Source organism: Hippopotamus amphibius, chromosome 8, assembly GCF_030028045.1.
Source record: "Hippopotamus amphibius kiboko isolate mHipAmp2 chromosome 8, mHipAmp2.hap2, whole genome shotgun sequence".
In the NCBI taxonomy this organism is placed as follows: Eukaryota; Metazoa; Chordata; class Mammalia; order Artiodactyla; family Hippopotamidae; genus Hippopotamus; species Hippopotamus amphibius.
Genome location: NC_080193.1, coordinates 113,159,595 through 113,231,683, shown reverse-complemented (window position 1 = coordinate 113,231,683; position 72,089 = coordinate 113,159,595). Strand labels below are relative to the sequence as shown.

Genomic DNA, 72,089 nt, shown 5'->3' with positions numbered 1-72,089 from the left:
AGGTGCTTTGTAACAAAGTATCATACTCAACTAGGCCATATTTAAAACTATTTTGATATATAGTGAATTCTTATATAAATGGATTGAACAAGAATCTTTTCATAGAGAATTTTATCGATGTAAACAGTGAAAACTGCTGAAAACCATATTAGAATGTATGAATATGTAAAAGTTAGAAATACAGAAGGAAGGAATTAAAGATGCTACCTATTTTTTTCACTTTCAACATTGTTATAAAGGAAGAAATGTAAACAGGATTAATATTGGGAAAGAAAAAACTACTGCAAGCAGATGATATGATTTCTCACAAATGAAAAATTATCAACTGAAAAACTTTCAGATCTGACCAGATCCAAAATAAATATGCACCTTAAACTATTAACAGGAGTCACTTCTGGGAAGAGAAAAGAGATGTCAGTGTTGAGGGATACAGGTGGACATTTACTTTTTAATTAATATACTACACTTTGTTATGTACTTTGATGCTGTTTGAACTTTTACAATAAGCATGTATTTGTAATTTTAAAAACTTTTTACATAAAAATCTACTTTAAAAATTTCAACATAGTGTCATGTAATATGCTTCACTGGATATATTGGATATTTTTATATAAGTTGAATCATCATAATACAGTGGTAGAAACCACATTTTATATTGCTTTGGAAACAGTGTTTCAAAATGTTTCCAGATGTCCTTGAATGGGTGAATGGTTAAACAAACTTGATAGATCTGTACCATAGAATATTACTCACCAATAAAAAGAAACTATTGATACAGACAGCGACTTGGATAAATCTCCAGGGAGTTATGCTAAATGGGGAAAAAAAACCCAGCCCCCACAGGTTATATACTTTATGATTCCATTTATATAGCATGATAAAATGACAACATTTTAGAATGGAGAAGAAACTAGTGATTGCCAGGAGTTAGAGATGGGAGGAGAAAGCAAGAGGGAGATGAAAGTGGTTATAAAAGGGCAACACTAAGAATTCTTGTGGTGAAGGAACTGTTCTGTAGTTTCACTGTGGTGGTGGATACACAGACCTACACAAGTGATAAAATTGTGTAAAAATAAATACACAAATAAGTCCAAATAAAACTGGGAAAATCTGAATAAGATGGGTGGTTTTGCAAGATGTTACCATTAGTGGAAACTGGGCTGGCTGTATTATTTTTTACAATTTCATGTGAATCTACAATTATCTCAACAATTTCAAATAAAATGAAGGATAACTAAAAATTTCTCAGAAATTATGAAAAATACCACAATTCAAGTAGCTTAAATAAGCCCAAGCAAAATAAGTAAGGGAAATCTGCAAGTCGAGTGTTAAGGACAACTTTTACCAACTTGCAAATTCACCAATTTGCAATTTCCCTTTCTTGCTTAGTGGTACCAAAGACATGGTTTTCACCTACTCTTCATTTTCCAATCTTACGTATGGTTAAGTGTGACTTAGTGCCTAATTTCTTACCTATATAATGTTTTCAGCTGGGAACCTTAAGGAATAAACAGGCTACTTCCATTTTCCTTCTCCTTCCTATAAACCAAAGAAAGAATATGCCTGTAACCTGGTTTTGACCATGGGGATGGCATTGAAACAGGATGGAAGGAAGGTGGGCTCATGAGTAACAGTGTGGACAAGAGCCCATGTACCAACCTAGAATAGGCAGGCTGGATTGTCATCTGTCATTTTGAACTACTGTATTTTTAGTTTTCCTTGTTACATATCTAGTGCTTCCCAAAACTAGTAATACACACCTAGACATATCAGAGTGTAAACTACAGAAAACCAAAAAGAAAAGACAAACTATTTTTAAAGGAGCTACTGTTATTAACAGAAACTAAAGGTTACCACTATACTGAATTTTATATTTATCATCCCCATGTTTCCCTGAATACTTTTATTAAATATGTATCCTTAGCAATTTGGTATCATTTTGCATGTTTTTAACTTAGCGTAAATGGTATCACTATGTATTCTTCTACAACTTACCTTTTTTGCTCAATGTGTTTATAAGATATATTTGTGTTGAAACAAATAACTGTTTCATTCATTTTCACTGCTGAGTAATATTCTGTTGCATTAATGTACTACCTCAGTTTATTAATCTAGTCTTTTGCTAATGGTCATTTAGATTATCCAGATGTTGCTATTTTAAACAATAGTGCTATGAATATTTTCCTACTTATGCCCTTATGCAGTAGTTATGCCTTTATACAAGAGTTTCTTTTGGGTTATGTGCTTATGAGTGGAAATACCAGTCATAGAATGTATACATTTTCATAGGATATTGCCAAGTTGCTCACCAAAGTATTTGTACGAATTTATAGTCATTAGCATATAAAAGTTTATTTCTCCACATCCACACTATTGTCAGATATTTTTAAATTTGTAATTATAGCAGAGATGAAATTATATCTCCCTATGGCTCTAACTTGGCATTTTTTTAAATTAGTTATGAAGTTGATCAGCTTTTCATATACTTATTGGCCATTAGGTTTTCTCCCTTCATGAACTGCCTTTCATTCTACATTAGTATTGAGTCCTCAAAAATAGACTGAGAGGCTAGTAAAAGTTTATTTATCAAGTATTTATTGAGTGCCTTCTATCATTGTGCTAACTGCTGAATATATAATAGTAAATAAGGTAGACCACTGTCCTTGCCCTAATGGAGCTTACAAGGTGATTTTTTTTGTTTACCTTTTTCAGCTTATAGTGTTGAGATATAATTGAATGTTTTCCTTCGGACTAACTCAGTTGATAACCATCACCTTTCATGCAAACACCTACTTTCGGCTGAAGACATCCAGAGGCCTTTCATAATTAAAGTTATCTCAGACTGATGTTATGATTTCAAATATTGAATGCTGTTATTGAAAATGATGTTTGTCTAGAAAGGTGTGTTATGCCTATTAGTATAATTAGGATAATTAAACTGAGATGTGAAGAGTGGATGGAATAAACTAGTTGATGTGAGAAGAAAAGAGTGTGCCATTTAATGGAAATAAGAGCTTCAAATCCTTTGCAGGTTGAAGGAAGAGAAAATAGGCCAGTGTGGCTGAATTAAAGAGAAATGAAAGGGGAAAAAGTATGAGACTTGAGAGGTAGACAGGAGATAGACCATGCACAGCCTATAGGCCATGTAACGGGCTTTTGTCCTGAAATTATCCTAGTAGTCATGGAAAACTAGTGTTTTTGGTGAGTAGTCTGATGACATTTTTATTCTTGGTCCTTTGTGTATTACCTGTTTCTCTCAGGAAGCTTCTAAGCCTTTCTCTCTGCTTCCAGTTTTCTAAAATTTTATGATGATGTACCTTTTTCTAGATCTCCTGTCTTTCATCTTCATGGGCATTCACTGGGTACTTTTAGGCTTGAGATTTCTGTTCTTCAGTTTTTGGAAATTTTCTGTTTATTTCTTTGATACTTTTCTTCCAATTTTATTTTTTCTCTCTCATGGTCTTTATGTGATTTGTGAATATTTTCTTCCAGTCTTCGTCTTGTGTTATCATTCTCTGATGAATATTTTTCAATGAGCTGGTTTTAATTTTGAGGAAATATAATTAACTTCCTTTTTCTCTTTTATGGATTGTGCTTTTGGTATCATGTCTAAGAACTCTTAATGCTGGGTCATAAAAATTTTCTCTTATGTTTTCTTTTAAAAGTTTTATTGTTATACATTTTACATTTATATCAGTTATCCATATTGCATTACTTTTTTTAAAAATAAATTTACTCATATATTTACTTATTTATTGGATGTGTGGGGTCCTTTTTGCTGTGTGCAGGCTTTCTTTTAGTTGCTGTGAATGGGGGCTACGCTTCATTGTGGTGCGCGGGCTCCTCACTGCCATGGCTTCTCTTGTTGTGGAGCATAGGCTCTAGGCATGTGAGCTTCAGTAGTTGCAGCACATGGGCTCAATAGTTGTGGCTCATGGGCTCTAAAGTGCAGGCTCAAAGGTTGTGGCACACAGGCTTAGTTGCTCCGCGGCATGTGGGATCTTCCTGGAGCAGGGATCGAACCCGTGTCCCCTGCATTGGCAGGCAGATTCTTAACCACTGCGCCACCTAGGAAGCCATGCATTACTTTTTGTATACGGTGTGGGATTTAGGTTGAGTTCCTCAATCTCTCTCTCTCTTTCTCTCTCTGCTGTGGAAATTGCCCCACAGGCAATTGTCAGGTTGTTCCAATACTATCTTTTCCCCCATCTAATTGCTTTTGTACCTTTCACTTGATATATACAGTTTTGGGTGACAGTTTTTTCCTTTCAGCACTTTAAAAATGTTGTGTCACTTTTTTTCATTTGCGGTGAAAAACATAACATGAGATTTATCCTCTTAATTTTTTAAGTAAAAATAGTAAATATACAGTGCATTATTATTTACTGTTAGCACAGTGTTGTGCAGAAGATCTCTAGAAGGTTTTCATCTTACATAACTTGATACATATTGAACAGCAGTTTCCCATTTCCCCCTCCCTCCAGCTTCTGTCAACCACTCCATTCTCTTTTGTGCTTTGATGAATTTGACAACTTTAGATAACTCATATATGTGAAATTGTTCAGTATTTGTCCTTCTGTGACTGGCTTACTTCATTTAACATAATATTTAATATATCCTCAAGTTTCCTCCATGTTGTAGCATATTACAGGCTTTCATTCTTTTTAATGACTGAATAATATTCCATTGTGTGTATATACCATATTGTTTTTATCCAGTCATCCATTGGGCATTTAGGTTGTTTCTACTTCCTGGCTATTGTGAACTATGCTGTCGTGAATATGGGAGTACAGATATCTCCTTGATATCCTGATTTCAATTTTTAGCAGTAAATACCTGTAAGTAAGCTACTGGATCAAATAGTAGTTCTGGGTTGGTTGTTGTTGTTGTTTTCTTTTGCGTCACCTCCATTCTGTTTTCCGTAGCAGCTGCACCATGTTATATTACCACCAGCAGTACCAAAGAATTCCAGTTTATCCACATCCTTACCAATCATTGTTATTTTCTGTGTTTTTTTTTAATAATAGCTATCTCAACAGATGTGAAGTGATCTCACTGTGATTTTGATTTCCATTTCTCTAATGATTAGTAGTAACATTGAGCATCTTTTCCTATACCTGTTAGCCATTTGTATGACTCCTTGAAAGTCCATTTTTTAATCTGGTTATTAGTTTTTATCTGCTATTGAGTTGTAGGTGTTCCTTATACATTTTAGAGATTTACCCTTTATCAGTTATATGCTTTGTAAATATTTTCTCTCATTCCATAGGTTGCCTTTTCACTGTGTTTATTCTTTCCTTTGCTATACAGGAGTTTTTTAGTTTCATGTAGTCTCATTTGTTTATTTTTGCTTTTGTTGCCTGTGTTTTTGGTGTCATATCCAAGAAATCATCATCAGGACCAATGCCATGAAGGCTTTCTCCTATGTGCCACTTCCTTCTGGCCTCCTGATTTATTATGAGAAATCCACTGTTACTGCTCCCCTTCAGGTACTATGTTGTTTCTCAATGGCTGCTTTCAAAAGTTTTCTTTGTTTTTAGTTTTTCAGAAACTTGCTTATGATATCTAAGCATCAGTTTCTTTGGGTTTACCTTCTTTACTGATTTCTTAGTGGGTTCACTAAGCTTCTTGAACCTGTAGGTTTATGTCTTATGTCTCTCATTAAATTTGGGGAGTTTTCAACTGTTGCAGGAAGGGGGACTCCTTCCAGGGCCCGAGAATAGGCTCTTGTCTAACAGTCAGATATGAATTGTCCGAGGAGACATACGTGCTGACAAAGCAAGAGACTTTATTGGGAAGGGGCGCCCAGATGGAGAGCAGGAGAGTAAGGGAACCCACGAGGACTGCTCTGCCATGTGGCTCACAGTCTCAGGTTTTATGGTGATGGGATCAGTTTCCAGATTGTCTCTGGCCAATCATTCTGACTTAGGGTCCTTTCTGGTGGTGTGTGCATCTCTCAGCAAAGGTGGACTCCAGCAAAGAGAATTCTGGGAGGTGGGTAGGACATGTGGATTGGCGTCTCCTTTTGACCTTTCCCGTATTCTTCCAGTTGGTGGTGGCTTGTTAGTTCTGCGTTCTTTACCAGGATTTCCTGTCATAAAATAACTCATGCAAATTGTTACTGTCTTTGCCTGGCCAAGGTGGGTGGTTTCAGTCTACTTCCCCTGATACAACCATTACTTCTTCAGAATTTTATTTTTACCCCAACATTCTTTTTTCTCTTCTTCTGGAACTCCAGTGACATGGATGCAAGAGCTTTTGTTATTGTCTCAACGTGTCCCTTAGGTGCAGTTATTTTTCTTGAATCTATTTTCTCAGTTGTTTATATTTGATATTTATCTTCTGGTTCACTGATTCCTTCTTCTGTAATCGCCTTTCTTTTACTGAGCCCAACTAGTAAATTATTTTAGTTGGTTATTGTATTTTTCAGTTCTAAAATTTTCATTTGGTTCTTTTTTATATCTTCCATTTCTTTTCTGAGATTTTCTGTTTTCCCATTTGTCTCAAGAGTGTTTGTAATTGCTTCTTGGAGCATTTGTATGATGGCTTTTTAAAATCATTGATAATTCCAACAGCTGTATTATCTCAGTCATGATATGCATTGATTGTCTTTTCTCATTCAGGTTTAGGTTTTCATGCTTCTTGATGTGATGTGTAATTTTGGATTGTACTTTGGATATTTTGAGTATCATGTTATGAGAATATGGTTTCTATTTAAGTCTTCTTTCTAGCAGGCAGTTATCTTCTTTAGGTTCAGAACACACATCCTGACCCATTTTTGTTGGCTGTGGCTTGAATGTCAGTTTAGTTTCCAAAGCAATTGTAGTGCAATTCTGGCATGCCTCAGTATTATCCAGAGGTCAATTTGAAACCTGGTAATAGTCTATACTATAGTTCAAGTTCTCACAGCTTTTACTGTGTTGATTCCTGTTGGTTTCATGCCTGGGTTGTGCCCAGGACTTTGTAGACATTTTTTTTTAATATTTTTTTTGATGTGGACCATTTTTAAAGTCTTTATTGAATTTAATACAGTATTGCTTCTGTTTTATGTTTTAGTTTTTTGGCCACGAGGCATGTGAGATCTTAGCTCCCTGACCAGGCATCAAACCCTCACCCCCTGCACTGGAAGGCAAAGTCCCAACCACTGGACTGCCAGGGAAGTCCCTGTAGACATATTTAAGAATACCTTTCTCTACCTCTCTTCTCTCTCTAATCCTCCTTCTCCTCTCTAGTTTGGGAGGCGATGGGATGCTGCTCTTTGCTCTTTTGCTTAGTGCAAGATGGAAATGGTCAACAGAGCTCCATCCCCACAGTGCCTGATATAGAGGGAGAGGGGCACTGCTCCTTTCATGACGTCTGTCTGGAGTTGGGAGGGTATAATTAGACGAGTTGTGTTCTGCAGAGCCATCCTCTTCCTAGTCCTTTGACTACGGAGAATGAGTGTTCCTTTTGTTAGTTTTGTTTTGGTCTATGCCCATTGCATGTATAGGAGACAAGCAACAAACAGGAAAAAAAAATTATCATACTCACACAGGTCATTTCTCAAGTTCCTTGGTACCTAGTCAGTCTATCTTCTTTTTTCTTTTTCAGAGTTTTTTGATAATTGCCTTGTATGTTTTGACCATAGGTTTTTCACCGTAATCAGCAAGAGGAATAGGGTTGAATATGCTTACTCCATCTTGTCCAGAGCTGAAAGTTTCTCTGAGAATTTAAATGTCATTTCTTTAAAAGTTTTCTTCTGCTCATAATATTCTCTTAGTTTATTCTTGATTTGATTTCTTCTTTTTGCTGTATTTTCACATTGGAGGCTAAATGTAAATTCATTTTTCATATGTAATAGTGAGGCACCAAAAATCTGATTACAAGGCTCTTATTTATCTATGAGGCTTGATGACTAGCAGTTTTTACTATAGGACAGTCTGCAGCAAGCTGGTTTTTTTATTGGCTGACATTATTAAAGTATAACTTTCAAAAAGGTTAAAAAACACAACTCATATACATAAAAATGACAAGTACCAAAGAATTTATTTGGCTCACTAAGATGTTATGAATGATTCAAAGAGGAGTTGAGAATCTAGTGTAACACACACACAGGTATAGTATGTACATACGCACACGTGTATCTTCAGCTTGTTGCAAAAGAGAAAGTCAGAGTGACACTGTCTGTGTGACCTCAAAAACACACATCCATTATGTGAACTGCCAACGGGGCCACGTGGAAAAGAGCTGAGAGTGGCCTGTGGATGATGGCCAGAAAGAAAACGGGGACAACCCCAAAGAACTGAACTCTGCCAACAAAAGAGGGAGCTTGGAAGCCTCGAGCTCCAACAGTGAGCCCCAGAGCCTCCTTATGAGAACTCAGTCTAGCTGACAACCTGATATCAGCCTTGTGATACTCATGATACTCATAGCAGAGAATCCCTCCTTGCCTTGTCAGACTTCCAACCTACAGAACTGTGAGCTAATAAGTGGATGCTGTTTTAAGCTGCTGAGCTTCTGATAATTTGTTATGCAACAATAGGAAACTAATACAATACAAAAAATGCAAATAAATTGGTAAACATGTAAATAAATCTAAACAAATATATTATAAAAAATAACAGTATTATCTCTTTGGGGGGTCTTCAAGAATGACAAAAACAAAACTGTGAGCTAAAGCATATAAACTGAAAGAGGGCTGACTGTAGTTAAAATAGTCTAAGATCTATATACTTGAGAAGCAGAGATTTGTAGGTATGGTGTCCCTCCTAAAAGGAGATCAGATCCTAAATCTAATTTTCCCTCCATCTTGGGCAAATGGCCATTCAGTCAGAGACCACACTTCCCTGACTCCCATACAGCTAGGTGGCCATATGTTGAGTTCTCTCCAAGGTTACATGAGTTGGAGTCATGTGTGCACCTTTTGCCTTGTTTTCTTAAAATTAAGTTGTTTGCCCTAGCCTTCTCTTCTTCCTTTCTGATGTTTGGACATAGACAATATAGAGACCCAGCTTTGAACATACAAATACAGACAGTAGGGGATAGTGGAGCAACAAAATGGAATCTAGGTCCCTAAATGACTATGTAGAGTAGAGCCATACAGCTAACCTGACTGTAACTTGGGACCATCACATGAGATAGAGATTTACATTATTTAACTCTTTGTATTTTTAGATTTATTTCTTAGAGCAACTTAACCTTAACAGTAATTAAATTAGTCCCTGCAGCTGGAGTACAGCAATCATAGGAACTTAAAATATGGGGCATTTGGCTTAGCAAACTTTAGGGCTTAGCAGTGAGGCAGTAGATCTTATGTTGTTTGGGGTACGGAAGCAGTTGGCTTTTCCAGCTTGTGAGGCTCAAATTTCTGGATTCTCTATCCCCTTCCTTCTCTGCTTGCAAACTGGCATATTCTTGCCTTAGCTCATCTTTCTCTTATAATACCTTGCTAAAAGCAACAAGAGTAGCGAACACGTATTCCTTATTGCTTTTAATAATGTATTATAAGTAATAGCATGAGGTAAAACTGTGACTCAAAACCTTTCCCTAAATCTTCCTCAAAGAAAGAAAGGCAGTCTTTTGACAAAGATCATATCGAGGATATTGCCTTCCAACCTAAACCTATTGTTCAGATAGCCTCAAAGTAGCCATCATTAAAATGAGAAAGAGGGAGAAAGGGAAGCAAGAAGACAAGGAAGAGCCGGCTTAGAAACTTAGTGTAGAAAAAGAACAAAAAACAAACTTTGATGGGGTTACTGGCATATAAACAAATAGGAAATAAATTGAACCAAAGCCAAATAAGGTGTTTTGAGACTTATACTGCCAACAGATCTATAAGTAAGACTTGTGAAAGGCTGTGGTTGTTCAGTCCTTGATGCAACCCTCAGGCTCCCAAACCTACTCTAGCAATGAAGTGGGCTGTTAAAACAGTACACTCCCTCATTCCCTATCTACCCTACTACTTTCCCTCCAAAGTCATATATGGCCACAGAAAATTAGGAACAATGAGGAATCTCTAGAAGGCAAAGGCAGAGTCCATAGCTGATAGGGAAATTTTTCTAATAGATTAGAACCAGCATATAACCAAGAAATCTTCTATACAATTAGGCTGAGGGGTTCTTTATCATTCCTACTCAGCATAATTTTTCTCCTTTCTGTGGGCAGGTGACTACTCTGTAGTTCCAATTCTTCCTTTATCCAAAAGGTCTTCCATCATAGGATATTAGGGTTCAGGTTTGTATAACTTGTGTACTAGTATATTGTTCACAGGACTAAGAGGCACCTCATATGAACTGAATGGAGAGGATTTTGCTGCACCTAGATGTCTTGGACTTTGGAATAGATGGGATCTTGGATTATGTTTCATAAAGAGGCAGTAAGTCTTTTTATTTGTGAGAAGAAAGTAGGCATAGGTATTTAGATGGCCAGACTCTTCTTGTCCCCAAAAGGTCTATTCTCCCCTTCTTCATAGGTACTTGGTCTTAGCAGCAAGAGACTATATTTCCCACTCTGACTTGCAGCAAGATATTGCCATGTGACTAACTACTTGATGTTCGGAAGGCTGTGTGCACCTTCTGCCACATTGGCTTGAAAGGAAATTGCCTGCACTGGATTTTCTCTCTTTCTCCTTCCTATAAAATGTAGATGTGGCACCAATCTAGCATTGACCATGCAGACAAGGACAGCATCCTAGCAGATGATGGTGCAATGACATGGAAGCAGGCCAGAGCCCTGAGTGATATGGAGCAGAGCCACCGTATTAATCTCAACTGCTCATGTCAGGACCAAAGAGAGAAATGCTTCTTGTTAAGCCACTGTATCTTTGAGTAGCTTAGCCTTTTCCCTAATTAATTCAGAAAGCTAAGACAGTGTCTTAGGTTAGACGTTGTTAAGCACACATGATAAAATCTTAAGGGTAACCACAAAAAGAAATAGTATATAACTTCTAGTCTAAAAATCTCAATTCACCTCCTCATCCCCCCCCCCCAAAAAAAGACAAGAAAGAAATAGAAGCAAAGGAGAAAAGCAGGACAAATAGCACAAAATAAGATTATAATAAGTTTGGAAATATAAATAATCGCAATAAATGTAATGAATTAAATTTACCAATTAAAATTCATCATACTGTAGGAAGATTAAAAGTAAAAAGGATATAAAAAATATATGAGGCAAATAATCAAAGTAACATTAAGGTAGTTATATTTCTATCAGACAAATTAAACTCTCTGGGAAGATATAACAACACTAACTTATATTCCCCTAATAACAGAGCCATGATATATATGGGTATTGTTTTAAGAGAGGTTCAAGCTTATCTAGGAAAGTCTCCTTGATTCTGGATATAGAAAATCTCAAGGAATACTCAAAAAAAATTACTATAACTTCTAAATAAATCAAGCAAGGCAGCTCAAATAAATTTAAGAAGAGAATAGCAATACTTGTATACTAAAAACTTCAAAATATTGCTAGGAAAAATTAAAGATCTAAATTAGTAGAGAGAGATTTCATATTCATAGATTGGAAAACTCAGTATTGTCAAGATGACCATCTAAATTGATCTACAAATTCAATGTAATCCTTATCAAAATCCTAGCAGATTTTTTTTGTAGAAATGGACAAGCTGATTCTAAAATTTATATAGAATTGCAAAGGGCATAGAATAAATAGAAGAATTTGAAAAAGAAGACAGTTTCACTTTTTCCTTTACAATTTTGATGCCCTTAGCTTATTTTTGTTTCTCATTGCACTAGCTTTCAATGTTGGTATAAATGATGAAAACAGATCTTTTTGCCTTATTTTTTAATTTTAGGGTGAAAGTATAAGTTTTTCACCATTACATATGATGTCAGCTATGAATTTTTTGTAAATGTTCTTCATAAGATTGAGAATTTTTCTTTATTCCTGAGTTGTTGAGAGTTTTTTGTTTTTATCATGAATTAAATGTTTGATTTTGTCAAATGTTTTTGATGCACCTTTTGAGATGATCATGTGGTTTTTGTCTTTTATTCTATAATATATTAATATAGTGTATTGCACTAATTCATCTTCAAATGTTAAGCCAACCTTGCATTGCTGAGATAAATCCCAGTGGGTCCTGGTGTATAACCCTTTTTATATGTTATTGGATTCCATTTGCTAATATTTTTTAAGGATGTTTGTGTCTTGTTTATGAGGCATATTTGTCTCTACTTTCATTGTAATGTCTTAGTCTAGCTTTGAAATCAGGATAATACTGACCTCATAGAATGAATGGAAAAGTGTTTCTTCCCGTCTGTTTACTAAAAGAGTTTTTGAAGAATTGGTATTATTTCTTCTTTAATATTTGATAGATTTCACCAGGGAAACCATCTGGGCCTAAGCTTTTCTTTATGGGAAAACTTTCTTTATGGGAAAACACAGTCTCTTTTCTTGTTGTAGATCTACTCAGGTTTTTCTACCTCTTTTTAAGTTAATTTTGGTCATTTCTATCATGCTAGGCATTTCTCTGTTTCATAAAAGTTGTCTAATTCATTGGTATAAAGCTGTTTTTGTTATTCCTTTATCTAGTCTCTTTCTGTAGGACAGTTAGAGTTGATGTGCCCTCTTTCATTCCTGATTCTGGTAATTCATGTCTTCTCTTTATTTTCTTGGTCAGTGTAACTGTAAGCACTGCTTTAGCTGCCTCTCACATATTTTGGTATGCTGTGGTTTTGTTTTCATTCAGAAAATATCACATATTTTCTAATATACCTTGTGATTTATACTTTGACTTCTGGATTATTTTGAAGTGTCTACTTTCCAAGTATTGCAGAGCTTCAAAGATTTTTTTCTTAGTTAATTTTAAATTGAATTCCTTTGTGGTCAGAGAACACAACTTTGTGTGAAAAAAATATATTTTTACCGTCTTTTATGTTAGTTTACAAATTTACAATTTGTAGTGCTCCTTCTTTCTTTCTATGGATCTGAGTCATAGTCTGGTGTCAGCCTAGAGGACTTTCTTTAGTATTTTTTTTTAAAGCAAGTATACTAACAATGAATTTTCTCAGTATTTGTTTATCTGGTAATTATTTGATTTCATTTGATTTTTGTCCTGCCTCTGACTAGTTTTGTTTTGTTTTTTGACACACTTGGGAATAGGTATCTGAGAAGGTAAAGGATACACAAGTCCAGATTTGAAGTCAGTGTACTGTCCATTATTGGACCATGGCCTCTCACAGTTCTCCTTCCATGACAGAAGAATTCTTGGTTTATTACTATTCAGGGTAAGGTGTAGATTTTAACAAAAGCCTAACTTTGTTCTTTGATATCTGAGATAATGTGGGCTCATGAAAGCCTATAAAACCAGTCCAGTTGTAGTTAGAGTTTGGGACAATGCAACAGAAATTGTCCCTGATATAGGCCATAAAAGGAGATTTATTGGTATATACTTATTTGCTCACAGAATCAAAGTAAGACTGCTAGACTTCTAGAAGCACAGGATTCAAGATACCTTTGGATGTGCTAGAAATAGGATATCTCGAGCCATTCCTTTTGATACTCTCACGATATCTTTGGCAATACTATCGGATGTCTTAGTTACAACCACCTTTTGTCCTTGTACCTCAGACCTAATGATTACATTTCCCAGGAGAGATTGGCTACCTTGGGTAACATGACCAAGTTATGTGATGAGAATCCTGTGATTGGCAATTCCACTAACTATTGATACATGAGGTATCAATGAAAATAAATAAAAATTTTGCTGTTACCAAAAGAGGGGGAGAATGAACACTGGACTGACAACCAAGCCAGCTGTCCTCAAAACTCACAGTGTCACTCATCCTCATACCACAGGTGACCTGACGAAAGCTTATTATTTTTGCCGGCCCAGAATTCATTTATCCTTATATTAACAGTATTCCATTATTCCTTGATGAACCCTCTCTGTGTCCGTTTCTTGTGAGTGGAGGTCCAGGCATGCATATGCAACCCTAGCCAGGCCAGTTCAAACAGAGAAGTTTCAATTCTGTGACTTTGCTTGAAAATATTAGGGTAAAGGTATTCTTTTTCTTCTGGAAAATTACCTTCATTCATGAAAAATAGTTCTGTTGGATGTGGAATTATTGGTTGACTGTATTTTCTTTCACTACTTTGAATATGTCATTCCACTGCCTTCTGACCTCCACTGTTTCAATGACAAATCAATTGCTAGTTGTATTGATGCTCCTTTGTATGGTGAGTTGTTTTTTCCCTATTGATTTCAAGACTTCATTTTGTCTTTCAATATTTTAACTATGATATGTCTATGGATCTTTCTGTATTTGTCTTACTTGGAGTTCGTTGAGCTTCTTGGCTCTATAGATTTGTTTTTTCTTCAAATGCAGGATGTTTTTAGCCATTATTACTTCAAATACTTTTCTGCCCTTGTATTCTCTATTTTTTCAGGGACTCACATTACATGTATGTTAGTACAATTGGTGTTGTCCCACAGGTCTCTGAGGCTCTATTTATTTTTCTTCAATCCTTGTTCTTTCTGTTCTTCAGATTGTATACTTTCCATTGCTTACCATCAAGTTCTGTGATCCTTTCTTCTGCCATCTCAGAGGAAGTATTCTCCTTCTTTTGTATCAAGAAATATTTTCTTTTAGACCATATTGTTTTCTTGTTTATTTTATGTTTATTCATCCTTTTATTTTTTTAATAAATGGATTCTTCTTCTTTCTTTTTGTTTAATTAATTAATTTATCAATTAATTTATTTATTGGCTGTGTTGGGTCTTCATTGCTGCTGTGCAGGCTTTCTCTAGTTCCGGAGAGCAGGGGCTGCTCTTTGTTGTGGTGCGCAGGCTTCTCATTGCAGTGGCTTCCTTTCTTTTTTTTTTTTTTAGGTACTTTTGTTGAGATACAGTTAACAGACAATAAGCAGCATATATTTACAGTGTACAATTTGGTATCCCAATCTCCCAATTCATTCCACCCCAACCCTCCCTGCTTTCCCCACTTGGTGTCCATGTGTTTGTTCTCTACATCTGTGTCTCTATTTCTGCCTTGCATTTCCTCTTTCATAGTTGTTAGCATTTGCCTTATGTATGGAGGTGCTCCTATGTTAGGTGCATATATATTTATAATTGTTATCTCCTCTTCTTGGATGGATCCCTTGATCTTTATGTAATGTCCTTTCTTGTCTCTTATAACATTTTTTATTTTAAAGTCTGTTTTATCTGATATGAGTATTGCTACTCCAGCTTTCTTTTGATTTCCATTTGCATGGAATATCTTTTTCCATCCCCTCACTTTCCGTCTGTATGTGTCCCTAGGTCTGAAGTGGGTCTCTTGGAGACAGCATACATATAGGTCTTGTTTTTGTATCCATTCAGCCAGTCTGTGTCTTCTGGTTGGTGCATTTAGTCCATTTACATTCAAGGTAATTATTGATGTGTATGTTCCTATTACCATGTTCTTAATTGTTTTGTTTTTGTTTTTGTAGGTCCTTTTCTTCTCTTATGTTTCCTGCTTAGAGAAGTTCCTTTAGCATTTGTTGTAGGGCTGGTTTGGTGGTGCTGAATTCTCTTAGCTGTTGCTTGTCTGTAAAGCTTTTGATTTCTCCGTTGAATCTGAATGAGATCCTTGCTGGGTAGAGTATTCTTGGTTGTAGGTTCTTCCCTTTCATCACTTGAAATATATCATGCCACTCTCTTCTGGCTTGCAGAGTTTCTGCTGAGAAATCAGCTGTTAACCTTATGGGGGTTCCCTTGTATGTTATTTGTCGTTTTTCCCTTGTTGCTTTTAATAACATTTCTCTGTCTTTCATTTTTGTCAATCTGACTACTGTATGTCTTGGCATGTTTCTCCTTGGGTTTATCCTGCCTGGGACTCTCTGTGCTTCCTGCACTTGGGTAGCTTTCCCATGTTAGGGAAGTTTTCAACTAGAATCTCTTCCAATATTGTCTTGGGTCCTTTCTCTCTCTCTTCTCCTTCTGGGACCCCTATAATGCGAATGTTGGTGCATTTAACATTGTCCCAGAGGTCTCTTAGGCTGTCTTCAGTTCTTTTCGTTCTTTTCTCCTTATTCTTTCCGCATCAGTGATTTTCACCATTGTGTCTTCCAGTTCACTTATTCACCCTTCTGCCTCAGTTAATCTGCTATTGGTTCCTTCTAGTGTGTTTTTCATTTCCGTGATAGTGTTGCATATCTCTGTTTGTTTGCTCTTTAATTCTTCTAGGTCTTTGGTAAACTTTTTGATCTTTGCATCCAGTCTTTTTTCAAAGTCCTGGATCATCTTCACCATCATTATTCTGAATTCTTTTTCTGGAAGGGTACCTATCTCCTCTTCATTTAGTTGTTTTTCTGGGTTTTTATCCTGTCCCTTCATCTGGTACAAAGTCCTCTGCTTTTTCATTTTCTGTATCTTTCTGTGGCTGTGGTTTTCAGTTCCACAAGATGAAATACTGGTGATACTGCTTGATACTGCTGTCTGCCCTCTTATGGAGGAAGCTGTCTAGGAGGCTTGTGGGTGCTTCCTGATGGGAGGGACTGATGGTGGGTAGGGCTGGGTGGGCAGAGCTCAGTAAAACTTTAATCTGCTTGTCTGCTAATGGGTGGGGCTGTGTTCACACCTTGTTGGTTATTTGGCCCGAGTCTGCTTAGCACTGGAGCTTACAGGCTCTTTGGTGGGGCTAATGGTGGATTCTGGGAGGGCTCACTCCAATGAACACTTCCCAAAACCCCTGCTGCCAGTGCCCCTGTCTCCTCGGTGAGCCACAGCTGCCCCCCACCCCTGCAGGCAACCCTCCAACACCAGCAGGTAGGTCTGGTTCAGTCTCCTATGGGGTCACTGCTCCTTCCCCCTGAGTCCTGCTGAGCACACTGTTTTCCCTGGGTCCTGGTGAGCACACTCTTTTGTGTGCCCTCCAAGAACGGAGTCTCTGTTTCCCCCAGTCCTGTGGAGGTCCTGCAATCAAATCCCGCTGGCTTTCAAAGTCTGATTCTCTGGAGATTCCTCCTCCTGTTGCTGAACCCCCAGATTGGGAAGCCTGACGTGGGGCTCAGAACCCTCATTTTAGTGGGTGGACTTCTGCAGTATAACTGTTCTCCAGTTTGTGAGTCACCCACCCAGCATTTATGGGATTTGATTCTAACGCGATTGCGCCCCTCCTACCATCTCATTGCGGCTTCTCCTTTGTCTCTGGATGTGGGGTGTCTTTTTTGGTGAGTTCCAGTGTCTTTCTGTGGATGATTGTTCAGCATTTAGCTGTAGTTCTGGTGCTCTTGCAAGAGGGAGTGAGCTCATGTCCTCCTACTCTGCCATCTTAATCCTATCTCCTGTCCCATCTATTTTTAATTCACAGTGGCTTCTCTTGTTGCAGGGCATGGGCTCTAGGCATGAAGGCTTCAGTAGTTGTGGCTCATGGGCTCAATAGTTGTGGCTTGCGGGCTCTAGAGCACAGTCTCAGTAGTTGCAGCTTACGGGCTTAGCTGCTCCGGGGCATGTGGGATCTTCCCAGACCAGGGCTCGAACCCGTGTCCCCTGCATTGGCACGCAGATTCTTAGCCACTGCACCACTAGGGAAGGGAAGTCCCATCCTTTCATTTTGAGAGCAACAAACCACCTGTTTTGCATACATTTGCCCCAAGTATCACCTGATTTCCATTTAGAGCATATAATTATAACATCGTATCATGATTACATGATATCATATGATTGTAATTATTTTATTATGGGCTTCAGGGCATTTGTGCTCTACCTCCCTCCCTTGCAAAGGAATCAGAACCAGCAAAGAAGAAGCAACAGAAGCAGCAGATACAAAAAGAAGAGGAGGAGGAAGAGGAAGAGGATATTCTAGTACAAAATTTTGAGTGGGTATTCCTTTCTGGAAGGGAGAGACACTGATTTTTATTCGCTCTTTAAGTGGGTTCAAGTCAAAGGACACTGCTTTAGGTTTAGTTGCTTATTAGGTCTGCCACTCTGGGAATAATTTCAGCCCCTTTTCCTCAGCCTCTTTCCACTCCCATCTCTGCCACAGTAATGTCCCATTAGGACAGGACTTCTGCTTACCTCAGATGCTGATGTCTACCAAGTCCTGCCACAGTCTTTATATTTTTTCACTGTAGGGTGTGTTCCCTATTAGTCTTGTAGTTTTTCCTTTCTTCTATTCCAAAATTAGAAGAGATGATGGTGGGGTTTAGTTTAGCCTTTATTCTCAAAAGGCAATGCTGTTTTCTTGTGGAAGTCAATGGTAAGCTTTCTTGAGTGTCCTCCTTTAGTTAAATATTTTCAACATTTGTAGCATCTGATATTCTTCCCTTTAGCTTTAAACACCAACTCAACTTTACTTTTACATTTTCCTTGGTCACTTTTGTTGAGATTGGGAAGAAGGGAGGCAGACACTGTTTCTAATCTGAATTTTTGTCCCTTTAGCCTTCTTTCTGTGTAACATCTGATGTACTATACTGGTGCTCAGTACGTATGAGTTTCTAATATCATCCACTGTAGGTACAAATGGGCACTAGAAACACCTAAAGATGACCATTTAAATATTCTGTATGTCTAGTTAGAAGTAGCAATAAATATAGCATAATGTTATTATCACTTATAATATGAATGAGTGATCAATCTGTGAAAAGATTGAAAGATTCTGTCAGAGAACTGGAGAGTATTCAAGAATTGCAATTATAAAGTTAGCATTCCTTAACACCATTTCTGGAGCATAACTGAGTAATATGCTTTTCCTGAGATAGCTCTCCCCCAAACTCACAGTCAAATATATGACTCACCAAGCCACAACTTCTTTCTTAAAGTGAATGACTCATTGAGCAGCTTTACATAAAATCAGTTGGAGGCAGAATTCTAGAGAACAGGATTGGTATAATGTGTTAGGAAGAGATCCTAATATAAGAATTTAGATAAGCAGACCTTCTGAGCAAGATCTTACCATGAAATTTTCAATGATTTGGTTTAGGATATAAGATAACCACAGTGCAGTTACATTTTATCACAGGAGAGAAATGCACTTTATCAGTAATCTTCAAGCTGGGGTAGGCTACCTCTTAGAGATGTGAAAACTGTCTAAGAATACAAAGACATGGATCATTTAAAAGGAATCAATTTCCAGATTCTCCACTTCCGGCTCTTTGCAGAAGTTAATTTGAGTGTGAACTTGCCTGAGTTCCTAACAGCCCTTCTCTCACTTTATAAAAGCACACACATAAATGGTTCACATTTTGAGCTCTCAACAAAGGGAAGGACTTAGTTTTAAAGATTAATCAAGTTACCACAATCCACAGGGAATTTCTGTGTCTTCTCTATTTATGTTATCGGTAAAAAGTAGGTTAGGAATATGGTATTTTGGCCTAAGTTGGGAGGTTTTGAATGCAGATGTATGGTAGAATAGCATGGTGGGACTAGTGATGATTTCCATTTAAGGACTATGACTTTTCTATGCCCCCAGCTGTTATCAATGAAAATGTACACAAGAAGAGCAAAGCAAAGAAAGCATTAATAAGAAATATTGAATGCTAAAAACAGTACTTTTATACATTTAAGCATAAAAAATTCTAGCTATTCTCATTACTTATTCCTAGGACATGTCATTAGCAGAAGAGAAAAGCCTCTTTGAGAAGCCAAAGCAGTTAAGTTTACTAGTGCTGACTTTTTTTTTTAAACTTATTTATTTATTTATTTTTATCTATTGGCTCCATTGGGTCTTCATTGCTGTGCGCGGGCTTTCTGTAGTTGCACAGAACGGGGGCTACTCTTCAATGCAGCGTGCAGGCTTCTTATTGTGGTGGCTTCTCTTGTTGTGGAGCACGGGCTCTAGGCTCACGGGCTTCAGTAGTTGCAGGGCGTGGGCTCAGTAGTTGTGGCTCGTGGGCTGTATAGCACAGGCTCAGTAGTTGTGGCTCATAGGTTTAGTTGCTCCGTGGCATGTGGGATCTTCCCTTACCGGGGCTCAAACCCATGTCCCCTGCATTGGCAGGCGGAGATTTTTGACCACTGCACCACCTGGGAAGCCCCTGGTGCTGACTTTTTAAAATGTAACTGAAAAAAATAGTTTTTTGGTGCTACAAAATTTTTCGAAACACATTAGGTAAAACTTACCAATACGACTTTCACCTACTTTCTTTCCCATATTATGAATTATATTAGAAGGTGGTAAGTGTTTGAAAAAATGAATAAGTAAAGCAGAGTTAGAGGTTAGGAAGTAGGGGTTTGTAAGAGAAGTGATATGGAAGAATTGTAATTTTAAATAGGGAGATGGGAATTGACTGTGTTAAAAAGGTGATATTTGAGCAAAATTTGAAGGTAGGAGTTTGCCATGTGTATATCTGAAGTTCCAGGCAGAGAAAACTGCAGTCCAAAGACTCTAAGATGCCTAGTGTTTTGAGGAATAGCTAGGAGACCACTCAGATGGAACCAATTGAGGAAACATAGCAAGAGTAGTCAGGGAAGTATAGGGGTGGGAAAAGGCCAGGTCATGTAGGGGCTTGTAGAGTCTTTTAAGCATTTTGTCTTTTACTTTGAGTGAAATGGAAAGCCCATAGAGGATAGATAATAAGCAAAGATATGGCTTTATTATTGTTGACTTCTGTGTAGAGTATAGACTGTAGAAGGCAAGAAGTATGATAGGACAAGTGGTCAGGTGTACTTAGGATATGGCAGTGGCACAGACTGGAGTGAAATAAGAGGAAATGTTGAGAAATGGTTGGAGTCAGGAGGTACTTTGAAGGATATGAGAGGAGAGGGTTTTCATTCTGAGTAACAAGAAAAATGGAGTTGCCATCAACTGAGATGGGAAAGACTGCAGTGGAGGAATTTTGGAGGAGAAGATCAGGAATTCAGTTATGGATATGATGTGTGTGAGATGTCTATAAATATCCAAAGGGAGACATCAAGTACATAGTTAGGATCTAGTACAGCAGTAGAGAATTCTGCTTTAGGTCAGAGTATGAATAATTCATCTATAATAATTGCAGGAAAGGAGAGTATGTGGGTACAGACAGTGGTTTGTGAAATTTCTTTCTAATTGCTTTAATTTTCTTAGAGAAAGGAAATAAGGTCATCTACTTTGAATAAGGGTATAAAGGAGGTATTATGATTTGAAAAGAGATGAGGTGTGAAAGTCATAGAGGAGAGTAAAAAGGGGCATGGGTTAAGGATGTATTGCATGATTGCTGAACAATATTAATGGTAAGATTAGCCATGAATTTGAACTTTTTTAATACTTAGAGCCTTATGGTCATAGAGAAGAAAAATAAAATTTAAAATTTCAGTTTGTATACATGTTTTTATTGCAGATTCATTAAACAAATATTTGTAGATTAGTCATGAATTTGAAGTCACTGGAGCTGTATAGAAAATATGGTAGATGGTGTATCAGTCAGCTATTGAATCAATAGGGCTGTATAACAAAACAAATCGCAAAAAAGCTCAGTGACATACAGCAATATATATTTACTTTAGCTCATGATTCTATGGTTTGGCTTTGTAGTTTTGATTAACTGATTTGAGCTTAGTAGATCTCTACATCTACAGGCAGCACTGAGTCTGCTAGGTGCTTTAGTGGTCTTTACTAGACTCACGTGTCTGGGGCATTGGCTTGGATTATTTTGCTGACCTGTTTCTGTTTCATATGTTTCTTCCAGCAGGCTAGCCTGGGCATATTCTCATAGTAAAGGCAGAGGAACCAAGAGAGAGCTTAAAAGAGTGAAGTTATAATATTTTATTTCTTAACGTTAATATTTATAATATCTAAATTCTTTGTAACTAAACTTCTGATAAACAGTTTTAGGCATCACATAAAATTTTGTAAAGGGGTATGTAGATGTAGATTTTCAAAATTCTTTTGGGAAATATGAGAACAAAAGTTTGAAGATTATTGCTCTAACTCACACCTCTCCTTTGGACCTAAATAAATGTGGACGTGACAGAGGTGGTAGGGTCTTTGTTCAAGCAAATTCATTTTTCAAATCTAATAGTGTTTTCAGACTGATTTGGGCACAATCCATAAGAACACAAGGTCATGTCAGAGCCACTCCTTCAGACTTTATGGGCCAATTGTTGTCATCTTCCACTCAGCTCTCTTCAACTCATATTTTCTGCATATCTTGACCTGCAAGCAATAAAAAATCTTTGTCCACTATGAGGTTTGTAAGTGGCATCTCATTGTTTTTTTTAAGTTACCTTTCCTCACTACAAGTGTATTTGTCATTTATGGGGCTGTATTTATTTAGGAGTGTGGCTGAGGCTGGAATATCCAACATAGATCCGGCTGAAGCAGGAATGATCACCACCCTCATTCTCCAGGGCTTCTGTCCCCAATGCCCTCAGATCTCTCATTAGCATAAGCTTGATTTTGTATAATGTAACAGCTGGATTTTAAAAGGGCTAAAAGAGAAGATGCTAGTCCTTTCAGTACTAGAGATCAGAAGACCTAAAACATCCCTTCTGTCACATTTCGTTGTGACTGCAACATTCAACATGACGGCACAAAGCAAGTCACAAGGCTAATAGTGCAGACTCAAGGGGAGGAAAAGTAGACTCTGCCTCTTCTTGATGTGAGGGGACATGTGTGTGCAGAGATAGAATTTGGATACTGCTGGACATTTAGATTTGTTCTTCAATTTTCTATTTGTAGCTGTTTTTTCATTGCAGTTCTGTGTTGTCTTGTTCTAACAATTTTTAAGAGTTCTTGCTATATCACAGATATCAGTCCATTATCAGTTGCAGTGAAAAAAATTTTTTGCCTAAATGTGTCATCTTTTGAATTTGTTTATAATCTCTTATGCATGCATACATGTTTATTTTCACTTGGTCAAACATGTTATATGTGTAATTGTTTAGCTTTTATACTAATAGTTTTAGTTTTAGTTTTAAGTGTTTAATCAATCTGGAATTTAACTTTGTATATGATATGAGATCAGGGTCCGGGTTTAGTTTTGCAGATGATTAGCCAATTGAGCCAGTATCATGTATTACATATAGTATCTTTTCCCAAATGAACTGAAATACCACATTTGTCACTTAAAATGCTCAGATTGAATCCTTGGTTATCTATTCTGTTTTATTGAACTAGGTGTTTTTTTAAAACCATTAAAAAAATTTTTTTAAACAATTCAGCAACATAAAGTACATTCACATTGTTGTGCAATCATCACCACCATCCATCTCAAGAACCTTTCATCTTCCCCAAATGAAACTATGTACACATTAAACAATAACTACCCCCCACCCCCACCCCGCCCCAGCTCCTGGCAATCACCATTCTACTTTCTGTCTCTATGAATTTGAGTATTCTAGGTACCTCATATGAGCGAAATCATACAGTTTTTGTGACTGGCTTGTTTCACTTAGCCTTATGTCCTCAAGGTTTGTCCATGTTGTTGGTGTCAGAATTTCCTTCCTTTTTAAGGAATATTCCATTGTGTGTATACTACATTTTGTTTACCCATTCATCCATCAGTGGACAGTTGGATGGCTTATACCTTTGGACTATTCTGAATAATACTTCTATGAACATGGGTGTACAAATATCTGTTCAAGTCCTTGCTTTCAATTCTTTTGGGTGTATATCTAATAACTGAGTAGTTGTTTCTATTTCTATGCCAATACCATACTGATTTCTAAGCATTTTATAGATTTTGTTTCTATGTAAAAGAAATGTTTTATTATTTAACTTTCTAGATGTTTATTGTTACTACAGAAAAGAAAATCTATTGATTTTATATATTTTATTACATCTAATCACCTTACTAGATTCTTGTATTATTTCCAGTAGAATTTTGTTAGTTTCTTGGGATTGCTAGATAGTATGCATAACCTTCTGATAACTGATACTGCTTGAAATTATTTTTGTATCTTATTTAAAGTGATATTTGCTATTGGTTTTTAGAAAATAATCTTTATCAAATTTAAGTGCAGTTGACCCTGGAACAATGCAGGGGTTAGGGGCACCAACCAGCCCCTACTCAAAAATCCACACATAACTTTAGAGTTAGTTCTCCATTTCTCCACACCTGCAGTTCCTCACCCTTGGATTCAGCCAGCCTCGGATGCGTAGTATTGTAGATTGTATTTATTGAAAAAAATTTATGTGTAAGTGTAGCTGTGCAGTTTAAACCCATGCTGTTCATTCAGGGTCTATTGTATTTTCCTTCTATTTCCATCTTAGGTTTTTATTAATAGTGGCCGCTGGGTTTTTATCAAGTGCCTTTTAGCATCTATTGATATGATCATGTAGTTTTTCTCTTTTAATTTCTGATGTGAGAAGTTATGTTAATACATTTCTTGATCCTTGTATTCTTGGAATTAAATCTTACTTGGTGATAGAGTACTATTCTTTTGAAACATTGCTGTGTTGTATTTCCTAACATTTTACTTAAAATTTATTGTGATAACCATTTTCCAGTGGATCAAATTATCATGTACATCTAAAATTAATACAATCTTGTATGTCAATTATATCTCAATAAAACTAGAAGAAAAAAAGGGATACTTTAATGGGAAAGCTTGAGGAAATACTATAGGTATTAATCATTTTAAAGAAAAATCCTTCTCTGTTTTTATTCCAATATTCTCTTTTTATTTTAAAAAGTCAAATTTTTAAAATTTAAATTTCTCATAATGGAACAGGCTCTTTAGATAAAACAAACAGGATTGTTTTATCAGAAATTTAAGGGAAAGAAAAACTGCTCAGATTTATTTTGGAGCATAAACAGAGCCTCAAAAGATCATAGATACTATCCTGTAAGTAATGTGTATGTATTTCCTGGTTTGTATTTTAAAATTTTGAAGTAAATATATTAGTTAGGTTATAACATTTTCTAATTTAATAGTAATTACAATTTTTAGATGTTTACTGAGAGACTGTCAAAACTCCATCAAAATAAGAGGAAAAATACCCGTTTTTTTCCTTATGGTAATTTACCCGTACCTATAGATCTATACTATTGTTGCCTTATAAAATCCAAGATATCCTCCAGGGGGCACTAGATAGTGTAGCGAATGTATTTGACACCATGCCAATGTAAATGACGTGTGTGGAAGTTGAGAGATGGGAGGGAATCATCGTGACCACTGTGTTGTTCCTACTGGAGCTGTTATCAGTGGACAGCATCCTGGTAAATGTGGGCTTCCCAGGGATATGAGCCGAGATCAAGCAGCTGGCTGATATACACTTGGAATCTTAAAAGTTTTTTTGAGTGAGAAACCAAGATAAGATTTGCAAAACTGGTTTATATTAATTTTTCAGGATGCCCAGTTCTTTCTACTATGTCCAAGGGCTCACACAAAGCCATATTTATAAATACCTTGTGTAACTGTAGAATGGGCACAAATCCTATGCAATGCTAAACTGTGCTAAGTATATCTAGATTGCTTGTCCTAAGAAAAAGCATGTTGAGGCATATTCAGAATTACGTCATGGAAGACCACTGCACACATATGATTTGTTTAGGTCCTATTCTAGGCCTGAGGAACCACCAATGTGCCCTTAAATTCACTCAGATTGATTCTAGTGTCAATTATAAACTTCTGATTCTAATCTCACATACATCTAATAATCCAGTCCATTATTTCTAACCTAGACTATTGATGTACTATACCTATGTATCTTTTGCCTCATTGTAAAGGAAAATCTCTAAATATATTTATAATCACTTTTAAAAGATGAATGTCTAGAGGAATTACAGTTATGTCTTCAAACCAGAGAATCAGCATTTGCAATTAATTAAAAATTGATCCTTATTCTTGTATCTCTGTTTTTGAATTGCACATCTTAGTTTGGGTTGAATATAATCACCTCTTCCCAACTCTTTCTTATATTGCTGTCTCTTCTGTCTGTACTTACTGCTAATATGGAACACAAGGCTGAGATTGGTTGGGGGACCTGTCTAGTTTCTAAGTAAGATTTGAAGATCCAAATAATTATGCTAACTCCATTAGAAAATACTTTTCTACAAGGTTCAATCATTTATCAGTAGATTATAGGTAAGATGAAACTAGCCCAGATTTTTCGATGTTGGGACAAATAAGGAACTACCAGGCAAGCCAATATAAAAGTCAAGCATACTTATTCTTTTAAACCACACACATGTATTAAATTCAACCATCTGCTCACTGGTCTTCCAACATCCAATTCATGCCTTCTCTGATACATCTGCCCGATTACTGTCCTTAACATACATCCCTTATCACATTAATTTTAACTACCCTCCCTATCACCTCTACCCTTTCCACACACATTCAAAAGACTCATTTCCTCTTTTACTATATACTATGAAGGACAGGTTTATTGCCCTGTGTCTGAAGTTCTCTACAATAAAACCTCAACCCATTTTTCCCCCTCATTCACTAAAATATTTATTGAGTACCTATTATGTGTGTGTGTGTTTTCCCTATAATTGATCTTTCTGCCTTTTTCTTCATTCTTTGGCAATTTTAAAAGCCCTTCCTCCTCTTTAGCAATTAAGTGTACAGTATTATCTATTCTAATCTTAGTATTTCTATTTATTAATTCCATAGTATTATTTTCATCCTCAGTTCCTCTTCTTAGCTCATCAGTCTTCATTTTAACCTAATTCCACTGTGTTATGATCTTTTAATTTTTTTCTTACTTTAAAGATCTCATGCTCTCCTTAATATGAGAGATTTGTTGAAAGTTTTCTTCTGTTTCCTGGTGGGATATCTACTTTCAGAATGTATTTTTTATCTGTTTTTGGCATGCTATCTTTCCTCTCTCCTTCTCTCCCTCCCTCCATAAGTTTTCCTTTATTTCTAGTAGTCATTCTACCTCTTTTTATCCCTCGATTCCTTCCCACTTTGAAAGCTCATGTTCATATATTTCCCTTAGAGCTTCAGTATGAAGGCAGGTTATTCGCGGCTTATAGCCCATCTGAGTACATTTTTTAGATTATGTGAAATGAGGGGTTTGGGAAATAATATCATGAACTTCCATGTGTTCATCACTCATTTAAGAAAAAAATTGTTCTTTTGCATTTGTGTATTCAAAGTGGAGGTGTGGGTGGTCAGAGAACACTTATCTGTGTTTGTAGGCAATCATGATAGTTCGATTTACTCTCTACTGTTGACTTTCTACTTCTTTGGGGTAACGAAATAATAATTCTGTACTAGATTTTACTTTACCTAGACAGAAATCCTTTGGATTCATAATCTCCCCTTCAGGGTGAATGTCAAACTTTTGATTCTAGCAAGGAGAGTCATTTCTGGAGGTGAGCAAAAACCTAAGGGTCCTGGTTAAGATGTTATTAGTACATATAGTACATAGCTATTCATTTTTTTTTTATAGCTTTTCATCCTATCAGGTAAAGATTTCTTTCCAAGGGCCTGTTACCTTAGGATTTCTTGTATTTATTTCTTTATCTGGCAAATCACTGTTTATTAATGGAGGTAGTTAGCTCTGAATGACAGTAGGTCATTATATTTCTCTTTCTGGAGTGCACGCATGCACACCCGCACACGTGCGTGCACACACGCACACACAATCAAAAACTACAGAAAAACAAACACCAAAATGGCAAATCCCCAAATTTCCCTTATCTCTCTGTTATTTATCTGTGATAGCGGAGAGTGGCATCTATTGCAAAAGGAGCATTCAGCTATTTCCTTTGGTTGTATAATAATCCTCTCAATTTGCCTCCTTTCAAATTAGGAAGTACTGGTGAGAGTTTTCATAGTTTACCCACTCATCTTATTCCTCCTGTACCAAGTGTGGCAGTGGGATTTGTTGTCAACTGTTAGTTATTAGAATCTTCTTCCTCCTTATCTGGATAATAATTATTTTTATAGCATGAGATTTTGTGTCATTCTTAGTCTGAGTGCTACTGGCATATATTTTTCTGACTTGGTTGGGTTTTTTTGTTGTTTTAATTTTTGTTTATTTTGCTCTTGCTGTTATTCATTTTATTATGTTTTTTAAGGAAGGGAGGTTTTGTGATTCAGATTTCCACTACCATCTTTCCTAGCCTCCATCTCTTCTCTCTTGAAATATCTCCCCTCCGTTTATGTTACTCTCTTGGTTCTCTTCCTAAACCTCTTTTATGCCTTCTAACTTCCATCTTCTCTCTTCCCTTGAAATGTTGAAATCCCCTAAAATTTTATTCTTGACTCTCTTTTATTCATCCCCAGTGTATGAACTGCACTTGTGCCTGCCAAATTTATATTTTTTGCTTAATCTTACTAGACTTATATTTCTCACCTTCTAATGGGCATATTCTCTTGGTTGTTCTGTATTCATTGCTTATTTAACATCTCAGAAATAGAATTTATTATCTTAGATGTGAAACCTGCTCCTTTTTCTGTAATTCTAGTCTCTGCTTTTCGCATCCCGCTCTCTATCCAATTGTCCATGGTGGAAGTATATCCTTTTTGGACATCTCTTTCCATTTGAGCTGTCACATCCAGTTGGTTACTAAGATCTATCAGTTTTCTCTCTCAAATATCCATTCAGGGTGTCAACCTCAAATTTAATCTCACTGCTTCAAGTCTTCTCTCTTTTTTATTAATAGTCTTTGTTAATATTAGAGTGATTCTAAAAGCAGTTGGACTACTTGCAAATTTGAATTTTCAGTCACACAATATTTAGCACAGGATAAAGTTCAGAATCTTTAGCAGGGCACACAAGGTGCTTCAGAATCTAGCCCTTGTTACCTTCAGATCCTCATCTCCTCTGATGTGGCCGTTAGGAGCGTGGGCTGCATTCAACAGGGCAAATCCCACAGCCCCCCACTCCCGGTTTTTGTATATCCTGGAACTAAGAATGGCTTTAACAACTTTTTTTTTTAAGAACTTTTATTGAGATACAGTTAACAGACAATAAGCAGCATATATTTACAGTGTACAATTTGGTATCCCAATCTCCCAATTCATCCCCCCCCCCCCGCAACCTTCCCCGCTTTCCCCACTTGGTGCCCATGTGTTTGTTCTCTACATCTGTGTCTCTATTTCTGCCTTGCATTTCCTCTTTCATAGCTGTTATCATTTGCCTTATGTATGGAGGTGCTCCTATATTGGGTGTGTATGTATTTATAATTGTTCTCTCTTCTTCTTTGATGGATCCCTTTTTCTTTATGTAATGTCCTTTCTTGTCTCTTGTAACATTTTTTATTTTAAAGTCTATTTTATCTGATATGAGTATTGCTACTCCAGCTTTCTTTTGATTTCCATTTGCATGGAATATCTTTTTCCATCCCCTCACTTTCCGTCTGTATGTGTCCCTAGGTCTGAAGTGGGTCTCTTGGAGACAGCATACATATAGGTCTTGTTTTTGTATCCATTCAGCCAGTCTGTGTCTTCTGGTTGGTGCATTTAGTCCATTTACATTCAAGGTAATTATTGATGTGTATGTTCCTATTACCATGTTCTTAATTGTTTTGTTTTTGTTTTTGTAGGTCCTTTTCTTCTCTTATGTTTCCTGCTTAGAGAAGTTCCTTTAGCATTTGTTGTAGGGCTGGTTTGGTGGTGCTGAATTCTCTTAGCTGTTGCTTATCTGTAAAGCTTTTGGTTTCTCCGTTGAATCTGAATGAGATCCTTGCTGGGTAGAGTATTCTTGGTTGTAGGTTCTTCCCTTTCATCACTTGAAATATATCATGCCACTCCCTTCTGGCTTGCAGAGTTTCTGCTGAGAAATCAGCTGTTAACCTTATGGGGGTTCCCTTGTATGTTATTTGTCGTTTTTCCCTTGTTACTTTTAATAACATTTCTCTGTCTTTCATTTTTGTCAATTTGACTACTGTATGTCTTGGCATGTTTCTCCTTGGGTTTATCCTGCCTGGGACTCTCTGTGCTTCCTGCACTTGGGTAGCTATTTCCTTTTGCACGTTAGGGAAGTTTTCAACTAGAATCTCTTCCAGTATTTTCTCAAGTCCTTTCTCTCTCTCTTCTCCTTCTGGGACCCCTATAATGCGAATGTTGGTGCATTTAACATTGTCCCAGAGGTCTCTTAGGCTGTCTTCAGTTCTTTTCATTCTTTTTCCTTATTCTTTTCCACATCAGTGATTTTCACCATTCTCTCTTCCAGGTCACTTATTCACCCTTCTGCCTCAGTTAATCTGCTATTGGTTCCTTCTAGTGTATTTTTCATTTCCGTGATAGTGTTGCATATCTCTGCTTGTTTGCTCTTTAATTCTTCTAGGTCTTTGGTAAACTTTTTGATCTTTGCATCCAGTCTTTTTTCAAAGTCCTGGATCATCTTCACCATCATTATTCTGAGTTCTTTTTCCGGAAGAGTGCCTATCTCCTCTTCATTTTGTTGTTTTTCTGGGGCTTTATCCTGTGCCTTCATCTGGTACAAAGTCCTCTGCTTTTTCATTTTCTGTATCTTTCTGTGGCTGTGGTTTTCAGTTCCACAAGACGAAATACTGCTGATACTGCTTGATACTGCTGTCTGCCCTCTTGTGGAAGAAGCTATCTAGGAGGCTCGTGGGTGCTTCCTGATGGCAGGGACTGATGGTGGGTAGGGCTGGGTGGGCAGAGCTCAGTAAGACTTTAATCTGATTTGGTGGGCAGAGCTCAGTAAAGCTTTAATCTGCTTGTCTGCTAATGAGTGGGGCTGTGTTCACACCTTGTTGGTTATTTGGCCCGCGGCTACCCAGCACTGGAGCTTACAGGCTCTTTGGTGGGGCTAATGGTGGACTCTGGGAGAGTTCACGCCAGTGAGCATTTCCCAGAACCCCTGCTGCCAGTGCCCCTGTCTCCTTGGTGAGCCACAGCTGCCCCCCTACCTCTGCAGGCAACCCTCCAACACCAGCAGGTAGGTCTGGTTCAGTCTCCTATGGGGTCACTGCTCCTTCCCCCTGAGTCCTGCTGAGCACACTCTTTTGTGTGCCCTCCAAGAACGGAGTCTCTGTTTCCCCCAGTCCTGTGGAGGTCCTGCAATCAAATCCCGCTGGCTTTCAAAGTCTGATTCTCTGGAGATTCCTCCTCCTGTTGCTGGACCCCCAGATTGGGAAGCCTGACGTGGGGCTCAGAACCCTCATTTTAGTGGGTGGACTTCTGCAGTATAACTGTTCTCCAGTTTGTGAGTCACCCACCCAGCATTTATGGGATTTGATTCTAACGCGATTGCGCCCCTCCTACCATCTCATTGCGGCTTCTCCTTTGTCTCTGGATGTGGGGTGTCTTTTTTGGTGAGTTCCAGTGTCTTTCTGTCGATGATTGTTCAGCATTTAGTTGTAATTCTGGTGCTCTTGCAAGAGGGAGTGAGCTCATGTCCTCCTACTCTGCCATCTTCATAATCACTCTATTGTTTTTTAATTGCTTTTAACTTTTCAAAGAGTTATTAGGAAAGAGGGAGAGAGAGAGAGGGAGAGAAGGTATATGACAGAGACAATATGTAGCCCACAAAAGCTAAAATAACATTTACTAAGTTGCTATTACAGAAAAAGTTTGTCATTTCCTACTCTAGGTAGCTGTGAAATCTTTGTATCCCCAGTATCCAGCTATATTAGTTAGAATTCAGTTAGGAAAACAAGTTAGGTATTTCTACATAGAAGGTTTTAATATAGGAGGGTGGTTTGAAGGGTGAGAGGAACATAAGGAAAGATTGTATTTAACAGAGACTGGGAGCCTACACTCGTAATGGCCTTATTATACCTGGGAGGCTTTGCAGCTGCCAGAACCAAACAAAGGAATGGCTCCTATCTAATTCCTGCCTTCTAATCTTATGTGAGTGCCTCCAAATGACAGAATCTAACCAGAACTCACTTGGCAATGGACTTTGGAAAGTGTAATTTTCAAGCTACTAGTCCCTGTGATTCAAGGAAGAATACAGAAGTGTGAATATGTCGAAGCTGAGTGTCAGTGAAAAGTTCCTGACACGCTGGCATGCTGTCTTACGCACAGCAGGTTCTTAGTAAAGGTTTATTGTATTAAATTCAATGAACATTTTGGTTGTTTAATGTGCTAGGCACTTCACAGAATGCCTAAGTTAATAAAATCATTTCTTGCTTTCAAGTAGTTTACAATCTACTACCTGTAAGCCAAGCTAGCAAGGGAGGCTGAAGTGTAAACAACTAACTATGCCTTGAGGCATAATGTACTAGTTGGTGAATAGACATTACAGGTAAAGTTCTGAAAGAAGACAGAGGAAAGAATAAATTTAGCTTGGAGGATGGAAAGAGGATGACTTCTTAGAGGAAATGGTTTATATTTTAGGCATTGAAAAGGCTTTTGAAACTGAGAGAAGATTGGAGGAAATTCAGTTGAAAGGAAAAAACAGGAGCCATGGCACCAAGATGTGAAAGCAGATGGCATTTGGGGGGAGTCAGTACAGTGTAGCTGTGACTTAATGAATTTTTTCATGTTAAAGTACTTAAGTTTCTAAAAATATGAGAAATTTTATTTTTAATAAAACATTAATTTACTTAAGTCCTTTATATATATTTCAACTATAAACATCAGTGTAACCCAGGTTCAGAATTCCGTGATTAGAATTTGGGAACAACTTTATATGCACTGAAATATGAGTACTTAAATTGGTCCTTGGAAAGATTATGTACCTTAGCATTAACTTTATACTCAATACCATTTGTTAAAAGAGTAATATTTCTTGTGCCCTAACCCTTGCCCTCAGCCCACATGCCACATTATGTTCCAAATCCAAGCCTGGGACATGCATGCACAATGCTCTACTCTTAATAGAGTCAATGGGAATCATGTGGTGCTATGTACTAGAGATCAAACTTGACTTGAGCTTTCAGCTAACTAATTTCTCTATCAAGTTTCACATGCTGTATACACCAATCACATTTTGCATAGGGGGAGGAGTACATATAAACATGGCCTCTTACTAAACTTGGTTTTAGTTTCCATTTAAGCAGGAGGAATTAGATTAGAATGAAGATTTAAAACAACACCCTTATTTTTAAATAAAGTGATGTACATGAGTCTGCCACAATTAGCACCCAAAATTCTGTGTGACCTTTATGGCAGCTGGTGATACTCTAATATTTCTGAGTAGTACATGAAAGGTGAAAGGGCATATCTCCTTTCAATGTGCATATGTAACTGCAATAAGTATTAATAGGCGTACATACTTGTGGATAATCCTGGAATGTATATCTATATTTATAATTAGGAATAGTTATGTGAATTTGATATAAATATCTGTCATCAGTGGTGTGTGATTATCAATTTCCCTTATACATGTTTCAAGAACTGTGAGCAGATGGTAGCCTGCTATAGGTTTTATAACAGGTAATGAAAGAGTGGAATTGCTTTAAATTCTTTCATGGGTAACAATATGTGTTCAGAATCCATAAATTTAAATGTAAGGATGCTTTTTAATTTGTTTTATTTTGTGAAGTTATAGCAAATGATCAGTCCAAGCATTGTAGAATTTCAAAATGTGATTCTGTGTGTGAAATTCAGTTCTTAACTGCCTGCTTTTTGTACCCCCAGAGGAAACCTCAGCAGCAGAGGATGCTTGTTCTATTATGTTCTGCTGCTCTCTGCACAGATTTGCCTTATTTTCTGGTTTCCTTTAATCTTCCCTTTTCTTTGATTAGCTTTTGATTATCCTCATTCCCGCCATATGCTTCAGACATCACAATAATTAGTGAGGAGAAGTGAAAAGAAATATAAGAGCATGTTTGTGTGGAGTATTTTAGGTGGTTTTTACTTTCTCCCTTACATTTTTTTCTGTATTGTTTGAGGTAAATAAAAATTAGAGAAATGAAAAAAATGATTATTCTGACAACAAAAAACTAGCATTAACATTCTAGGAACTTGAAGAATGTAGCCAGGAGGATTCTTAATTAATGTACAGGCTTTAGAGACAAGCCTAGTTTCCCATGATCAGATTAATTGTCAAATGAATTTATTTGACTTGTTCAGGATGTTGCTTTTCCAAAGAAACGTTTAAAACACAACTCACTGAATTTTAGAAATGTCTTTGCGTTTTATATGTCAGACAAAATGATGTCTTTACTAGATGTGACTGTGGAGGCAGGAACCATACCTACTCTCCTCTTTATATGGAATATAGGCATATCCCTATGTCTTTCATCTTCAGTAGATATTTGTTGAATTATTTAACACGTGGTACACTTCCAAATCAGTTTAAGAAATGCTCCAACAGAAAAATTGGCAAAGTAATTGAAGTACATTTTTACGTAAATATGGAATAATGCAATCTATAATTCACAAAAAGAGAAGCATAAATGACCAATAATCATGAAGATATTTTACCTCATAAGAATCAAACAATACAAACGGAAACAACTGATATGTCTTTTTTTTTTCAAAGATTCAGAATACTTGCTTATCCTCAGGATTGGGAAAGGAATAGAAAAAATGTACAGTTTCATTCTCTAGTGATAAGGATAAAAATTATTTCAATTCATTCTGGAAAGCAGGTTAGAAAAATGTATCAAATATGAAGTATATGGAGCTTTTGACCCTACAATCCTATCTCTAAGAATTTACCTTAAGAAGATAATCAAGTGTAGTAAGATGTCTATATAAGGATTTTGTGGCAGCATTGATTATAATATAGAAGAATTATAACTCTAAATAGCCATCAGTAGAGATTTATTAAATAAACTATGACTACTTTATATAATGAAATTCCATGCAGCCATTAAAATGATGATCTATATTGATCTGTAAAAATATTAATGATACATTGTTGAGTGAAAAAACAGGTTATAATACAGCATGTGTGGAATGATTCTGCTTATCAAGGTTGGCAAACTTTTGCTGTAAAAGGCCAGGTAGTAAATATTTTAAGTTTTGTGGGTCATACAGTCTGTGTCATACTATTCAGCTCTCCTGTTGTAGTGCAGAAGTAGCCACGGACAATGTGTAGACAGCAAGCATGGCTGTGTTCCATTAAATCTTCATTTACAGAAAGAGACAGTCACCTTAGCTTGCTGACCCCTGCGATATACATAAAAGAGTGTGGGGGAAGGTGGGGAGAGAGAGAGGGAGAGGAAGAATATACATTTTCAGAAGAATGTTTACGCACATGTTACTATTATGGCCCTGTAGTGGGGATTCTACGTGATTTTTACTTGCTATTTTTTATTTTTTGTATTGTTTGGTTGTTATAGGCATTAGAAAAGGTTGTAAAAATTATCTGTTGTTTCATTAAAAGACTGTTTATCCTTCAGAAAAACAGATTCATAGGATAACATGCCTGAGAATTCTATTTCTAAGATCCTCCATGTTACATATGTATATACCAAATAAATATAAATGTAAAATAGTAACTATAATATTTAAATATAGTTACCATTTTATTTGGCATAAAATCACCTCATGCCAGCATTATGGTACTTGCTTCTTTAATAATACCCCTGCCCCTAATTTTTATAGCCCTTCCTCTTCCTGGTACATACAAAAATGCCAACTGTACCTAAGTATGTATTTTTTAATCTAGTATCTAGGCCTTCTAGAATCTATCAGAAGTAATTGAATTTTATAATAAAAATAAATATACACACACTACTTTCTTGGCTCCCCTCTTTCTTACTGCTAGCTTTCTGGTTTCTCTTCTTATCCCCTTAATATTGGGGTACCCCAACTTTGTCCTTGTTCTCGTCTCTCACTACATTGTTTCCTTTGGCATTCTTGTGGGTTCAGATACCACCTCTGCAAGAGGGCTTGTGGAAGTGACAGGTAGTCATTTCTGTCTTGGGAATGTATTCAAACTCATACCTACTTAAAATTACCAGTTCCCCATAACTGCTTTCAGCTTCTCATGTGGACTTTAGCTTTCCATCAAACTCCTCCTATAGATGTGCTAAGTTTAGAGTTACTAACTTAGGTTTAATATCTGGCTCATTGCAATATGCCTAGATTGTGAACCTGGATTTCCAATATCAGCATTGGAAGACGCACTTTGGTGCCTTCCGGATATGTATTCGGCAACAGAGAAGCATAAAACCAGAGAAACCGGTTAATCTTACCTGTAGTTGTCTAGGCGAGATATGATGGTGGCTTTGACTAGACTGCAATGGAAATGAAAAGAAGTAAATGGATACTGGGATTTTAAGAACACTAACGAGTTTTAGTAATGAACTAGATTTGGTGTGTTAAAGGAGAATGTCATCAAGGATAACTCAGTTTTCCAGCATGTATAGATAGGGGACACTGGCTACCCTTTTCCTCATGGTGTACAAGGTTACCTTCATTCTGCTAAAAAACGAAAGAAGTGAGAGGTAAGAAGTTTAAGGATTTTGCCAGGCAGAGCAAGGATGGGTATTTCAGGCAGAAGGAGTAATATTAACAAAAGCTTGAAGGTATGGAACTGATCAGTGTTTCCTGGAAATTATGTATACTTGAGTAGCGAAAGGTCTTTTTTTTTTTTTTTTTTTTTTTTTGCTGCGTTGAGTCTTTATTGCTTCCTGCGGGCTTTCTCTAGTTATGGGCAGGGGCTACTCTTCATTGCAGTGCAGGCTTCTCAGTGAGGTGGCTTCTCTTTTGCCGAGCATGGGCTCTAGGCACGAGGGCTCCAGTAATTGCAGCACGTGGGCTCAGTAGTTGTGGCTCGAAGGCTCTAGAGCGCAGCCTCAGTATTTGCAGCACATGGGCTTAGTTGCTCTGAGGCATGTGAGATCTTCCCCGACCAGGGATTGAACCTGTGTCCCCTGCATTGGCAGGCAGATTCTTTTTTTTTTTTTTTTTGGTAACTTTTAATTTTATTTATTTATTATTTTTGGGGGGGGGTACACCAAGTTCAATCATCCGCTTTTATACATATATCCCCGTATTCCCTCCCTCCCTTGACTCCCCCCCCACCCTCCCTCGAGTCCCCCCCACCCTCCCCGCCCCAGTCCTCCAAGGCATCCTCCATCCTCGAGTTGAACTCCAGGCAGGCAGATTCTTAACCACTGGGCCACCAGGGAAGTCCCTGTGAAGGGTTTTGAATCCCATGATAATTAGTTTTTACCTTATCTTTACAAATCAACAGTCTTCAGACATTTAAATTCAGACTGCTAAAATTTCATATTTAATTTATGAGACCAACAAGAATTGCCTGCTTTTGTTAAGTATTAAAACAATAATAAAAACAATTACTTTTCCTCTGTGTTCTATTGTTTATAGTTTTTTGTTGAGGAGATATTTAAAACTGAACACTAGGTATTTTCTCACATTTCAAGAATAGTACTAGAATTGACATAACTCTAAATTACATTATAAAGGAAGCTAAAGAACATATAAATCATGCCAAAAATACTTAAGATTGGGAGGACTGGATGCCTCAGGGAATTGGTAATTTGATCCAAAGTCTGTCACCTGTTAAAATTTATCCTGGGTCAGTAGTGACTGAAAAATCATCACAACCCAACAGGTGTTCAGGATCGTGTGTGAAATGAAGTGGCAGACTCAGTATAGTTCCTATCTGACACGTGTATGCATTACAGGAACCACTGCAACATTAATTGATAACTATGCTGGCAATCTTGATTGAGGTGCCAAGGACTAACTGGCCTGAACTCTCTTCACCCCTACTAATGTGCCTTTTTAAATAGGCTCAAGTGTGCTTGTGTAGTAGAAAAGTGTCTTTGAGCCTGCTCCTTTGACTAGATTACTTTACTCCTAAAATTGACCACGTGTGTTTTTTCACAGTGAATTGCTTTATTATTACATCTGAGGTTTTTCTCCTGGTGAAATGTTTTGTCTGTCTTTTGAACCAACAAATAATATAAAGCATCAAGTTGCTACTTCTTATCACCTACGGGGATTAGTAGACTCATTCCTCTAATTTCTCCTCTCCTTGGAATTTAATTTAGAAGTATCAATATGCTGTTAAATGTTTAAGAATTTACATCATTCATTATTAAATATTACTGAAAGAACATTCAATGTAGTTAATGTTTGTCATTCAAAGATTGTTGCTTTATGTACTAGAGAGTCAGAAATAAAAGCAACCCACTGAATCCTCCCTAGGGTGAAGGAGAGGAGAAAGAAAAGTGTTCATCCCCACTGGTATCATATAGTGAAAATAATTCTTTTTCCTCAGTAAAGGAGCATGATGGTATATGGGGCTATATACATGAATTTAGTCTCAACAACACCAACAAGATTGTAGCCAGATGGAACAAAGAAGCTGATTAGTATTTTAATACTAATCTAATAATGTTGTCAATTGCAAGTTTCTGCTCTCATGATTGTGTGACTTGATAGTGCTCCTTGGTTAGTGGTTATGTAGTCTCTTAAATTTAACTAGCAAATTATTCTGTCCTTCTACAACTCCTTCCAGAATGCTAAGGAAAGGCTAAAAAGAATGAATCTTAAATGCATGCACTCAGGGGCAAAAATAATGAAGGCATGAAGTTTACATTGGTTTTCCAATAGAGGCAATAAATGTATATTCAGAGTCTTGTCTCAAGGCTAGTAGCATACCTTCACAGACTAGCTCACAAGAGTTGTAGACATATCTTGTGACCATGGGACAAAACCAATTTACTTGTGGAATAAATTCATGAATTCATTAGCAATATGCATTTATAAATTGCACAGTTCATGGGCTTGACAGTAACAGATTGGGCCAATTATAATTGAATTATTCAGTTTTGCTTTGCTGCTTCTGTGTAATTACTGCAGGCATTCCCAAAACCTGCTTTGTGCTTCTGCCTTCATATCTCCCTAAAATCTGTTCCCTTTCTTTCTCCCTCTTCCCTACCCTCCCATCTACACCTCTCTCCTGACCCAAAACTTCTAACTCAAATTTCTAGATTTAGAGTATCTGTACATTCTTTTCTAGTCCTCTCACAATCTCTCCCCAACCATATCCACTCTGCACTCTAGGTAGTATTCATTTTTCTTTCCACACACTCAGCAATTGTGTTGTAGCTGGTTGTATTTGTATTTATACGCTCCTTGAAGGAGAGATTACTGTGTGTTTAACACATAATAGATACTTAAGAGCTGTTTTTTGAATGAATGAGTGCGTGAATAATTACAGCTTCATCCTTTTCATTTTTGATGCATTTAAATAAATATTTTGTGGGAATTCCCTGGCTATTCAGTGGTTAGGACTCAGTGCTTTCACTGCTGTGGCCTGGGTTCAATCCCTGGCCAGGGAACTAAGATTCCATAAGCTGCATAGACAGCCAAAGAAATAAAAATAAATATTCAGTAAAAAATAAATGTTTTGTCTCATACTTAGATGAATTCTAAAAGACCTGTAGATAGATTTAGGTAGGTTTAAACCTACCTAGGAGGCAAAAGACCTATACTCCAAAAACTGTAAGACGCTAATGAGAGAAATTGAAGACCACACAGATGGAAAGATATACTGTGTTCTGGGATTGGAAGAATAATATTGTTAGAATGACCATACTACCCAAGGCAGTCTACAAATTCAGTATAATCCTTATCAAATTGCTAATGGCATTTTTCACAGAACTAGGACCAAAAAAAATTTAAATTTGTATGGAAACACTAAAGACCCCAAATATCCAAAGTAATCTTGAGAAAGAAGAACGGAACTGGAGGAAACAGGTGCCCTGAGTTCAGACTATAATACAAAGCTACAGTAATCAAAACAGTGTGGTACTGGCACAAAATCAAAAATATAGATAAATGGAACAGGATAGAAAGCCCAGAAATAAACCCAAGCACTTACGGTCAATTAATCTATGACAAAGGAGACAAAAATATACAATGGAGAAAAGACAGTCTCTTCAATAAATGGTGCTGGGAAAACTAGAAAGCTACATGTAAAAGAATGAAATTAGAACATTCTCTAATAGTATATACAAAAATAAACTCAAAATGGACAAAAACCTAAATGTAAGACTGGATACTGTAAAACTACTAAAGGAAAACACAGACAGGACACTCAACGTAAATCGCAGCAGTATGTTTTTGGATCCGTCTCCTGGAGTAATAGAAACAAAACCAAAAATAAATAAATGGGTTCTAATTAAACTTAAAAGCTTTTACACAGCAAAGGAAACCTTAAACAAAACAGACAACCTATGAAATGGGAGAAAATATTTGCAGTGATGTGACTGACAAGAGATTAGTCTACAAAATATGTTCCATACAAACAGCTTATACAGCTCAATATTAAAAAAAAAAAAAAAAAGAACAATCAAAAAATGGGCAGAAGACCTAAATAGACACTTTTCCAAAGAAGACATACAGATAACCAACAGGCATATGAAAAGATGCTCAACATCACTAGTTATTAGAGAAATGCAAATCAAAACCACAATGAAGTATCACCTCACACTGGTCAGAATGACCATCATCAAAATGTCTATAAATAATAAATGCTGAAGAGGGTGTGTAGAAAAGGGAACTCTCCTACACTGTTGGTGAGAATGTAAATTGGTTACAGCCACTACGGAGAACACTATGGAGGTTCCTTAAAAAACTGAAAATAGAACTACCATATGACCCAGCAGTCTCACTACTGGGCATATACCCTGAGAAAACCATAATTTGAAAAGATGCATGTACCCTAATGTTCATAGCAGCACTATTTACAATAGCCAAGACATGGAAACAAATGTCTGACAGATGAATGGATAAAGAAGATGTGGTATATGCATACAACTGAATATTACTCAGCCATAAAAAAGAATGACATAAGGCCATTTGCAGCAACATGGGTGAACCTAGAGATTATCATACTAAGTGAAGTAAGTCAGGCAGAGAAAGACAAATACCATATGATACCACTTATATGTGGAACCTAAAAACATGATACAAATGAACTTATTTTAAAATGACACAAGTGAACTTATTTACAAAACAGAAGTAGACTCACAGACCTAGAAAACAAACTTATGGTTGGTTACCAAAGAGGAAGGGGGGAGGGATAAATTTGAAGTTTGGGGTTAACAGATACACACTGCTATATATAAAATAGGTAAACAAGGACCTACTGTATAGTACAGGGAACTATATTCAATATCCTGCAATAACTGATAATGGAAAAGAACCTGAAAAAGAATAAATATATGTGTAACTGAACCACTTTGCTGTACACCTGAAACATTGTAAATCAACTGTACTTCAGTTAAAAAATAAAAATTATAAAAGAAATATGTATTCCAATAAAACTTCAAAAATCAGCTAACAAAAAATTTTTTAAGACCTATAGCAATATATAGAGAGGTGCATTTACGTATTTTTGCTTCTAATGAACTTAACTTTAAAAATCCTGACCATAATTTAATTGACTATGGCTTTTAAGGTAGTTTTCATGATTGTTAATTTGTATGTGTGTGTATATATATGTATATATATATACACACACGTATACAAATGTTGAGAAAATAGCGAATGGACTTTTTTTTGATCAGTTGTGTGGAATTCTACAAATTTTATACTTTGGCCCAGGGAAAAGTGGAGCGAGATGATTGGAGGACCGTAAATGACAGAAACTTAGCAGTCTGTGGTGCAAAAAAAATGTTTAATTGTTAATTATGGAAAAGTTTATACATATTCAGAAGTAGAATAGTTTAGTGAATCCCCGGTGACCTATTATCCAGATGTAATCATTTCAGCCCATGGCCAGCCTTGCTTCATCTATTCCCCGACTCATTGTCCCTGCCCCAGATTCTCCGAAAGACAGGTTTATTGAGGTCTTGTTTGTATAAGATAAATGTACCCTTTTAAAGTGAAAGTTTGAAGAGTAGGTACACAAATACACAGTTGCGCATGTGCTTAAGATATAGAATATTTCCATTACCACAAAAATTTCCCTCCCACCATGTTGTAGTCAATCTCTTTACCCACCCTCACCTTCTAGCAACCACTGCTTTGTTTCTGTTCCTAGTATACGGCCTCTGTCTAGAATGTCATATAAATGGATTCAAACAGTATGGAGCCTTTGTGTCTGGCTTCTTCCATTTAACATAAGGCTTTTGAGATTCCTCCACGTTGCTGCATGTATCAGTAATTGTTCAGTTGTTCTCTTTTATGGATGTACCACAATTAGTTTATCCTTTCAGCAGGTGATGGACATTGAGGTTGTTTCCTGTTTTAAGCTATTATGAGTGAAACAACTTTGAATGTTCGCGTTTGGGCTTTTCTGTAGATATGTGCATTTATTTCTAGGTCATAGGATGAATATGTTTACTTTAATAAGAAATGGCCAAACTGTTTTCCAAAGTGGGCACACCACTGCAGTAAAAAATTCAGTGCACTTCAGTACAAAAGTTTATGAAAACTATCCAATTTTTTGAGTTTTAAATTTCTGTTACTAATAAATCTTTGATCTAAAGTGCTTGGTTATTTTTATTACTCCAAGCAATAAGACTCACTGAGGCAACTATCAAGACATATTGCTGCTTACTGCTGGCAAGATCCTGGCTAGAGTTGTCTTGGACAGAGCACAGTGCAGCCTGGCCAACTATGTGCTCCCAAAATCACAATGTGGCTGTGGGCCATGGCGCAGTACAGCTGACTTGATCTTTGTAGCGTGTTTGGATTTAGGAAAGTCAGGGCTTAAATCAGGCTGTATCTTATAAGACTAGAAACCAGAAGATTCATTTTTCTGGTTAAATGAAGCTGCCACTGAAGAAATGAGCTTTATTTGTAGAGTTAAAATAGATTCTTTTTATATTAAAAAGTATCATTTTCATTAAATATTTTGGAAAGTGTAAACAGTGGCATCCTAGTACATTATCCTTTGACCTGGTGAAATAATATGATTAAGTCAAGAGTTCCAGATTCTTGACAGTATTTCCTTTTTGTCATCAGAGTTTTGAAAGGTCCTGGATTTAAGACTATTACCTATTTTCAACTTTATTAGAAAATTAAAAGTGCTTTATTTAGTTATTGGTTTGGTATGGTATAGAATAGATTCAGGTCTATTATTATTATCAGCGTTTTACTTTCAGCTACCATTAACTGAGTACTGTAGGCCATAAGACCCTACGCTAGATCTGTATCCAGTGCACCTTCTAAACATAACAGATAAAATTAAAACTGCTTGAACCACAAGGTGCAAACATTATTTATTCTGTGATATAAATGCACAGGAATTAATCTATGCTATGAAATAAATTTTGGCAATTTATAAAAGAAAATATTTATATATTATATCTGTCTTTGAAATCCATAGCACAACACAACAGATAAACTGTCAACCAAGAAGGTATGAGGTCTCATTTTATTTTCAGAGAAGGCCACGTAGCTTCTTGATAATGATGTTGTTGATGATTCCTTGAACTGGGAGAAAGTTCCAGTGAGACCTGAAATGACTCAATGCCCAGAGATCAGACATCCTTGAAGTCTACTCACAGAGTAATCAGACTTGATTTCTTTTGGCTTTCTAAGACTTGATCTGATTCTTTGCCATAGCTACCCAGACTGGAAGATGGACACGGTCCCACAGTAATATTTATTTGCACCAAATGCTGTAGTCATTCAGAACCTGTCTAGGATGCCCAAGATTTTAGACACAGCCTACCTCTGCAACATAGAGTGATTATAAATCTTAGATTAGAGATCAAAGTCAGCCTGAGGCCGTGGCCAGAAACTAGGGGAAAAAAATGCTATGCGGAACTTAGATCTTTGCTTGGACTCTGAATTTTCAAAGTATTGAGACTTTTCGAGCGGTAGGCAGAGACAACTAAAGTCTTAAATGCAGTGAACTGGGACATATATTTAGAGAATGAATTCCAAAGCAAGAATAGAAGGAGTACCTACAGCTAGTAATGTGGGAGTTAAGAACAGTTTAAAAGGACTGAAAAAACCATAGTGGAGCTATAGTAGCTTCACATGAGACAGGGCTCAGCTGATACTCATGCTGCTCTAGAGCTTGAGAGTCAAGCACTAGAGTCTGATGAATCACTTTCTTTCTTAGGTTCGTGATGTGACCCCACATCTAGTGGGCTGAAGTTGTAATGGTCACAAACTGGGGTTGAAGAGTGTAGCTTTCTTTATTTTCTGTAACCAATCTCATCTCGCTTTTAAACCTCCTCTCCTTCTAATGATGGAAAATGCTTGAGCTTGCCAATCAGAGTTACCTGTTTTCCAGGGAAATTTTTAGGCTTTTTAAAAATAAGTACTGGGGACTTCCCTGGAGATCCAGTGGTTAAGACTTCACCTTCCAATGCAGGGGGTGCAGGTTAGATCCCTAGTTGAGGAGCTGAGATCCCACCTGCCTCACAGCCGAAAAAACAAAACAGAAAACAGAAGCAATATTGTAACAAATTCAATAAAGACTTTAAGAAAAATAAAGTACTATATGATTCCATTTATATGAGGTATCTAAAGTACTTAAACTCCTAGAAACAGAAAGTAGAACGGTGTTGGCCAGAGGTTGTAGGTGGCATTGGTGGGGAGGGGGATGGGAATAGGGAATTTTTCAATGTGTATAGAGTTTCTGTTTTTATGAGATTAAAAAAAAAAAGTTCTAGAGGTCTGTTGCATAACATGTGAATACAGTTAACCTTACTGAAATGCACACTTAAAAATGCTAAGATGGTAAATTTTATGTTGTGTGTTTTTCACCACAATTTAAAAAATGCAACTAAATTAGACATCTCAAAAAATTTAGGGTTTGGGGGGTTATTACCTTTTCAGTACTTCTCACTTCAGAAAGGCTCTCCCCCTCCCCCTATTCTGCTTTTCTAAATGAATCTGAGCAGAGAGGCTCAGCCAGCTTCCTGGCATTGCAGCGGGTTTTCTGGTCCTCCTTCCCAACCTTCTTGACATGGTTTGTATTGTCTGCTCTCAGCACCTCATCCTTTCCTCTTGATGCATCTGCGTTAATTTAGCTGGGCTCCCTGGTGACTGTGTCATGTATGTACAGCCACTGATATATTGCTGATATCACCTGGTTTTTGGAGCATTGTGCTGACACGTATTATTGCTGACAACGCTACTGCCTTTAGTTAAGAGGTCCCTGTACTTTGTCATCCTCATCTATACCCAGCAGCCAATCCAGCAGCACATTCAACAAGCTGTCCTCCCTTGGAGACCTGGTGGCTCTTGGATACTTTCTCAGAAACTATCTGGAGAGTTCAGGATCCCATGTGGATGCCTTTAGTCTGGGTACCTTCTTAGTCATTGCCACTCAGCTGCTCTGACATCATAATAGATATTGGACCACGTCAAGCAGAAGAATTCTCTTAAAGCTTTCTGACTTTCCATGCTACATAGGAATCAGGGCACCAGCCCCAACTTCCTTTGATTCTCTCAGATTTGTCTGAATTTTTCTACTCTACTTACCTCTTTTAGCCAAGTTTTGACCCCCAAAAGGAAGCAAGGATCTTTAGATGTGATTTCTCCCTTTTTCACTCCCTTTCTCTCTCATTCTTTGGTCCAGAAAAAAAATAATATACCTCAGTTCCCTAGATAATATTTTCTCTACTTTTCCCGGGCCAGTAATTCTCAGCCTCATGATTTACCCCTAATGACCAAATGGGAGAGGGGAAGGAAGAATTACCAAGAAGGAAAAACAACGGGTGGCAAATATTTTTACAACATCCTCACTTCACCTGGACTTCTCTGTAGATTCCCCTCTCTCCCTGATTCTCCAGATCCTGTTCATCCTATTTCCCACATGCTTCTAATACATTTTCTACCACTATTTCTACTGCCCCAGTAGTGAATAAGAGTGAGGTTCTGGGGTCAAACTATGCCAGTTCAAATCCTAGTTCTGCTACTCACTAGCTGTGTGAACTGAATAAAGGTCCTTAGTTCTCTGTGCTTCAGTCTCTTTACCCTTAAAATATACGTTAATAATGGCCCTACGTCTGCAGATGAGATACCATATAAAGCACTTTGAACAGTGCCTGGAATATAGTAATTGCTCAATTAATATTAGCTATTGCTACTCATACCATCATCACTTATCCTCTAGACTAGCAGAATAGATTTCTAATTGAATGTATTGTCCCTATTTCCACCGCTTGGCTCCTTAATTTATACTACTGTGTAGAGGATCTGAGAGTTGGATGGGAAAAGTTATATATTTATTTTTGCTCACATTTAATTAAAATTCGGTATTTCTTTCCATTTGAGTATAGGTTTGAAAGCACAAAACTCTTCATAATATCTGTTACCATGTCACAAAGAAAAATCACAAATATTTCATATCAAATTATAGCTGTTGCAGGTATCTCATATATGCTCATCACTACTTTTATTTAATTAATTTTTTATTGAAGTATAATTGATTTACAATATTATATTAGTTTTAGGTATACAACATAGTGATTTAGTATTTTATAGATTATACTCTAAAGTTATAAAATATTGGCTATATTCTCTGTCTGTACAATATATCCTTGTAACATTTCTTTTATACATAGTAGTTTATACCTCTTAATCCCCTACCTCTCTCTTCCCTCTCCACCCTGGTAACTACTAGTTTATTCTCTATACCTGTGAGTCTGTTTCTATTTTGTTATATTCATTTGTTTGTTTTATTTTTTAGATTCTACATACAAGTGATACCATATAGTATTTGTCTTTCCTTGTCCAACTGATTTCACTAAACATAGTGCCCTCCAGGTCCATTCATGTTGTTGTGAATGGCAAAATTTCATTTTTTTAATAGCTGAGTAATATTCCATTGTATATATGTACCACATCTTCTTTATCCACTTATCTGTCAGTGGATACTTAGGTTTCTTCCATGTCTTGGCTATTGTAAATAATGCTGCTATGAACTTTGGGGTGCATGTATCTTCAGATTAGTGTTTTTATTTTCTCCAGATACATACCCAAGAGTGGAATTGCTGGATCATACAGTAGTTCTATTTTTAGGTTTTTAAGGAAACTCCATACTGCTTTCCGTAGTGACTGTACCAATTTACACTCCCAACTAACAGTATGCAAGTGTTTCCTTTTCTCCACATCCTCACCAACATTTGTTGTTTGTGGTCTTTTTGATGATAGTCATTCTGACTGATGTGAGGTGATATCTCGTGGTTTTGATTTGCATTTCTCTGATGATTAGTGATGTTGAGCATCTTTTCATGTGCCTGTTAATCATCTGTATATCTTACTCACAAAATGTCTATTCGGATCTTCTGCCCATTTTTCAATCCTGTTGTTTGTTTTTTTAATACTGAGTTGTATGAGCTGTTTATGTGTTTGGGATATTAACTCCTTTCAGTCATGTCACTACTTTTCAGTTATGATGATAATGTTATTCAGCTCACTACTAGATGTTGTTATTCATTGTAGTAAGTTTCTGTGCTATCAGGTTTTATTATATAACACATTTAAAATATTTTATAATTATATACATAACTATGTACTATAATTTAAACCATTTATTTAAACAAAAATAATTTAAGTCATTCTAAGAAGGGATATACAGGCTTCATCTGACATTGAAAGGGAGGGACCTTGGCACAAAAAAATTTTAAATACCTTATTTAAAGTGGGTTGTTTTTTTTTTTTTTTTACTATGGCTATTGTTTTCTATGTTCTCAGGGCCTGTGGGTAGACAGACAAGACTTGATGATTTCAGAGCAGATATAGGCCAAGAAACCTTGGCACTGAGTATGCTGAGTCCAGACAAATGATATTTATATACACATCCAGATTTGAAGAAAAAATGCATTTCTTTAGGTTTCAAACACTGTAATAGATAAAAAATAAAAACCTGTTGCAAAATTTTTTTGTGTGTTTTTAAAAAACTTTACCTCTAACCATGTTGCTCCCTACATAATATGTTTCCCTAGCGCTCATCGCCGACGATATCAAGTACAAATTCCACAGGAGGATATACAAGGCATGTTCTGGTTCAGTCTATTCAGTCTGCCCCTAGAGCCTCATTGCTTGTCACTCACTGCCCAAGGCCCTGTCCCTCCAACCATTCTGAAATACTCGCAGGACCTGGAAGGCATTCATGCTCTTTCATGCCTGCGTTGATGTGTATATGTATTGGAGAAGGGAGCTTTGTTTTGGAATGCCCTTCTCCCTTCTTCTTCTTCATGTATCTTATTCTCCTTATTCATCCATCACACTTTTATTCATTAATAAAGACATTGCTAATGTCACCTTCTCCTTTAAGTCTTTGGTGAACTCCCAGTATGGCTGAGATAACTTTAGTCTTCTCTCCCACAGCACCCTGTGTAAACCATATGTCACATTTTATTAAAGTTGACTATGTGCTTTTCTGCTCTCACTAGACTGTGAGTTCCTCAAGAAAGAACCATGATTTATTGCTCTCCTCTCCTCTCTCTACAGTTCCTGCAGTAGTATCTAGCACTCAATGAATGGGTAAAATCTGATAGGATATCACACAAGTATGGGCAGAAGTAATATGTTATTTCAGAGAAGAAGTACCAGAGACATTCTGAATAATTTTCTTGCCCTCCTCTTCTGATAACAGTGGAGGGAAAATATTGCTCCTTTGGGAGCCTGAATGATATATTGGGTGGCGTGACTGAGAAGTTTTTGTGACTGGGGGAGGAAGGATGTGTAATTTTTTTCCTCCGGAGTTATGGGAGAAAGGGATCTTGGCTTCAGTAGAAGAGAGGGACACTGCCCTGGATGGACTTGGTTACTATGGGTTCAATGTCCCACACCTAAAGTGAAGCAGGAATTAAAATTTGACAGTACTAGACTCTTAAAATATTTGATGGAGTCAATGCATAAGTATGAATATGCATGAATATATCTGGTCATTTCTGATTGGACAGAAACCCTGTTATCATCAGTCATGCTACTGTTTTCACATTCATCTGTACTCACTGTAGTTAGATTTCAAGAGGATGACTGATTTGACCCTAGGCATCCTGTATTGTTGCTAAATTCTATAAAAATGACTTTCTGGATGTAAGGATCCATCTGCTCAGGGTGAGTGTCTACTGAGCAGCATTCCACATTTCATATCACTAGGGGAAAGATAGTATTATAAATGGTGACCAATGGATAGTCATCTGAAGAAAAATAAATTGGATTCCTTTGTCACACTATGATGAAATAAGAGTTGAGATGGGTTAAAGATTTCAAAAGTAAATAACAACCATATATGTATTATAAGATATATTAAAAATATAAACACATAATGTAAAAGGCTGTAAGTGTGACAAAAAATTGGAAGCCAGGGAATTTCCTGGATGTCCAGTGGTTAAGACTTGGAACTTTCACTGCCATGGCCCAGGTTCAGTACCTGGGCAGAGAACTAAGAACATGCAAGCCACAGCACAGCCAAAAAACAAAACAAAGCAAAACAAAACAAAAAAAGAAAGAAAAAAATTGGAAACCATTAAAAAAGGCTAAAATATGTAACATCATACAAACATTTTAAATTCTGCATTAAAAAACAAGAAACCACAAAGTCAAAAGACAAATGAAAATCTGGGAAAAAATAGTTGTAGCTAATTTTTTTTTTTTGCCTGGCCAGCCAGCTTGCAAAATCTTAGTTCGCTGACCACAGACTGAGCCCCAGCCCTGGCAGTGAAAGTGCCAAGTCCTAACCACTGGACTGCCAGGGAATTTCCCAATGGTAGCTAATTTCTTAATTACATATATAGGTTTTATTTTAATACTAAGAACCTAGTAGAAAAAATAAGTAAAGGATAAAAGCAAATAGTTAATAGAAAAGGAAATACAGATAATCCTTAAATATAAAAAGATTAATAACCTCACTCAAAATAAGAAAAATGCAGTGAAAATCATAATCAGATACCATTTTTTAACCTATCGTACTAAAAATAAGAATGATGAGGGTGAGGGAAAATACGTAACTTCATAGATTGTTAATGGAAATATAAATTGGTACAGTCTCTACAGAGTACAAATTGGCAATATCTATTAAAATTAAAGATAATCATATAACACTGAGGCACATATTAATCAAACTAACGAAAATTAAACACAAAAGGAAACTATTAAAAGCAGCAAGAGAAAAGCAACAAATAACATCTAAGGGAAAACCCATAAGGATAACAGCTGATCTTTCTGCAGAAACTCTTCAGGCCAGAAGGGAGTGGCAGGACATACTTACAGTCTTGAAAGAGGAAAACCTGCAACCAAGAATACTCTGCCCAGCAAGAATCTCATTCAGATTCGAAGGAGAAATCAAAAGCTTTCCAGACAAGCAAAAGTTAAGAGAATTCATCACCACCAAACCAGCCTTACAGCAATTGCTAAAGAAACTTTTCTAGGCAGGAAACACAGGAGAAGGAAAAGACCTACAAAAACAAACCCAAAACAATTAAGAAAATGGTAATAGGAACATATATGTCAATAATTATCTTAAATATAAATGGATTAAATGCTCCAACTGAAAGACACAGACTGCTGAATAGATACAAAAACAAGACCCTTATACATGCTGTCTACAAGAAACCCACTTGAGACCTAGGGACACATACAGACTGAAAGTAAGGGGATGGAAAAAGATATTCCATGCAAATGGAAGTCAAAAGAAAGCTGGAGTAGCAATACTCATATCAGACAAATTCATCTTTAAAGTAAAGACTATTAAAAGAGACAAGGAAGGGCACTACATAATGATCAAGGGATACATCCAAGAAGAAGATATAACAATTGTAAATATAGATGCACCCAACATAGGAGCACCTCAATACATAAGGCAAATGCTAACAGCCATAAAAGGGGAAATCGACAGTAACACAGTAATAGTAGGAGACTTTAACACCCCACTTACATCAATGGACAGATCATCCAAACAGAAAATAAATAAGGAAATGCAAGCTTTAAATAACACATTAGACCATCTCGACTTAATTGATATTTATAGGACATACCATCCAAAAACTACAGAATACACTTTCTTCTCAAGTGCACACAGAACATTCTCCAGGATAGATCACACCCTGGATCACAAATCAAGCCTTAGTAAATTCAAGAAAATTGAAATGGTATCAAGCATCTTCTCTGACCACAATGCCATAAGACTAGATATCAATTACAAGGAAAAAACCATAAAAAATACAAACACATGGACACTAAACAATACATTATTAAACAACCAAGAAATCACTGAAGAAATCAAAGAGGAAATCAAAAAATATCTAGAAACAAATGACAATAAAAGCACCACAACCCAAAACCTATGGGATGCAGCAAAAGCAGTTCTAAGAGGGAAGTTTATAGCAATACAATCCTACCTCAAGAAACAAGAAAAATCTCGAGTAAACAACCTAACCTCACACCTAAAACAATTAGAGAGAGAACAAAAAAAACCCAGAGTGAGCAGAAGGAAAGAAATCATAAAGATCAGATCAGAAATAAATGAAAAAGAAATGAAGGAAACGATAGCAAAGATTGATAGAACTAAAAGCTGGTTCTTTGAGAAGATAAACAAAATTGATAAACCATTAGCCAGACTCATCAAGAAAAAAAGGGAGAGGACACAAATCAACAGAATTAGAAATGAAAAAGGAGAAGTAACAACTGACACCTCAGAAATACAAAACATCATGAGAGACTACTACAAGCAACTATATGCCAATAAATTGGATAACCTGGAGGAATGGATACATTCTTAGAAAAGTACAATCTTCCAAGACTGAACCAGGAAGAAATAGATTATATGAACAGACCAATCACAAGTATGGAAATTGAGACTGTGATTAAAAATCTCCCAACAAACAAAAGCCCATGGCCAGATGGATTCACAGGCAAATTCTATCAAATATTTAAAGAAGACCTAACACCTATCCTTCTCAAACTCTTCCAAAATATAGCAGGAGGAGGAACACTCCCAAATTCATTCTATGAGGCCACCATCACCCTGATACCAAAACCAGACAAAGATGTCACAGAAAAGATCATTACAGGCCAATATCACTGATGAATATAGATGCAAAAATCCTCAACAAAATGCTAGCAAACAGGATCCAACAGCACATTAAAAAGATCATACACCATGATCAAGTAGGGTTTATCCCTGGAATGCAAGGATTCTTCAGTATACACAAATCAATCGATGTGATACATCATATCAACAAATTGAAGGATAAAAACCATATGATCATCTCAATAGATTCAGAAAAAGCTTTTGACAAAATTCAGCATCCGCTTATGATAAAAACTCTCCAGAAAATGGGCATAGAAGGAAATTACCTCAACATAATAAAAGCCATATATGACAGACAAACAGCCAACATCATTCTAAATGGTGAAAAACTGAACTATTCCCTCTAAGAACAGGAACAAGACAAGGGTGTCCACTCTCACCATTATTATTCAACATAGTTTTGGAAGTTTTAGCCACAGCAATCAGAGAAGAGAAAGAAATCAAAGGAATCCAAATTGGAAAAGAAGAAGTAAAATTGTCACTTTTTGCAGATGACATGATATTATACATAGAAAACCCTAAGGACTCTACCAGAAAACTGCTAGCACTAATTGATGAATTTAGTAAAGTAGCAGGATACAGAATTAATGCGCAGAAATCTCTTGCATTCCTATACACTAACAACAGAAGAGCAGAATGAGAAATTAAGGAAACTCTCCCATTTACCATTGCAACAAAAAGAATAAAATACCTAGGAATAAACCTGCCTAAAGAGGCAAAAGATCTGTATGCAGAAAACTTTAAGACACTGATGAAAGAAATCAAAGACGACACAAACAGATGGAGGGACATACCATGTTCCTAGATTGGAAGAATCAACATAGTGAAAATGACTGTATTACCCAAAGCAATTTACAGAGTCAATGCAATCCCGATCAAATTACCAATGGCATTTTTCACAGAACTATAACAAGAAATCTTACGATTTGTATGGAAACACAAAAGACCCCGAATAGCCAAAGCAATCTTGAGAAGGAAAAATGGAGTTGATGGAATCAGGCTTCCTGACTTCAAACTATACTACAAGGCCATAGTGATCAAGACAGTATGGTACTGGCACAAAAACAGAAAGGAAGATCAATGGAATAGAATAGAGAACTCAGAAGTAAGCCCAAACACATATGGGCACCTTATCTTTGACAAAGGAGGCACGAATATACAATGGAAAAAAGACAGCCTCTTCAATAAGTGGTGCTGGGAAAATTGGACAGCTACATGTCAAAGAATGAATTTAGAACACTTCCTAACACCATACACAAAAATAAACTCAACATGGATTAAAGACCTACATGTAAGGCCAGACACTATAAAACTCCTAGAGGAAAACATAGGCAGAACACTCTATGACATCCATCAAAGCAACATCCTTTTTGACCCACCTCCTAGAATCATGGAAATAAAATCGAGAATAAACAAATGGGACCTCATGAAACTGAAAAGCTTTTGCACAGTGAAAGAAACCATAAACAAGACTAAAAGGCAACCCTCAGAATGGGAGAAAATATTTGCCCATGAAGCAACGGACAAAGGATTAATCTCCAAAATATACAAGCAGCTCATGCAGCTTAATACCAGAAAAGCAAATAACCCAATCCACAAATGGGCAGAAGACCTAAATAGACATTTCTCCAAAGAAGACACGCAGGTGGCTAACAAACACATGAAAAGGTGCCCAACATCACTCATCATCAGAGAAATGCAAGTCAAAGCCACAATGAAGTATCACCTTACACTGGTCAGAATGGCCATCATCAAAAAATCTAGAAACAATAAACGCTAGAGAGGGTGCAGAGAAAAGGGAACCCTCGTGCACTGTTGGTGGGAATGTAAGTTGGTACAGCCACTATGGAAAACAGTATGGAGGTTCCTTAAAAAACTACAAATAGAACTACCATATGACCCAGCAATCCCACTACTGGGCATATACCCAGAGAAAACCATAATTCAAAAAGATACATGTACCACAATGTTCATTGCAGCACTCTTTACAATAGCCAGGACATGGAAGCAACCTAAATGCTCATCATCAGATGAATGGATAAAGAAGATGTGGCACATATATACAATGGACTATTATTCAGCCGTAAAAAGGAATGAAATTGAGTTCTTTGTAGTGAGCTGGATGGACCTAGAGTCTGTCATATAGAGCGAAATAAGCCAGAAAGAGAAAAACAAGTACTGTATGCTACCTCATATATATGGAATCTAAAAAAATGGTACTGATGAACCCAGTGACAGGGCAAGAATAAAGATGTAGATGTAGAGAGCAGACTTGAGGACACGGGGAGGGGAGGGGGATAGAGGAAGCTGGCACAAAGTGAGAAAGTTGCATTGACATATATACACTACCAAATGTAAAATAGATGGCTAGTGGGAGGTTACTGCATAACATAGGGAGATCAACTCAATGATGGGTGATGACTTAGAGGGCTGGTCAGGGAGTGGGGGAGGGAGTCGCGGGAGGGAGGGTATATGGGGATATATGTGTAAATACAGCTGATTCACTTTCTTGTACAGCAAAAATTGGCACAACAGTGTAAAACAATTATATTCTAATAAAGAGCTTAAAAAATCACACTGTAAAAAAAGGATAATCATATATATCTGATACATGTATGTACAGACATACTCTACACATATTTATTTATTTGGAATACTTTCAGCTGTAAATAACAGAAACCCCAATTCAAATATGGCTTAAACAGTAGAAAAATCAATTCTTTTATATCAGTCCAGATATAAGGCAGCTCTAGGTTAAGTAAGATCAGTAGCTCAATAATATCAGTGAAGACTTAGATTCTTTCTGACTCTCACTTTCATCCTCTTGGTGTTTACTGGGCCCTCAGGTTGTCTTTAAATTTTAATATGCTGTTGTTATCTATCATAATCAATGTAACCGTTCCTTATTGCTGAATACATTATTTCCAACTTTAAAAAATAGTAGGTAATGTGATTTTACGTAAACATTTGTATCTTTATTTTCTTTGGATAAAATTTTAGAAGTAAAATTACTGTATAGAACCTTTTAGGATCTTGTTGAATATTGGAAGGCAACTGGTCAAGGCCTTTCTATAGGCAATATTTAGAGTGTTCATTGCTGATCACCTCACTAATAGCACTAGATATTAACATGAGAATTTAGTGCATTTGTAGGTGAAAGGATAGTATGTAATCTTAAGTTACATTTTTATTATTAGAATGAACACTGTGATTAGAATGAATATTGTGATTCCTATGTCTTCTCACGTAAAGATCTCATGAGCTTATGATAGGAGTGACTTTGATGGGAAGAGAGAAGTTTTAGACAGTGATCTTTTTTGATGCACTTTTCATAGGCTGAGCTGGATATAAAGAAGAGAGACACATTACACTCCTCCTCTAAGTTTGGAGACTTGGGAGTAGGGGGATATTGCTCAGCATTTTCTGGGTGAGGTCCATGGAGTTGACAAGCGTTATTAGAGCAGTTCTGTTGATATCACAGTGCCTATAAGGTAGAAATAGTGGTATAGCACAAGGGGACTTGAGGTAAAAGCTGATGTCTATTTAACAACAATTAGAAAATTATATTTTTTTACACCTGAACCAATAGCTAAAATACTGTACTTCTACATTTGGGGATTTTTTTGGCTATTTCGTTTTATTTTATCTTTTTTAATTGAAGTATAGTTGATTTACAATATTGTATTTCAGGTATACAGCACAGTGATTCAGTTTATTTATTACAAAATATTGAGTATAGTTCCCCATACTCTATAGTATATCCCTTTATAGTTTTGTTTATTTATTTGCATGGCAAGGAGAGTAGGTCCCTTTTTAATTTTAATTTTTAATTGAAGTATACTTGATTTACATTGTTGTGTTAGTTATACATTTGTATTTGTATTTCTCCCATCATGTATGCACCTGTCTTAGTCACTTAGCTACAATCATCTCTGAACCTCAACTTCCTCATTCTAAAAATGGAGGTGCTAATATCTATATAATGTGCTTTTCTCTTGTAAGCAAATGCTCATGCTTCTTGTCCAGGATCCTACAGATAGTTTATTTCTTGCCAATCTAAACAGGATATGTGAGTCCCAAGGACACTAACCAGGTAATAGTACCTGGTTAGCAGATATATGATGTCAACATAATACATATTGTATCAACAGATATAAAGCCAGATTCCAGCCTTTGGCACAAATTCTGCCCTGAAATGACACTGCTCTCTTTGGCCAGTACCAGCATTCTTTGTTCAAATATCTGGTAAAAGCAAGGTGGGACTCACTGTTCACATTCTGCCCACCTCTTTCAGCAAAGGAGGACGCTCTGCTGGCACTACAGTGCGGGGCTATTCTCCCAGGAGAGTCCCAGTTGGTGCAGGGTATTTCAGTCCTAGGGATGCATCCTGGCCTATGAGTAGATGGGAACCCAGCTAGCTTCCCATCAGTCCTATGCAACTTCCTTGGAATTTTCTCTGACCCTGGAGCCATAAGGAACTTAAATTCACTAATTCATAAGGCATAGCTCCTGATAGATTTTAGACTTTGGGACAATTTTACTTACTGCCAGGGAACATCTGCAAGTAGGAAACAATCTCATTTGTTCTTTTTTGCTCTAATTTCTATCCCATGACACCTGGCCTGATTCAGAGCTGAGTTTCCTCAGTAGAATCCTTTCCTTAGGGTGCAGGCAGCCATGTAACTCATGCCATTTCTTGAGTTGCTGAGAAGTATGCAGCTTTTCAGGAAGATATTCTTGGAGCTCAAGCCAAGCAGTTGCCTCAATGACTGCCTGATTGTTTCCATTTAACAATTTGGGTTTTCTCCCACAGTCAGTCACTTCAGCGTGCTCAGTAAATTGGTGTTTCATGCTTGATTTTCACTTTCAGAATTCCCTCTCAGCATTATGAGGATCTGATGTCATGATGCAGGCAAACCATCCTGTATTGACATGTTTTGTTTTTGGCTAGTGGAGAGGTAATGCCAAAATTCTGAGTTCCATGGGAATAGAGCCAAGAGACGTTTGGCTTCTTAGTCAGAGTTAGTGTCCGTGGGAGCGGATCTGGGAAAGTCTTGTGGAGGATCCATGGCCAAAACCGCATAATCAGATTTTGTTCTGAATAGGGTCCTTCATAAGATGTTAGGAGAAAGAAAGAACATAGCATTATAGGACGTTTTCTTAATAGAATAATCTTGAATGGCTAGGAAGACAAATTAAAGGTGTGAATTAGTAGGTTAATCCCTTTATATTTTTGGTTGAAAGCTTACCTTTAAGATTAATTGAATCAAATTTATCTGTTGGCCCTTCTCAGGAGAACTCTCCAACAGACCTTAAGATCAGAATCTGGGAATATGTTTTAGATCTCTGTACATTAATTCCAGTGAATAGTGTTTTGCCTATAGTACACATGCAGAACTAACAAAAGAAAATGTTATGAAAGTCAGTTTTTCAAGAAGGTAAATATATGTGTGTGTTTAATAATCACCTTTATTATAGAGTCAAAATAGTAGCATTATACTGTTAAAAACTTTTCTATCTTACAGTAATCCAAAATTGGAATCAATGAAAACTTAGTATGTATTTCTTTGCTTCATTGCCAAGCTATGTATTTCTGTATCAGGAATATTTAGTGTAATGTTAAACCATAGCTGAAATGAACTATTCAACCATTGTAACAGAGTATTGGGGCGTTGTCTATTATTATTGTTATACATACATTTTATGCCTGTCAGATAATTTAGGCAGCTTCATATGTAAAGTCTTACATTCAAGAGCATCCTGTGCTCTTGACAGGATGTGATATTTATTGAGGTCTTTTGATAGGTAATCTAGTAACACATATAAATAATCCCTCTATCTAGTGTTTTAAATGGTAACAGATAATCTAGCTATAAATGAATGCTGTCTACTGAAAATGTATTAATTTTTCAAAGACTTCCTCTGCAAAATTCCATCTAGGCATGAATGAACTAAATTTAGTACCACTTTGCATTGCTTGACATCTTACTCAGGGATGACCAAATTAGTATAGTTTACTTTGATATGTTTTGCAATGTGTGAACTGGAACTGAATGACCATGCAAATGAAATTTCAACACTATATGTCACATGCCAGGCAAATCATGACTTGCATATCACATTTGAGCCTATGGTTTAATTTCTTAGTTATATTACTAGGTAGTATTCATGTGTCTTATTTTTTAAAGTGAGCATTTGATATTTTAAATGGAATGTTTTAATCATGCTACATTTTAAATAAGTATTGGAATGAATGATCAAACAAGTATAACATTTGATTTATATTCCTACTTCTTAAATAATTAATATACAAATATAAATGCTACATTTCTTTGGGCAATTTGATTATTTTAGCCTCTGTTCCCTCTATGAAGTGGGCATAATAATAATACTTAACTTCCAGCATTATGAAGATAAAATTATATCATTAACATGAGGACACTTTGAAAGTTATTAATTATTCATATATTATTATTTCAAATTGTATTACTATACACAGTAAAGTAGTGGTTTTAATCACATACTACCATAGATTTCCCTAGAGTCTATTTGTCCAGGAAAATCTCTAGCTTGAGAAAAGAGTTATTTAGATAGATGTAAACCATGGACGTTTAGTTGGTGCCCAGTATTGACATTCCCCAGCTAACAAACCGTGACTCAGAGGGTTTTTTTGTTTTTAGCTCTCCTGCGTTTTGTCTTTTGGAATCATCCTTCTCACTCTGACCCACCATCCACTCTACTCTAGCATTTCAGAACTCTTGTCTCAGTTTTTGAACCAATTTGTTTTATGACTTTGGGCAACCTTCTCTTTAGACCTCAATTCTGTCACATGTAAATTAGATGATCTCTAAGATCTATTCCAGCTCTCACATCCTATGACACTGACCCACTTCTATCGCTTGTGTATATTTCTCTGCTTTGCTATTTACCTACTCTTCTTCCACCTTCTCATAATACCAGCTCTAACCTCCCTCATTAAAATGCAGCCACCCAACATTTGCAGAAACCAATGCTGAATATAGAGAAGGATATGTTACAAATTATAAAAAATATAGTTTCCCTCTTTCATTAGGACCTGGTGGAGAATTGTTGTAACCAGAGCAATGAATCATTGTGTTGAACTGCTCTGAATTCAGATCCAGACCAGCCACTGAGGTACCTCCTGTTGTCTCAGTTCCTCACAGTTCTCGTCTGTCAACTGGGGACAATAATGTCTCCTACGCGGAGCATGTCGGGAAGGTTCCTAGCACAAATCTGGTGCTCAGTAAATGTTATCATCTCATACCCTCCTAATTCTGACACCCAGATATCAGAAGCCCTGATGATTTATTGATTTTGTTTTTGACACATAAAAAGAATGTGAGTTCATAATTTGAAGTGCTTTTTGTTCAGCTGTCTAGTTTAATCTATCACAGATGTGCCGGTTGATGATTGGATGATCTTTAAGAAACATAGAATGTTTTGGTAATTAGCAAGGGTTTTAGCCATGTTAAGACATCCAGGCTAATTTGATATTTATTTTCCTTTTCAAACATTCAAATTGGGTAAGGATTAAAACTAATAAATTGGGAAACAGGCCCTTATATTTTATTACTTCATAAATAATTTTTATCTTAAGGAAAATTTGATATCCCTTCTAAGTGTTTGTAAACTAGATTCTGTGAATGGGCTCTAGGAAGACCCTAAACTCCCTGAAATTATATGCAAAATTGAGAGTTTTCTTTTACCTGGTGAGTGTGTCCCTAGTTTTCAACAGACCCAAGCGGGTCATTGACATTCTTAAACAAGTATATGGTGGTTTAAAGTGAAATAGATTTGTTTTTGTTTGGGGGATAAAATAATTGAATTCTAATCTAACTACTGTCAATGTCAAAATATTGCCTTTTTATCTTTCAATAAAGTTCTATACAGAAGTGCAAAAACCAACTTGAATACAAAAAGAACCATAGTGTTTGAAAGAGTTTTTTGTTTGTTTTTACTTTTATTGTGGTTTTTTTTTTTTTAACTAACATAGGTTTGTGGGAAGTATGAGAAGTATGATAAAATATTCAGAACATTACAACTGATACACTGCATTGAACCTTACATAATGTTTTCTGAAACTTTCAGGGACTGGTGTCACATATCACAAGCGGATATTCCAGGGGTGCTGAAAATGAAGGTCACGTGCCATAGGCAGACTGGCAGAGCGTCTTTGCCATCCCTAGGACCTAGACAAAACAGGAAAAGGAATGCCTAGGTCTTGTCACAAAAGAAATTGGTCCTGATGTTTTCTTTCAGGGTCATACGGGTTTCGAAGAGGGCTACCAAATGGAGAGGTTGGTGTGATCCTGGGGCTCAATGGTAAGGGTGAGTATAAAGACTAGGGAGTCCTGTAACTGGATGCTTGGAAACTGAGGGTGTTCAATCCTCACAGTTCCCACTGTAGGGATCAAGGTCCCTAGTTATTTGTACTCCAGAGCTTAAGGTGAGTTAATGGGCCTGCTGACCTAGACGTTTAGGTCATGTATATTCATGGCCCTGGAAGAAGTAGGTTCTGATATGTGCACCTAAAAAGTGGCCTCTCCCCATTACCACAGTTGGCTTCTTTCCTTACAGGGACAACTCCCTTATAGCTCCAGCCTTGTCAGTGTTAAATATGTCAGTATCAAAATTAGAAAAAGTACTACACTTTTTTTTGTTTGTATGAGTGTAAATTGCTGTAATGTCTTTCACGGTTAAAAATTACATTTATAATAATTATAAATTACTTATTTAAGAACTGTAACACTAGACAGAATTTTAATCACTTCCCCCATTAGACAACGTCACTGCCTTAGAGCTAAGTTGTTAAACTGACCAGGGCTAGAGAAGAGAGCTCAATTCAAAAACATTTATGTACAGTGTTGCACTTAAGGATTCTAGGCACTTTATTTTTCAATTCAATTTGAAAATTCGTGCCCCCAAAACTCAGCTAAATGTGGCAGTATCATTAAGTGCTAGGAAAAAGATGCAGTTTCCCTGTGTCCCTGTGGCTTCAGCAGAACGTGTAACTCTAGGACCATATACCCTTGCCAACTGCAATGCATTTGGAAATTGAACCTATGAAAACATATAAATAGTTTTCAGGTCAAGATAAAGAGAAATGAAACAGATGTAACTAGTCCTTGCTTTTGTATGTTTAAAGCAACTTGACCAGAACCAATTTAACAGGAATTTCACTCATGAGAAACTAGAGTATCAGACCTAAAATTTCTAAACCATTCTTTTGTGCTAAATCATTAAACTTTTATAATAAAGTGAAAACCAAAAATCCAGAATTAATTATTATAGCATAAAACTGTTGTGTCTTTCAAAAAAGGTGAAAACACTAATATAATTTATATTGTTTCTACACATTAGATATAAGAAATAATTTCACTTAGTCATAAGATAATGTATTTGATTAACAAAATCCTAATTTACAAAATAGAAGTAAATATATGCATTATCAAATTATAAAATAAAATTAACAATTGTTAAGATATCATCAGTTTATTATTCTGATTTCAGATAATAGAGTTAAATCATTTTGGTATGCTTAATAATATTTATAAGTATTAAAATAATGGAACGTTGAGATTTGAATACAATGACAGTAAACCATTGAAATTTCACATTCACATTTTACAGCCATCATGAATCCATAAGTGAATGTTAATAGTGTAAAAAAATATAAAATGATTGTAATATAACCATCTAACCATTAGCATATGGAGTTTTAAGACCACTATTTAATTAGCTAATTTGCTCCAAAATATAAGCGTTTGCTTTTCTGTCATACATGAAATGTCTTTGTGCCTTAATACTTAATTTGAAATGTCCTTACTGTAAAAATATACCAAAGTAAATAAAAAAGGAGACATTTATTTACAAAACAATTTTGTATACATATTATATAAATGCAATTGTTTCAAAGTCTTTTTATACAATATTGATAGAATCAGTCATTTCCATTATTTCATCATAAAAACTGCTGTGTTGCAAAGGCAGGCTATAATTTTGAAATTTTGGTAAAAATGAATACTTTTTGGCTGCCTTTTAAGTGCAGTTTCTCCAAGTATGCTACAAAATTGAATACAGACCTCTAGAAAAATGGTTTCTTTTATTAAAGAAAATCCGATCCCCATTTGGAGGAGTATGAAAATGCACCTGGAGAAAGGAGAAACTTCTTACTTTACTGAATGTATTTTATTTGATAAACCTGATAACATCAGCCATTCAGCCTATTGTATTAGCACCATTGGCATGAATTGTTAATGTACTGTATCAATCGGAATAGGAATGGGAACTTGCATATGGTATACCATCCCTATTTTTGTGGAATCTCATCTTACCAAGTATGCTATCATACAATATAAATTCAAGTGTTTAAGGATGATTCAAATAATGGTATATAACAATCCTGCATTTTACCAATACTACATATAGATTTTTCTGTAAATATTAAATGAAACTGTAAAGAAATAGACTTTAAAGCATACTCCTTTAATTCACCAGAACACAAGGAGAATTGCTTTCATTTACCTGCATATGTTGTAATATATATGAACATAAATGGAATTTGATCTCCTAGTTCAAAAACTCTGGAAATCATAAAACTTTTTATTGTATGATTTGTTTTGATGGTTAAATGCCAACCATTGCATATATTCTCTCTTTTAGTTCATATACTGTAGCTGGTGCTTAAGTGACTGTAGCATACTCTAGGCTTATAGCCTGTGGTACATAATTTCACAGTTTCAAAATTGTTGAGGGGAAGACCTTCCACGTTTTAGGAAGTTATGAACCAAATATAAATCTCATGAGCACCCACAGCGATCTACTACCATGGCTGGAATTTTCCCATAAATTATTTGTTCTTTGCCATTAAAATATAGCATATTAATTGGAGACATCTTTGTGGGAGTACAGCAGGGGCCTGCTGAACCTCTGGGGTTTGCTTGGTGCACAAGATGGGTATGAGGATATTTTTGTAAAAATACAAATTCACACTCTCCAGAGCAGTAATTGGCCTTATATCTTTTAGGTGCAATAATCCAATCCCATCCAAAAGCTTCAAAATCCACAGTTAGAGGGTAACGACAGCATCGAGATTCTGTGGAGTGCTCATCACAATCGAGTCCAAAATCTCTCCTGGATCTTTTTGGTGTGTCTGTTACCTTGACTTCTAAAAAGGGATTCTGTGTGAACAGGAAAGAAGAGTTAGTAATAGTAGTAGATCCCGAAACACTTTCCCACCTCAGGGACTCATTATTGAAGAAACTGATCATTGTGCTTCTACCACATGGTTTTAAGAGGCACAGCATTAAGGAATTTTAATTTACACCAGGTTTGAATCTTCCCTTATGGCTCAAAAGACTATAGCAGCGATACAAATTCCCCTGTGGTCAGATCTTTGTCTTATTGATTCTTGTTTTCCCCAGTTTGAGTATCTGAACACCTGGCACATAATAGATGCTCTGAAAATAGTGATGGCAAGAAAGGGAAAGAGGGAGGAGAAGAGAAAGGGAAGAGGAAAGAACGGAGGGAGGGGAGAAGCTAGCTTCTCTCTTTCTGCTTGTTGATTAAATATGGGGGCTAAATATGTCTGATGAGTCCTGGTGGGATAGGTATACTCATCCATCCTCCATTCACTAGATCTTATTCAAGGATCCTTGGATATTAATGCCAAACCAAAATAGTTACCACCCAGCACTGTACAAATTGTAATGAGAAAAAGGAAGGTAGGATGATGAAGGTAGGATGGTAAAAGTAGTGGTAGGTATATTGGGTTGGAAAGACCAACTCCAAGAGAGGGAGGGACAGATTCAGAAGAAGATACAATAATACTTCCTTTATTCTTTCACTGAAAAATGTTTCTGTTCATATATTTAAACAATAATTTGTTAATCCTTCCTCTGCCCCAATCTTTTCATGCATTTGAGATATTTTTCCTTTTATATGGAAAAGTCTAAGGAATACATTGTATGAACCAGCTGTTTAATAATAAATAAATCCTCTGTCACATCAACAACTTTGATCACTAAAATGCTACCTATACAAAAGAACACGTTCTTAAATAATTAATAGTAGTTTTTTTCCTATATCAAAATCAAAATAGACCTGGTAATTATTGGTATTTAAGATTATACAAAATAATAACATCATTTTTGGAGTCAGTCACATTTTATGTAGCATATTTAAAGAAAAGTAGGTCACTTGGAAAACTGTGTAATCTTTTAATATGTTTTCATTTAAAGTAGATATGACTTACTAATTATATATTCTTTACAAACAAGACCATTTAAAAACTAAAAAGATAACACATTGCTTGCAATTATAGTCTTTTGTTGTAAATTATATCAATAAATGGAAGTAGAAATATGGTCACATTAAATAAGTTTTTGAAAACAGAAGTAAACTCAAGCATAGACAAGCCAGAAGAGCAAGTAACTCTAAATTTATACTAGGTTTTAAAATGGTTTTTATTAATTTTTATAACATATGAGGCATTGTCTCTGTTTGGCCTGATATTAAATTAGTTGCCATTACCTAAGTAAACTCTTGCAAAAGAATAGTAAGACAGTTCAGAAATAAGCTGGGTGGTACAGATTAACTACCCTGAAATTTTAAATTTTATTAGGGGTAATTCACAGAGTAATCCACATATACATCAGTGCATCAGCAGCCTGCAAAATAAGGAATATATTTATCATGAGGTATCTTAAATATAGTATATTTAATAGTGTATAAGCCTAAACATATTGTATTTAGTTAATTGCTATAATTAAAAGCATTTTATTTTAATTAAAATTTTTAGAGGTTTTTTTTTTTTTACTTTATTAAGCCAAAAAAAAACCAAAATGTTGACACATTTGGCACTCTTCTAGGGAAAAAAAAATTGTTGGGTATGTACTAGAATCCACTATGAAGACTTCATGTTTTTATTTATATAATCATATAGCACATCAATGAAAAACACTTTATATTTCATTCCCAATTCAAAAGCATTCCTTAAGAAGTTCAGGACTAGGTATAACTTTTATCTTTTAAATCCTCACACAAACTAAAAGTGTCAAGAGAGTGTTTCATAGGATATGAAATTGGACACCTACTTTTATTGGGTACAGGGCTCCCTTTGGGGTAAGATACCTTTGTCTGGCTTATGAGCAATGGAAGCTGGTAGTTACTTTCCACTACTATTCATTCACATTGTGAATAAAAACATAGCAAGGTTTTTAGAATGTTATTTTCAGTAATCACTTACCAGCCCATCTTCTCCTGGTCCTGGGAAGGTTACAGCAAGATCATGACCATTCTCATCTAAAGCTTTGATTTCAATGCCTAAGTTGGATTCAGGTTGTTTGAGCCAATTTTGCAACACTGTCTTCACATCAATGCTCTGCCAAATACCAGTGCCTGGGTTCATGTCAAGTTTCAGAGATCGGATTCCAGTATACCTTGTACCGTCTTTCATGGGTTTGATGAGTCTCAGGATTTGCACAAACACTGTTGTAGGAGTCTTGACGGGTCTCAGATATATCCACAGTTGGGCCTTTACTACTTTATTGTATTGTATTTTAGAGCTAAATTTAAAGAAGCAACATTTGGGTTTTCCTTCCACTTGCATTAGAAGATCAGCTGTAAATGAATAAGGAAAAAAAGTTACTGAAATCATTTTTCATGAAAAATGAATAAACCCCTCCATATTAATCAGTGAGCATTTTTACTGGAATAATGCATGCATAGTTAGTCTTTTAAAATGAAAAAATATGTAGAATTTCATTCATAACTCAGAAAACTATCAAATAAAATAATTAGTGTAGCTTTTCAGATTTTTTTAGATGCATGTTTTTTCAGCTGTTTATGAGAAACCTACTTCCTCTGCAGAGAGCTGTGGACTAAGGAAAATTCTATTAAGGAATGAAGAGTGGATGAAATTTTAAAATGATGGTGATTAGAGAGAACAAGAGACACTGTGGAGGAACATCCACTTAGAATTCTTTGGGAATCTGAGTAGTTACACTTACTGAGCAGCTGTACCAATCAGTCTGAAAGAAGGAACCCTTCCCCCAGGCCTGAATTACCTGGGGATAAGACACTGAGCAACTAACTGAGCCTCAGGAATTGGTAGAAAATATAGTACATCTGTTATGTTTGGGCTCTGGGATAGCCTTTTAAAGGAATAAAAGTATCAGGTAATTAGCACCAAAATTTAGATGTTGCATTCAGGCTCTCTCAAAACTTAGAAAATATTGTCTTTAGGGCCAGGCTGTCATTGTAAGCAGAAGCACTTAGAAATTTCTTTCCTTTTGATTTTCCAAGATTGTTTATAAATAAGGCAGATCTACTCAAAGGTTATCTGATAGCACAGTCTTAAAGGAAAATTATTTGTTGCATTATAACCTAATTACTTAATAAGAAAAACAGTATTTTGAAACTGTTTTGAGTCCAGTTTAAAATGGGTAAAGCACCGTATAAAGCAAGATCACAGACACATGGCACAAAAATCTTTCTTGTCATGCCTTCTCTGTTAAGGTGCCTGTCCTCCTTTCCTTGAGTATAGTTTTGAACTGCCTGCAACAGGAATGGTATGAAATAAATTATCTTTCAGAAGCAATGCAGATACTACAGGTAATAGTCCTCCCTCCTATGGAGAATAAAATAATACTTTAGAAGGTTATTAAGCATGTGCCTGCCTGAAAATATGCAGACCGGGTACTCTCAACAATAGTACCATGGTCAATGTATAAGTGGGACTTTGTGAGCCATAACCTACTCAATTAAAATGTTTATTTCTTAGCACTTTCTGATAATTAGCTCATGCTATCATTATGCTATGTTTACTTCACCATTTCTCTTAGTAATACGTTAAATTTATAAAAAAAAAAAAAAGTTTTCATACATTCCAGTGTAATAGCTTTCAAAATTAGATACTTTAATTTGTGAAGAACATAAAAAGACTGTGAGAAATAGTTTTGAATAACAGAAGTCATTCTAGGTGTTCAGCAAATAGGCTTCAACATGTACAGATTTCTTCCTTTCTCTTTATTAGTGAAAAAAACCTGTTACTATATATGTATATTTCAGAGAGCCAAATGCAGTGATGAAATTTCAGGGAAGTTTTTCGCATTGCTTGTAGTATCTCCCAGTCCCTACCCTGGTGGTATTAAGCTGTGAAAGCATAACCATGTTATGGTTGTCATATTAAACTATATAACATTAATGCTATACAAGCATTTTATTTTTTATTTTTAGCTCTTTAGCTCTCTAAGGAAACAAATAATGCAGCAGCTTTCAGTCTCATTAGTATATTTCTCATGAAACCTTGAAAAAAAAGAAACTTTTTCCCTCCTACTTACATACAAGCCAACAGCTTGTTAAAAGAGCCTGAAAATAGATCGGTTTCTCATAAACACTAGAACAACAGTCAGCAGAATTGTTGCTCTGCACTAATAGGACTACTCACACTCTGTGGGCATGGTAATGACCGTTTCCGTCGTAGCGTGGTAATCATCATCTTCCAGGGAGCCGTCACTGCTGTCATCTCTCTGGACATCGTACTGATCAATCAGTTCCCGGAGTGGTGGAGCTTTGGGCAAAAGTTGTCTTATAGCGTCTTTGCTGATGTTAGGAGCTGTTTCCAGGCGGAGTTTACTGAGGATTTGTATTTTTATGGCTTCTAGTCTTGAGGACTTAGTGTTTTGCCTCCACATGCATGCATTACACAGCCCCTCTTTTTCCACATTTTCCTTTTGCTCGCTGTTCTCATTCAGATCCACGGGACCAGCAACAATCAGCATAAATAGGTAAATATAAACATAGATTTGCAGTTTTTGCATGATTTTAAAATCAATACAGTCTTTTCCCTTGTTCTTATTTCTTCCTTTTACTTTTCTTTTGCTTTTGAGTAATGCCAAGCAAAATGTTAATGCCTGCACAGTCTGAGAGACAACTTGCCACACCAGGGAATCTTTTATACTGTATTCCAAGTGGCTTTTTATATTCCAACTTTGATGAGACAAGTGTCGTCAGGATCTATGATTGGCTCTTGCTCCACAATGAATCTCGCTGTCAGAGGTTAAAACCCTGTCTGTCACAAGTCACCAAACAGTATTTTGTTACAGTCAAGGGTGAGCTGATTCATTTGACTACTTCATAAAAGAAAGAAATCTACAAATAATGAAAGATATGAGACACTTGAAAAATTAAAATCTATGTTAACAGTAATATAAACTACATTTAGATCTTGTTCATCTTTATATATGAAACTTTAAAATTATACTGTAAATAAGTAAATCTTAATGTACACTTCATACTTAAAAAGTTGAAATGGTTTTTTCTCAAAAAATTAATCGATTTTATATTATTTAGGCAAGGGTTTGAAGTAAAAAGAATTTTATTTTTGTATTAAATTATTTTTAGTGCTGTGTAATTAGGGAAATACAGATTTAAATTAGGAAGACGAATTAAAAGAAAAGTTAAGATTTGTGATACTAGTAAAAGATGTTTTCAGCTATAATTTGAGAAACTTGTTTTCCTGAATAAATTCTTAGCACATAATGAAAATCATACTCTAATGTTAAATTCCTCATGGAATTATTTTAAAATAATTTAATATCTTTTATTCATATGAAAATTGTATTCAATTTCTGATTACTATTATTTCCTATCCTAAAGTTGCAGATTAAAATTGCTCAGAGGATGTATTTTTTCACTGTTTATTACCAGGAGGATAATGTCAGCTATCTGAACTTAGAATAAGCTTAGAATAATTTAGAATAAGAAGAGAGTGAATTTTATGACTGGTAATGAAGTTTTCCTCAGATTTCCAGTGGTAAAAAAAGAAAAAAAAGAAAAAAAAATAGTATCTACTCTCTATAAATTATATCCAAATATTGTGAACACATGAAAGGAAAGGAGCACCATTATAAAGGGTGCCCATTTTCCTATTTCCCAATACTGTGCTAGGTTTGCACCCCTTTGCCAGTTTCTCATTTGACCAGAGGGCAGACACCTGGCAGGGATTTGGTGTAAGGTCTGGGAGCAGAGAATAGAGCTTTTTGTTCTCTAAGTTTAAGTGGCCTCTGCAGGGATCAAACTCTCAACCTTAGCTTTGGGAGCCACAAGATCTAATCAAATGAACTATTAAAGAGCTAAACAAACATAGCCAGTGAGAAACAGAAGCTGTTTCCAGGCCACAGGAGATTTATTCTTCCTACTTCTTTTGGGGAAGCTAAGGACTCCTAAGAGAGTTAATCCATTACTTTTTTTTCCCAAGAGAATGCAGTGGTTCATATCACATATTTATTTTTTAGGTCACTACTTTTGCACATTGTACACTAATTTACTGCCTCAGTGCACTAAAATGCAACTCAGTAGCCTGAAAAGTTAATGCATTTTCATCAAATTCTTAAGAGGTATCTACATCTCTTGAGAAAAAATGGCGTTACATAATGCATTAGATTTGCCCATCATTAAAGATTAAGGAAAACCAGACACAAACCAGATGCCCTAAAGGATTTCAGATATTCTTTGTTGTGGAGTAATATTAGATCAGGTTTATAAACTTTTATCTGTTTGGTAAACATATAAATCTTTGTAATGTTATAGTAATTGCAACATATGTTCCTATACACTTCTGAGTAAATCAAATCTTTTTTCTTTAACTCGATTAGAATTGCATAGCAGTTGGGACCTTAGGTTCTGCAGTCAGATAGACCCGAGTTCAGATCTCAGTTTTGCCACTTCTAACTGTGTAATAATGGCTAAGATACTTAACTTCTCTAACCTTCAGTTTCCTCATAGAGTTTGCGGGGGATGTAATTCAATAATACAAGTAAATTGCTGAGTATAGTGCCTGTCACGTAGTAGGTGATTGATAATTGGTACTTGAGTACTTGGTCTTTGTTTCATGCAGAGGGGTTTGAGATTATGCTTAAATTTATCTTCCACATGAACTAGAATTGCTTTAGTTTGTAGCTGCCAATTATCCATTCACATAGGCCAGCTCTCTAGTATAAATGTTCTAAGGCAGTCCTATCACAGGCACATTTCAGCTCTTTATCCTTACTGCCTGGAATAAAGAAAACAAAAGTCGTCATTTCCATATGGCCGTGGCTCATTATTCATGGAGTCCACATTTGCAGATCTGTCTCTTTGCTGAAATTTATTTTTAACCCCGTAATCAATACTCATAGTGCTTTTATAGTTATTTACGCACATGCACAGAGCAGCGAAATATTTGGTTTCCAACACACAGGATCCCAGCCCAGGTCAACCAAGGCAATTCTCTGCCTTGTTTCAGTCCTCATGCTTAGTAAGTGCCCTTTTTGCATCCTATATAGCAGCATTTTTTTTCACGTTTTTGTGTGCTTTTTGAGGATGTTTCCGCTGTTTAAAATGCTAAAGCGTATTTATTTATTTATTTTTTATAAGTTTATGTTTTTATTTATTGGTTGTGTTGGGTCTTCTTTGCTGTGCGGGGGCTTTCTTTTTAGTTGTGGTGAGTGGGGGATACTCCTTGTTGTGGTGCGTGGGCTTCTCATTGCCGTGGCTACTCTTGTTGCGGAGCATGGGCTCTAGGCACGTGGGCTTCAGTAGTTGCAGCACATGGACTCAATAGTTGTGGCTCACGGGCTTTAAAGCACAGGCTCAATAGTTGTGGCGCACGGGCTTAGTTGCTCTGCTCTGGAGCAGGGACCGAACCCGTGTCCCCTGCATTAGCAGGCGGATTCTCAACCACTGTGCCACCTAGGAAGCCCCTGAAGCGTATTTAAAATGCCCCAAGCATAGTGCTGAAGTGCTGTGCTCCGAGGCGCAAGAAGACTGTGATGGAAAGTAGCTAGAATGGTGGTTGCCAGGGGCTGGAGGAGGGATGGGGTGCGATGGTGGGAAGCCACTGTTCAGTAGCTACAGAGTTGTCGATTTGGGCAGATCAAGAAGTTTTGGAGATGCATGTTGATCATGGTTGCACAACAGTGTAGATGTACTTAATGCCACTGAACTGTACAGTTAAAAATGGTTAAAAGTTAATTTTGTTATGTGTGTTTTCCCACAATTTTTAAAAAAGAAGATTGTGATATGACTTAGGGGAAAAAATTCCTTATGAAAAAATGTGTGTTACATACGCTTCGTTGAGGCTTTAGTTATAGGGCTTTTGGCTGTGAATCCAATGTTAATGAATCAGCAATATATATTAAATAAGATATTTAAAAACAGAAATGCACATAAAACACTGTTATATATTGATTGATTGAGGAAAATGTGACCAGATGCTGACAGGAATCTGACCTTGTATTTCCCCTAGGGGCAGTCGTTCAGTAATCATTCATTCAGTGTTGGCAGTGATTTGATAGAATGTAACTACCATGAATAACGAGAATCAACTATATCAATCAGCGCCTCTAGAGGTCAGTATTGAATGAATGAAGAGGTAGTCAAGAAGTTTCAAGAACATATATTCCTTCTCCACTGTCAGTGACTACAACCTTCCCAAAGCCCCAGAGCGGGAAGGTTCACCAGCATAGGAACATTTCATGTGATCTGACTGCTGGGGGCCTAGCTTTGGCTGCTTTCATGAAGACAGGACTGTGTCATTAGGGTGAGTAGAGAATTCCTTCTAGTTGGCTGGGAGAGCATGGTCAACCAGCTTATTGGCTTTGTCTTAGGATTGCCATCTTTGAAAGCAGTTTCTCACAGGAGTCAGAATTTAGTGGCCAGTGCACCTCTTCACAAGACTTGTATTTTTCTTTACCCCTGTTCTTTATACTGGGTGGGCCTTACATTTCTGTAACCATAAGTAGGGTAGCAAGCAAACTTCTCTCATCTCTCTTACAAATACCAGGGGGGTGTTTCAAAACAGCTTGGAAAGTATAAAGCATATTTCCAAAAAAATTTATGGTTTTACCCTGCAGTCTGGGAACTACTGAGGACATTAATGTAAAAGCTTGCCAGAAGTTTAATGATGTGGCCAAAGAAAGGAGGAGAACTAAAAATTAGAATAAGAATGAATCATAAAAAATTCAGCTCTGTTGTGGGAAAAAACCAAAAAATTATGTTTTATCTGATCACTCTTGCCATTTCCTTTTCATGATAGCCCTTTGGTATTACATTGTTCTGATTATGCTTAAGGCCAGAAAAAAATTGTACAGTGCTCAGCTCACATAACAGCATGAGAAGGTAGTCATCCCACAGTGCCAATATCTGATTATCCATGTAATAGATTACAGAACAAAAATGAACAAAAGCAAAAGTATCCTTGAGCCAGGGAGTAACAGTATAGGAGTAGAGGACAGGAGATCTGGAATATAGTTCTGGTTTGTTGCTGACATTTTATGTGACCTTGTCAAGTCAGTTGGCAAAGCCTTCATTTCGGAATGCATGTATGTATGTACTGTGGACCCTTGGACAACACGGGTTTGACCTACAAGA

At 36.4% G+C, this 72,089-nt stretch overlaps 1 protein-coding gene across 1 annotated transcript; it reads right to left on the bottom strand.

Annotated features, from left to right (window-relative positions):
* Positions 1–60,932: 60,932 nt before the first annotated feature.
* On the bottom strand, positions 60,933–67,706 carry MSTN (myostatin). The gene is made up of 3 exons (XM_057745280.1): positions 67,126–67,706; positions 64,924–65,297; positions 60,933–62,857 (listed from the first exon to the last, which is right to left on the bottom strand). Exons 1-3 carry the CDS (start codon positions 67,496–67,498, stop codon positions 62,477–62,479), a joined length of 1,128 nt encoding a protein of 375 aa, XP_057601263.1. The 5' UTR covers positions 67,499–67,706; the 3' UTR covers positions 60,933–62,476.
* Positions 67,707–72,089: the final 4,383 nt, after the last annotated feature.

Coding starts and splice junctions, on each gene's coding strand:
- MSTN (XM_057745280.1), bottom strand. CDS start 67,498: ATGCAAAAACTGCAAATCTATGTTTATATTTACCTATTTATGCTGATT. Junction 65,298..67,125: donor CATTACCATGCCCACAGAGT/GTGAGTAGTCCT, acceptor ATTCATTTACAG/CTGATCTTCTAATGCAAGTG. Junction 62,858..64,923: donor GACCAGGAGAAGATGGGCTG/GTAAGTGATTAC, acceptor CTGTTCACACAG/AATCCCTTTTTAGAAGTCAA.